This window comes from Oratosquilla oratoria, chromosome 1, assembly GCF_046742065.1.
Source record: "Oratosquilla oratoria isolate Oo_2021 chromosome 1, ASM4674206v1, whole genome shotgun sequence".
Classification (NCBI taxonomy): Eukaryota; Metazoa; Arthropoda; class Malacostraca; order Stomatopoda; family Squillidae; genus Oratosquilla; species Oratosquilla oratoria.
In genome coordinates, this window is record NC_134777.1 from 34,819,546 (window position 1) to 34,891,634 (window position 72,089).

The 72,089-nt window shown below is 39.0% G+C and overlaps 3 protein-coding genes across 8 annotated transcripts in view; 1 reads left to right on the top strand and 2 right to left on the bottom strand.

Moving 5' to 3' along the window:
* The first annotated feature begins 3,128 nt into the window (after positions 1 to 3,128).
* Positions 3,129 to 26,889, top strand: LOC143032813 (sodium/bile acid cotransporter 7-like). 2 transcript variants are annotated; one of them, XM_076197892.1, is made up of 7 exons: positions 3,129 to 3,309; positions 10,810 to 11,041; positions 19,560 to 19,710; positions 19,810 to 20,059; positions 20,181 to 20,309; positions 24,935 to 25,079; positions 26,765 to 26,889. In XM_076197892.1, the coding sequence occupies exons 1-7, from the start codon at positions 3,204 to 3,206 to the stop codon at positions 26,781 to 26,783; spliced, it is 1,032 nt and encodes a 343-aa protein (XP_076054007.1). In that variant the 5' UTR covers positions 3,129 to 3,203; the 3' UTR covers positions 26,784 to 26,889. The 2 variants fall into 2 exon arrangements, with proteins under 2 accessions (XP_076054007.1, XP_076054014.1); XM_076197899.1 differs by lacking the exon at positions 3,129 to 3,309 and adding an exon at positions 9,660 to 10,573.
* A 2,286-nt stretch (positions 26,890 to 29,175) lies between these two features.
* On the bottom strand, positions 29,176 to 60,264 carry LOC143032823 (dnaJ homolog subfamily C member 4-like). 5 transcript variants are annotated; one of them, XM_076197913.1, is made up of 7 exons: positions 59,856 to 60,245; positions 58,246 to 58,419; positions 54,098 to 54,196; positions 47,417 to 47,513; positions 43,389 to 43,576; positions 35,502 to 35,675; positions 29,176 to 31,820 (listed from the first exon to the last, which is right to left on the bottom strand). In XM_076197913.1, the coding sequence occupies exons 2-7, from the start codon at positions 58,395 to 58,397 to the stop codon at positions 31,664 to 31,666; spliced, it is 867 nt and encodes a 288-aa protein (XP_076054028.1). In that variant the 5' UTR covers positions 58,398 to 58,419; positions 59,856 to 60,245; the 3' UTR covers positions 29,176 to 31,663. The 5 variants fall into 5 exon arrangements, with proteins under 5 accessions (XP_076054028.1, XP_076054039.1, XP_076054067.1 ...); XM_076197924.1 differs by having other exon boundaries at positions 58,348 to 58,419; positions 59,856 to 60,237; XM_076197952.1 differs by lacking the exon at positions 35,502 to 35,675 and having other exon boundaries at positions 59,856 to 60,264.
* Positions 60,265 to 68,839: 8,575 nt separating this feature from the next.
* The window catches only part of LOC143030453 (uncharacterized), a 7,548-nt gene continuing 4,298 nt past the window's right edge, over positions 68,840 to 72,089 (bottom strand). The window contains exon 2 of the mRNA XM_076193604.1: positions 68,840 to 70,116. Coding sequence (XP_076049719.1) covers positions 69,043 to 70,116 — 1,074 coding nt within the window. The 3' untranslated portion in view covers positions 68,840 to 69,042. The remainder of the gene's footprint in view (positions 70,117 to 72,089) is intronic.

Consider the following 72,089-nt stretch of genomic DNA (forward strand, 5'->3'; position numbering starts at 1 on the left):
TGCAAGGGTAGTGGGTCAGGAGTTGGAGATGGATATAGAAAATGAAGAAAAGTGGGAGATAAGCCAGTTGTTGTTTGCTGACAACACTGCTCTTGTAGCAGGATCAGAGGAGGGATTGAGGAAGTTATTGACAGGATTTGGGAGGGAGTGTGAAAGAAGGAAGTTGAAGATAAATGTTGTTAAAAGTAAGGTGATGAGATGTACAAGGGGTGAAAGTGACAGCAGACTGGAAATGAGTATTAAGGGAGAGAGACTGGAGGAAATTAATAGTTTTAGATACTGGGATGCGAATGTGACGGGAAAGGGAGGAGTGGAGGTGGAGGTAAAATGTAGATTAAGAGAAGCAAGTAAATGTCTTGGGGAACTAAAAACTGTAATGAGAAATAGACATCTGGGAATAAATGCTAAGAGGAGATTGTATGGAAGAGTAATTGTTCCGACAGCACTGTATAGGGCAGAAACATGGAACATAAGAGAGGAAGATAGGAGGAGTATGGATGTGTTTGAGATGAGGTGCCTGAGAAGTATGATAGGGATTACGAGGCTGGATAGAGGGAGAAACGATGAGGTGAGGAGGAGAACGGGGATGGAAAGGGAGTTGTGAGGTAGGGTTGATGAAAGAGTATTGGAATGGTTTGGGCACACGGAAAGAATGAGTGAAGAAAGATTAGTAAAAGAAATGTGGAAGGCAGAAGTAGGAGTGAACATGAGGGGATGAAATGGGACATTGGGAAAAAGGGGAATGTCTGTTGAGGAAAGACGGGAGAGGACAGAGGATAGGGGTGAATGGAGAATGGTTGTGTATGGATGATGCTGTGATGCATGAAGGGGAGTGGGTTGGGGGGTGAGGGAATATATGTGAAAAATTAATTGACGCAGCCTGAAGGGATTTCTCCCCGTCTTCTCCTTTTCTGCATGAGGGGACGGAGAGGGGGGTCGCCGATTTAATGCTGTGGATGTGCTGTGTCTTGCAACACTACTTCTGACTCAGAGCAATGGGCGAGATGCAAGTGCCAAGATAAGAGGGAGGGAATGGGGTGGATGGGAGTGGAGTATGTTGGGGATGGAATTTGTGGGACTGTTTTTTTTTTTTTTTTAATCTCCTTTGTAAGGGGGGAAACTCCTTTGGTACATGTATTTATACATGTATGTATGTATGTATGTATGTATGTATGTACCAAAGACATATAGACTCATCTTTAAGTCGTTAGTCAATATCCATGTCTCACAGCCATACAAGACAGGGAGCTAAAGCGACTTGAAGACTCGAATCTTAATCCTCCTGCATAAATGTTGACAACATTATATACTCTGGTTGAGCGAGTCCATAACACCATAGATAATGCCAATCCTTCGAAATACTTCCTGACATGACCCAACATTGTTATACACTATACTACCAAGGTATGTAAAGTTTTCCAAGACCTCAATGTCCCCTCCGCATGCATGGGCAGATTGAACTGTGTTATCCAGTAAGTTCCCAAACTCATGGATCCTGGTCTTGGTCCAGAAGACCTCAAGTCCAAGCGGTCTCGCCTCCCTGTGCACTGACTTCAGGGCTGCGACTAGGACCTCCAACGACTCCTCAAGAAATACAACATCATCAGCAAACACAAAGTAAATGACCTTGGTGTTGCCAGTAGATGCTCCGCAATGACATTGATCGATAACTCTGTCCAATACCCAGTCCATGCAGGCGTTGAGAAGTGTTGAAGCGAGGACGCACCCTTGCCTCACTCCTGAATAAACATGAAAGCTAGACACGCTTCTCTATACTTCACAGCACTCTCTGTTCCAGAGTATAACCCACACATCAAGTCAATAATCCTTGCTGGAATCTTACGGGTTCGCAGAAGATCCCAGAGCACTCCACGATCTAATAAGTCAAACACCCTCTTGAGTTCAACGTAAGTTGCAAGAAACCTCTGTTGAAACTCATTATTTCTTTTCGTGTTACTATTATCTCCCTCATGGGGGGTGGGTCTCACTTCTCACCCTTCATCCTGAAACTGTACATTTTCTCTAGTGAAAACCAACTTGAAGTGTTTGCTCATGATTTCAGCCATTTCTGTATCTTCTGTGTATTCCATATTCCCTTGGAGTAGTTTCACTATTTCCTGTTTGGTTTTTTTAGTTTACCATTCACATACCTATAGAATAGTTTTGGTTGATCCTTGCATTTTTTTGTCTTTTTCATCTTTTCTTTTTTTCCTCCCTGCATATCTTTACATATTCCTTTGATTGATATATATTTGCCACTTTCTATTTTTTCTCTTTTTTCCATCTTTTTAAACTTTATGTATTCTATCTTTCGCTTCGCTGCACCTTCTGTCAAACCAGCACTTGATATACACCTTTTCCTGTTTTTATTTTGGTACATATTTATCCACTCCTTCATTATAGATTTCCATCAGAACCACCCATTTTTCTTCCACTTGTGTTTCTTCATTGTAGAATTTTTCCCAACTCGCTTTTTTCTCAAAGTCCATTTTACTATACATCAGTCTTCCTTTTCTGTATTTCTCATTTCTCTTTACATATTTTCATCCTTTAGTTCTAACTCAAGTAATATGTGGTCACTCTTTCCAAATGGTGTCTTGTATTCAATTTTATCCACAATTTCAGGTTCTGACGTAAATAATAAATCTAGTCTCGACAGTTCTTCATTATTTCTATATCTGGTATTTTCTTTTACCAGTTGTGTTATTGTATGTTCTACAGTCATATCAAGTAATGTATTTCCCCATAGATCCTTTCCACCTTTCACGGTCATTTCTTCTAAACAGATTTCTTTGCAGTTAAAATCTCCCATTAGTACCATGTTTCCAGGTCATGGATACACTGACACTGGCAGTTTAGCGTAACTGACGAGAGGAGAAAAAACAGGCCAAAGTCTATGATGTGCAGGGTAACTTTTAGGATCTAACAATACTTTATTCTACTTCAAGATGCTGAAATGATTCAGTATAAAGGTTGTGAGTCATAGAAAGTAAAAATATTGGAAGTGATAGCCCACCTAGACCCTTGAAGTTACGGCCCTGATGTGGCCGTTTCTAATAATGTTGCTAAACGACATTTTTTGTTTTTAATACGACAATTCACCAGGACCATTACGGCGGTTCATGTAAATAAACAAGTGTCAGGCAATGTAGACGTGTTGGAGGAAGTAAAGAATATAAATCCGATATAGGCCATGATTAACGATGCGTGCTATTTTAGCTAGAAAAATTAGGAAACATTGGTTTCTAGTATGCCTTGTACTTACAATAATCGTGGCCTATATTGCACCAGGTATAGGTTCTAAAGGAGGTAAGATTGTGCGTGGACCATCATTAATTATTATAACCGGAAGTCATACCTAATTTCAGTAAAAATTGTCCAGTATTAGACATACAACAGTTTAATATAATAAAGGCACAAGTTAAGTAGTACCACCCTGCAGCTTCTTAGTGCTCTTGAGAAGCTGCAACGCAGCACATACATGAAATAAAAAATATGAATTAAAAACAAAAATGAGCAAGAAAGCAAATTTATATCTAGACCAAGTATGTATATGATAACACATGAGATCATTTAGGTGAATCTAAAGAAATGCACACCTAAATGATATAGCAATAGAAAACTTAATATTTTGTAAAGTATAAACTATAATACATCAACATATGTTTTCTTGGCAGAAATCAGTAACTAAGTCTAAACAACCTTTGGCAAAGGTTGTTTAGTTATTGATTTCTACCAAGAAAAGGCTTTGCTAAAAGAGATACACTACTGAATAGAACTGTGACAAGATCCTCGAGACATCGTGTGTTTTGATAGATGCAGAATTTGAAGAAATTGAAGTATAATAAATTGTCCTAACCCAACTTAAAGAACTTAACCTATCTAACCTAACCCCCTACAGGATATGCATGACCTAGAGGCTCATTATGATTATCACGGATGTTGATGGGAGTTTATTATTATAAGCAATGGACTGCACCCAACCCCACTAAGCAGGGGCTTGGCCCTTTGAGTGAGCTTGCTTCTCTTATAGACGCCTGCAGCCAATCAGTCATCTCCATTACCCTGATGTCACCACTCTCAGCCAATCAGTTGTCTCCGTTGCCATGATGTCACCACTCAGCCAATCAGAGGCCGGAGGGGACACGTCCCTTGAGGGATTTCCGATTTGTGGTCTGATTTAGATTGATATCAACAGGAATTCCTTTATTAGTATATACATTGATTTCCACCAAGAGTGGTGTATTTTGATATACAGAATTAACATTTGATATATTGCTTAGGTTTGTATGAAGTAGCCATTGCTATTGCCAGACTGACATTTATGGGACTGGATAGATGACACAAATGTGATATCTTGAAGCTCTAGTTGTAGCTCCATTCAGTAGTGTATCGCTTTTAGCAAGTTTTGTTGTTGTTGATTTCTGCCAAGAAAAACAGATATTACATTGATGTACTTTAATTTACCAAATTGATATTTAATTTTCTATTGCTTTATCATGTAGGTGTGCATTTCTTTAGTAATACCATAATTTCTTATCCTAACCCAACCCACCTAACCTAAGCTACTTATTCACCTACCTACCTGCCTGCCAGCCTCCATACTTGCCTATCTAAATACCAATCAATGTGCCTCTGTCTGTCTGCCTACCTGTTTACCTGCCCACCTACCTACATATCTATCCACCTAACTAAACATTCAACCTACTTAGCTTCCTATCCGCTTAAACACCCAACCTACCTATCTTCCTATCCAACTAAACACCCAATCTACCTACCTACCTACCCACCTAAACACCCAACCTACCTACCTACCTAAACACCCTATCTATATACCTACCTACCCCCCTTACCCACCCAACCTACCTACCTACCTAATCTACTGGTTGGCCAATTATTTGGCAGGTAATACCTATGTGTCATATAACAACCAATCATTGCACACTAGAAACTTTAGGAATGGAGTACCTCAGGACTCCATTCTATTCCCCACACTCTTTAATCTATACATGCATAATATACCCACAGCCCACACCTCAGAAATTCTCTTCTTACACAGACAACATGACAGTTACATGCACACTCTGTAATGCAGACAAAGACACAGAAATACTACAGCAATACTTTCACACACTCAACACTTAGTTCAATTCAGACTCCAAATAGCCCCAACCAAATCCACAGCCATACTTTTCACTAACACAAATACATACCATGCCTCTTTATCAACAACATCCTCACCACACACACACACTCACCCAAGATTCTTGGCATAACATACGATTCATCCATGTCATTCAAACAACACATCACAAATATAAAGACAAAATGCACACCTAGACTCAATGTGCGTAAATCACTTGCAGGTACAACATTTGAACACAACAAAGAAACCACCACTACAGTATACAAACAATATATAATCTCATTGATGTGAGCCCCGTATGGGCCCCTACTCTCACTAAGACACACCACAACACCCTACAGACTAGGAGGGTGAAAGTGGTGGCAGCAGTGGGATAAAACCCAACGTTACTAAAGAACTTGATGCAAGATATGTCTGAGTGTGAAGAGACTGGTGCAAGATAGAACTTAGTGCAAGATATGGCTACGAGTGTAAAGAGAACTGCAAGCAACAATACAGAGTCACACAGTGCATGCAAACCATGCAGTGCACTCCGGGGAAACATACTACTGGATATGACCATTGAATACACAATGACTCAATGGGTAAAGGAAAATACCAGATATAGAAACAGTGAGGAACTGTCAAGACTAGATTTAATACTTATGTCAGAGCCTGAAATTGTGGACAGAATAGAATACAAAACACCAATTGGGGAGAATGACCACTTACTAATAGAGTTCGAACTAAGAGAACAAACTGATTTGAGAAGAAATGAGAAACATAGAAAAGGAAGACTAATGTACAACAAAACAGATTTTGAGAAACTCAGAAAAAAAATTCAAAGTGCAGACTGGGAAAACTTCTTAAATGATGAAACAAAGATGGAAAAGAAATGGAACATATTAAAAGAAATTTATGAGGGAATAAACAAATATGTACCAAAACAGAAGCAAGAAAGGGTGTACATTAAGTGCTACAACAAAAAATGTAGTGAGACTAAAGATAGGAGAGACAAAGCTTGGAAAATATGCAAAAAAAGATAAAAAACAAGTGGCAAACATATATCAAACTAAGAAATGAATATGTAAAAATATGCAGAGGTGAAAAGAGAAGCTATGAAAAGGACGTAATAAAAAATGCAAGGAACAACCTAAACTATTTTACAGGTATGTGAATGGTAAACTAAAAGACAAAGAAGAAATAGTAAAACTGCACCAAGGGAATAATGAATATATAGAAGATTTAGAAATGGCTGAAATTATGAATATTTTAAATCTGTATTCACAATTGAAAGTACACAAAACTAGGAGGAAATACAAAAAGATACCCCCCAATTAAAGAAATAACTGTGACACAGAAGGAAATTAGAGACTGATTAAAAAACCTTAATGTCAGAAAATCACACTGGATGGAATTGCTAATTGGATATTAAAAGAAGGCATAGATGAGCTGATGGACAAAATATATAATATAATTGATTACTCACTCAAAGAAGGAAAGGTACCACAGGACTGGAAATATGCAAATATTGTACCAATACATAAACTTTACAGGACGGGGATTTAAATTTTTGCGACCATTTGTTTGATGGTTGCGATGTATAGCAAATCTCCAATTTCCTCTTCTTTGCTATTGAGGTGTGAGGTGAGGGTGAGTGGTGTGGCATGGGTGGAGAAGGTGTAAGGTGGGGATGGTTAGTAAATGCTTGTGGAGTGCTGGGTGCAGCTGTGCTGGTTTTCTCCTCTTTTCCTTCTTATTTACCTAAAATTCGCTCATGCACCAGAATTTTTTTAATGAGTGCTGGTGACACTCCCTTAAGTTCTTTGTTGAGGAAAGATTCAAAGTTCATTTGGGGACCTGCACAAGCTTTGGACAAGTTGCAAAATAAACTTACTATTTCTCCAGTTTTCATATTTCCTGATTATGATAAAGAGTTCATTCTTTATACTGATGCATCTGACATAGGGTTAGGAGGCATACTGATGCAAGAGAGAGATGGAAAATTGAAACCGATAGCTTTCACATCGAGACTTTGTAATAGTTCAGAAACTAATCCATTAGAGATATGATACTGGGATATCCAATCAGAGTGTGGACCGATCATACAGCTGTTCAGAACTTATTCAAACATAAGAATCTTAGGGGCAGATTAGCCAGGTGGTTAACTGCACTTCATTGTTATGAGGTTAAGTTTTAATGTATTCCAGGTAGGAAGAATGTTGCAGCAGATGCATTATCTAGGAATATTAGCCAACCAATGACAGGGTTGATAAATTTCATCTGCAGTAGAACTAGTAACATTAGATGAGGAAATGATGATAACAGAACAGAGAAGAGATAAGAGTTGGGAAAAAGTAGCCCAGAATTTGATGAATCCATGAGGTATTCCTCCAAAACTACCAAAGGGGTATAAGATAGAGGAATTTCATTTGAGCAATGGACTTTAGAAAAACAGTTGTAAGTGGGAAGGATATTTCTAGGGGCCCAGTGAATCAGTTGGTAATTCCACAAACTCTTGTACCAGAGGTATTGAAATTACTTCATGAAAGTGATTGTAGTTCTCATCCAGGAAAGGATAAAACTTATAGACAAGCACAACTTAAATACTTTTGGCCAGGTATGAAGAGAGACATTTATGAACATATTGAAAATTGCTTGAAATGTGCTGAGGTAAAAGGAAATACACATAAACCTGCTCCTATGCTATCATATCCCATACCGCAGAAACCTTGGGAAAGAGTTCACTTAGATACACTGGAGTTATATATATCTGAAAATGGATATAAATATGCATTTGTTGCCATTGATAATTGTTATCTTTCAAGATTTTTTATTTTACAGCCCATACCAAATAAGAGAGCTGAAACAATTGTTTAAGTAATCTATGATTAGATAATCTGTTATTTCACTTCTCATAAGATCTTTGTTTCAGACAATGGTACTGAATTTAATAACAAAATCTTGGAAGAATTATGTAGGTTATTTTAGGTATAATTAATATTCAAGTAAATCATCCTCAGAGCAGTGGAGTTGTAGAAAGGTGAAATAAGAAATTGGATTCCTTGTATTAAATGTGCACTCAATAACCAAATTAGCACAGCTACAGAAGAAGCACCACATTTTATTATATATGGGGAAAATAAGATTCTCCCATATGAAATCTTAATTGCAGAACTGAAACCAGTGTATAACATACACCCATCCCCCTGCTATCATGCCTAATTGATGTGGCTAAAGCCAGGCAATAGCTGAAAATGCGATAGCAGAACTAAGTACTAATGGTATTAATTATAATTGGTACCCAGACCAAAAATTTTCCTCCAACTTCACCAATATTTCTCCTTTATCTTCACTGTTTTCACCTTAACAAAATTGCTTAAATATACAATCCAGTGTTGTAATATAATAAACACATCAAGGCTATAGAATAAAAAATAGACATTTCATAGACATTTATTTTACCTTTTTGAGGGTGATGAGGGGCTTGGGTGGGTTAGAGGGGTTCCGAGGCTGGGGTGGCTTGTTACTGACCACCCACTCAACGTTGTATCTCGTCAAGGAAGTCATCTATGGCTGCAGGAGTCTCAAAACCCTCAAAATAATCTGCATCATCCCCAGAATCCTCCTCTTGTGATGGTCCTGGTTGTGGGTTGGCTGGTTGTGTCTCGGCACGCCGGCGTAAGAATTTTGTGATCTGGCGTTGCTGCAGGGCGTTGATGTGGGCATGATACTGTTCATTGTAACCTTCTAGTGCTCTAATAATGAGCGAACATCTTGCTTCACTGTTGATGGAGCTTCTTGCTCAAAGAGGTGCTCCTGATGCCTTAGTCGATCAGTTCCTTGACGCAATGAAGGCCTGGAGCTTTGGTCAGCCATTAAGTATTGTAAGATCATGCTTTTCTTTTGTGTTCCATTGTTCCATGAAGCATTGAAAATTTCTTGTGAAGCTTCACTAGTTAGAAATAAGTCTGTGATACAGAATTGTCTTTACAAAAAGATATTTGTAAACCAAATTACTCGTATTAATATAGAAAGTTCACATTTCCTATTTTTTCCAAACAAAACCAGAGTATCTATTATCTGCCCTAGATTGAAATCAATTGTATGTACTATCTCAGTTTTTGACAAGTGTGAAATTGTGCAGGGACACTCCACTATTGCTAACACCCTTAACACTGTGCATATAACCGATGTTATATACCTCACAGATAAATGACTCACTACCTTTAAAAATAAGAAAACATCCTACATTGAAATCTACCACAAACAACTCTTCTAATTATGTTCTTTTCTTAAATGTTCTTTTCTCCCCCCTTAGTTGTTGCTGCCTTAACATCATTTATTGTAATCAGGAAGCAGACATCAAATATTATTCAACACTTTTTCCTGATTTTGTTATTGGTAAATTATGGCATCCTCAGACCTTGGTAGCAGTGACTTTTGCAAACAGTTTACTGAAACTGGTATAGATATATTAAAATGTTGTTCTCTTAATTTGATTAAGATGGGTCAGTAGGTAATTGGTGTTGCAGATATTTGTACATGTTGGAGTAGTTGTATATTTATAGCATATTTTGGGTTATCATTAAGTTGATGACAATATCCAGTGAAGGATATTTCTTTTCCTACCTTGTTCTAGCCAGATTATGCAGAAAGAGTGTTAATTATTGAGCTAGCTCCTTGTATAAGATATTTTCTCAAATGTTGATTTCCATAATATTGTAGTATGCCACAGCCCTATAAAAAAGTAGTAGAAAAGGGTTGGTTGGGATGACCAAGTGGTAGCTGCTGAGCCCTGTAAGAGGCTGGTAGATGAGATGGAAAGAGGGTTAGAATATGAGTGTTATATTTTTATGGGTTAGGTATTTACAAACAATACCGAAGGCAAGTGAGTTGCATAAGTTCACTCTTTACATTATGTTTATGAAAAAGCCCAGGGGCCTGATTTCATTGCTGACGTGTACAATCTTGTAACCTAAGTGAGATATGCAGAGATTCAAGATTGTTTAAGTAAATACTATTGCATATAGACTTGTAACAACAAATCTGATTGAGAAAAGGGTGGAGGAGAAAATTCAACTGGTTTATGATTGTAAGATCATGCCCTTTGGGAAGGATCTTAGATATAAAATTAAAGATCATTGGACTAAAGAAATTACAATGTCACCACAAATCTCACCTAGGACCTAACATACGTGTTTTCGGGGGATTCCTTGAGTGTACCTCAGGGAAGCACGTTGTATAAGAATTTACAGAAGAAAGGAAGAAAACTTTATAACTTTCAATACCCTTAGACAAAAAAGTATACTGAAGGAAAAGATTTCATATAAACAGAACTTACTTAAATTATTGGAGGCAACAGGGCCTACCAAATGAAATAAGTGAAACAAAGACAGTAATGAGAAGTGAAAGTAAAGAAAGTGGAAGTGACAACAATGGAAAAAGGTGGGTGAAAGAGTGATAGGAAGGTGAAATACTGAATATTATTAAGATTTATTAGAAATTACCACCTATGCAATTTAAAAAAAATCCAGAGGAAAAGGCCAGTTTTTTTTTTTTTCTTCTTCTTCAAACTCCAGAATATTGGTATCTGGATCTAAGACCTTTTACTCTACTTCACATAAATCACTATTAATGTTTTATAAGTATATTTTTGAAAACTATAATACATAATTTTTCAGGTTACATCCACCCAGAAATCACTGTCAAATATGGAGCAGTTTTCATCATATTCCTCTTAAGTGGCCTCTCACTCCAGACCAAGGATATGTACAGGGCCATATCACAAGTCAAAGTTCATTCTTTCATACAACTTTCAACATTCCTGTGTTATCCAATGGTGATGATTATAATATGTCATCTTATGGAGAATCTATTTGATGTTGGATCCAATATGACAAATATAACAAGAGGGTAAGTAATATTAATGCTATTTATGAGAGTTTAGTAGTGTAATGGTTGAAATATATTCATAACTGGAAAGTTGACTGTATGGTATATTTGTGGCATTTTTCTTTACTTAGGGTACTGTGGTAAGGGTCTCAAAGTATTTATAATAATGCAATAAGTGTTCCCTTGAGTTTCACTGACAGTTGAGTTTCACTTGCAGCCCCTGATCTTCCTAGGAAGAAACTTATGACTGTTGACTGTGTTGTTAGAGTGATACTATTTCCTTGTCACTGACTTGCAGTAATATGAGGAGGGAAGTAGTTGCCAGTTGTTAGCTCTTATGTAAGGTGGAGGAAGTATAAAGCTGCATCTCCAGGTAGAGGTAAGAGGGTTTTAAAACAGATGGCAAGAATACAATTTTCTCTGGCTTCCATACATGACCACTACTATTTACAATTAGTATGTCATCTTATTGCTATTGCTTTCTTTACAAAGGATTAGAAAGGAGGAGCATTCTGGTAGTTTTTTTTTGTTTTGTTTTTTGTTTTGTTTTTCCAAAAAACAAATTAGTCCTTATTTTAGAATTATAACTGTTGCCCCAAGTTTCACTGACTGCAAGCCTGCAGCTTCTAAATAGCTAGCTATGGACCTTGTGCTCTCCAATAGATCTCCATGGGAAGAAAATCGGGCCTGATATCTATATTGTATTAGTCTGAGTCTGTGCCTGTCACTTGTTAGTTGTAAGAGAAGAGGAACAGTCCTTGTTTATTAGTTCTCCTTATATGAAAAAGTGGGGAGTTCTTAGAGATCTTGGGCCTGGTTCAGAGATTGAGTGCCATCCTCTTGAGGCTGCATTTCTAGATATAGGTGAGGATATTTATATATTTTGAATATGGGGTGACAAGATGATTCTCTTCAACACCCATTTTATAGGACCACCACTATCAGGGTACCTATCATTGGACCTAGTTATTATTTTATATTAAATATTTATGTATAAATTGCATTTGACCCAGGGCAGTTGGTGGATGCAGGGATGACCCATCATCCATGAGGAGCTGAGATGGGAGGGATGGAGGGGGTGGTGGATGGGAGTGAAATGGGTGGGAGTAGGTAAGTGACTCTGTATTGGCTACATCCCTTATAAGGAGGAAAATGATCTTGGTATATAGATAAATGTATACAGTACACTCATTTCAGACAGATTGAATAAATGACTACTACGTCAGGGAATCAAACTGAGGACTATGATTTTCAGTTCCCAATGATTCAGTTTAAAGTCATGAACATTCCCCTATCAGGAGGCTAGGATGGTTCCCCTTACAGAAGACATTATGGAATTTAATTAACCATCCCCTTGGTCCAACTCACCTCGACCTCTGCAAGAAGTAGCAACACTCTAACCTGCTCGTCTAGCAAGCACCCAGTGAAATAGAATGAATGGATAGATCAAACTGTGGATTGCATGATTTCAGATCCCTGATAGAATGCCCACAGTTGCCAGTAACATTTCAAAAAGAGCACCTTGGTAGTTATGTTGGACATTACCTAAACACATTGGCTACAGGGTAATTTTGGCTACTCAAGTACACTCAGGGAGTGTCCAACTTTCCAAGTTAACTGCCAAGATACTTCTTTTAAAACATTGTTACCAACTAAAGGCATTCCATCAGGGATTTAAAATCATGCTGTTTTTGGTTTAATACTGTATTGCAAATAGGTAGTCATTTACACCTAGGTCTCTTAATCCAACACTCGCCAACTGTCACTTGTGTGGATGTTTGGTCCCAGGACATAAATCCCTTTCAGGAATTGGCCCACAACATAAAACACCACCAATTCCTGAAGTGGGTTCATGTCCTGGGCCCAAACATTTGCACAAATTATGGTTAGGGAGTGTTGGATTAAGAGACCTAGGTGTATTCATTTTGTATGAAATGAGTTGGTACTTGTCAGTAACAACCCAAGATTTAATGAAATAGAGAATGTATAACCTTGGCTGCCTGAATATGCTTGGAACATGTCTGGTGTAACCACCAAGATGCTCATTGTGAAGCTCCATTGGCAGCTGAGAGCCATCAGAAACATCAAGCACAATCTATATTTTGATTACCCAAATGTGATAGTCGTTTATTTAATCAGAAACAGGTATATATGTGTAAATGACACTCGGAGTCCATGAAATAAAGAAGGCAGTTAGCCTCTGGCAAGCATCACTGGCAGCTGAGAACATTTCATTAAGTTTTGAAACTATGTAATTCTCAGTTGGATTCCTCTAACCCCTTCCATACAATGATGCCTACATAGGCATCATGAGGTGCGAGTGGGTATATGAGGATACCTGCATCAATGTCTTGATTATATCTATTTTGTAGTTGTAGCTGAGTGACCCCCATATTCTGTGAACTGGCTTGATCATATTTTCTGTGGTTATTAATAGAGTGAGATCAAGTAATACAGCTGTAACTTTATATTTTATAAAACGAGTATTCCAATGCATCATCGAATCATTGTACATCAGAGAGTTGATGCTGCTCACACTTTCGGGTGAGCGACAGGCGGAATCAGACAGTTGGAAAAGAGATCTGCTGTGCAGCACATTTTTACTAAGATATTTTGGAAACCTCTAGTTGTATTTACTAACATGAAGGGAGTTGTGCATACCGAGTGACCAAAATGGTATAATTATTATAAAAATTAGTGCTAAATACATAAAATGGAGGGAGACAAAAGTAAAAGAAGAAAAAATAACCAACAAAGAGATGTCTGGACGTGAGCATAGTGGAATTGTTGCTGGGGGTAATACCAAAAAGATCCTGCATGAATGAAACCCTAAATCAATCAAAGGTTGGATAATTATGCATTTTCAGGGTTTACAAGAGAAGGTGGAATTTTCGGTAGAGGTTTGGAGTTGGATAGAGAACCTAGGTACAAAAATATCATAAGAAATAGGGATATTACTGATTTGTTGGATGAACCAATAGATTTGAAAATTGAGTACAGGGCAATGTACAGAGAAATAGTTCAACTTAAAAGAGCTAATGACGAGACAAACAAGGAGCTTGATGATCTGAAGAAAGAATTAAACATAATTAGAAGTGAAAATGAAAGAATGAAAAATGAAGACAAAAACAAAAATGAGGCCTTGAAAAAAGAAGTGAAAGAACAAATACAAGCAGTGACCAAGAAAGTTGGAGAAATGATTAAGGAGACTGATCTCCAAGAAATAAAAAACCAATGGAAAGTGGAACAAGAAAATCAAAAGTTAATTTTTAAGGAAATAGTACAAGTGGAAGAAAATGCCAAAGAAATGGTAATTAAAGTAATTAAGGAAAAAGAAAATTGGGTCAGAGACACAGTGGATAAAAAAAAGTAATCAGCAAAGACATGTCACCAAACAAGCATATCAACAAAATAGTCAGAGAAACCTTCAATTTACTAAGGTAAGTTAATGTGGCTCTTGATTACTTGGATGAGGAAATGGTAAAGAAAATATTAGTTGCACAGATAAGACCAAGATTGGAGTATGCTGCAACACTATGACCCAGTACTAAAAAGAAATTAGAAAGAATACAAAGAGCAACAACAAAGATGGCACCAACACTCTCCAAATTGACATATGAACAAATAATGTCCAAATTGGAACTACCAACCCTGTAACAAAGAAGAGAAAGATGAGATCTACTGACTATTTACAGAATTATGAAAGGGATGGAAGTCCTAGATAGAGATGATTTATTAAAGTGGGACAATAGAAAAACAAGAAGACATGAAAGGAAACTCAAAAAAGATAGTTACAGAAGAGATCTGAAAAAGAATAGCTCCCACACAGAATGGTGGATATCTGGAATAAATTAGATGAGGCAGTGGTGTGTGCAAATACTATACAAGAATTTAAGAACAAACTTGATGCTGAAAATACAAAGATGGGACAATGAGCATAGCTCCCTTCCCATATAATACAACTAGGTAAATACAAGAATTTGACTCATATTGAAGAGGTTAAACTGTAGTTATTTATTCAATCTGTTTGAAATGTATACTTGTTGATAACAGACCTGGAGTCAATGACAGAAAATGTATGATCATGGCTGCCCACAAATGCCTGAAAAATATTCAGATCTTCCAAGACACTACTTTTGAAGCATCATTGCTAGCTAAAGGTATTTCATTAGAATTTAGATTCATACACTCCCTGCTTTAATTCCCCAAATAGGTAGTCAATTACTCAAATGTTTATGTATGTATTTATTTATCGGAAGATTGCAATAGAAATACGCATACAGGGATTTCTCGATTTATGCATGTTTAGAATATGTGACTTTGGAATAACACGAAGTAAAAAAACCTAGTCATTTTTTCATATTACTCAGATTATTTAGAATAACACAATGTAAATTAAATCAAGTTTTGCGGCTGGTTTAATTCTGTGATGTGGCCACCAGGTGTTCCCCATGTGTACCGCCAACACGCTGTCTCTTCGTGCAGTGCTTCAAGTTCATTGTTACCTGCACACCACTAGTGTTAACCCTATATGGACCACATATATTTTGGCTGGACAAAAAAAATCATGCGTTTGTTTCTAGGCTATTATGGACCTGAGGAATGTTATAGATCAGTTTTCCTGGCAATTGCTGAAATGCATGATTTTATATAAAAAATTAGCAATTAGCATATGGTTGCATTATTTGACCTATTTTCTTTAAAATTTGTGATTTCCATGTAATTTGATCAAAGAGAAGTTACGTTTTTATCCTCTGCAAAATTACCGACCACAGCTACGAATACCGTCCGACTCACTAATAGCCAACCAAACCCGAACAAGGACGGTTTTTGCTGAAATGCACAATTTTATATAAAAAATTAGCATATGGTTGCATTATTTGACCTATTTTCTTTAAAATGTGTGATTTTCATGTAATTTGATCAAAGAGAAGTTACGTTTTTATCCTCTGCAAAATTACGGACCACAGCTACGATTCATCCAGCCCGCCATCTATGATCACTGGTGGTATGGATCAAACTTCACTCTATTAAGTTTCTTACTATTGTGTTATTAGTGTAATAGATTGCATATAGTTCAATTATTTGAAGTATTTTCTTTTAAATGTGTGATTTTCATGTAATTTGATCTAAGAGAAGTTATGTTTTAGCCTCTGCAAAATGACCGACCACAGCTACGAATACCGTAACAAATTAGCATATGGTTGCATTTTTTTACAATTTTCTTTAAAATGTGTGATTTTCATGGAATTTGATCAAAGAAAAGTTACGTTTTTATCCTCTGCAAAATTACCGACCACAGCTGCGAATACTGTCAAATTACATGAAAATCACACATTTTAAAGAAAATAGTTGAAATAATTGAACTTATGCAATATATTACACTAAAAACACAATAGTAAGAAACTTAATAGAGTGTAGTTTGATCCATACCACAAGTGATCAAAGATGGCAGGCTGGAAGAATCGTAGCTGTGGTCCGTAATATTACAGAGGATGAAAACGTAACTTCTCTTTGATCAAATTACATGAAAATCACACATTTCAAATAAAATAGTTAAATAATTCAACTATATGTCTATTACACTAATAATAGTAAGAAAATAGAGTGCCATTTGATCCCTACCACTAGTGATCATAGATAAGATGGCGGGCTGGACGGTATTCGTAGCTATGGTCGGTAATGTTGCCGAGAATAAAAACATAACTTCTCATTGGTCAAATTACATGGGAATTGCGCACTTTAAAGAAAATAGGTCAAATAATGCAACCATAGGCTAAATTTTTATATAAAATTGTTCATTTGAGCATTTTTCTTGAGTTTCTTCATCACAGTATACTTTCCCTTCCCCGATGCTGCTGATGAATCTTTTCTTTTCAAGGCCTGTCTTGCTCGACTAGGGTGTAGTTGCCTTAGAGCTATTACCTCTTGCCTGCATTCATTCAGCTTATGAGACAGGTCTATGTTCTCACACTCTAGCTTCAGTTTAAGGTTGCTCAGTTCCCTACACTCTAGCTTCAGTTTAAGGTTGCTCAGTTCCCTACACTCTACAGCTAATTTCCCTTATGCTTCCTTCTCTGCTACACTATTGAAATCTGCATCAGAACTACTTGCACTATGCACAGCCTCAGTTGTAGCCAGAGCTGCAGATGCAGATTTCTGGGGTGGGCAATACAATTTTGATAAAAAAAATTGTCCGGACCTCACTATGCTTCCTTTTTCTCTGCTCAGACACCCTGTGGAATGATTGCCTGAGGTTAACCTCAATTACTTCATTCAGACTTGGCATTTGATGGCTGAGTGCACAGTAAACAGCTTTCCAAGGAAGTCTGTGTTTCTTTATGAACTTAAACATCACATGGACAGTACCATTGTTCACATGGCTGATGTTTACTTTAGCCGATTGCAATCTTTCAGGAAGTTTGCATCCTTTATGCCAAACTTTAACTTCTCACTATACGGCCCCAGGAATGACATATCAGCAAGTACTGTTATTCACACAATATTCAATAGCAAGATATAACTGGAATATACTACCTTACAGTAGGTTAGAGTACCAGTACACGTCTACATCGGCGGTTGAAATGTCGCAATGCGTTTGACGTTGTTGTTATCCGATAATCCGACCCGATAGAAAAAAACAACTAATTAGTACCACCGATTTCTCAGCTCTTCCGTAACACCCTGCCTTTGTTTTGGTATTATAATAATCCGTGAGACTAGTAGTTTTAATTCATTTTGGTCTGTTGCCAGTACACTGGATTTTTTAGTTCATTTTCACGCTGAAACATAAACAAATTTTCGATTTACTGATGAATGCAGGCCGCCACGTTTACCTTATATTTTCATGTACCGACATGTAACTGATGATGTGATTGTTTGAAATTTACTACGATCGTAGTAAATACACTCGCATAACATTTTTATGAATGAAATTTCCCGCGGTATGTAAAGTTGGACGTTTGAATGGCGTGCGCTTAAAATGACGCGCTATTGTGCTCGTCATCGACGGTGGCGCCTCTGGTGGTGTTTGATTAGCTGCCTACGTGTTCATTTATGGCTAAAACACGTCTCAAAGGTTCTCCTGAGTCGTCATGTAAACACACATTATATCATATGTTTATCTTTCTTTTTTCAATAAAATCACCTATTTTACTCGACCTGTGCCATATGGAATCACTGAAACTTACCTGGAGCTTGTATATAGGCAGAGTACAAAGGCACGTATTTTCACACTCGTTTCTAGGTCAGTACTGACGATATAAATAATAAAAGTTGCCAATTAGATATTTGTGTGAAAACCATACAGCTTGAATCATATGATTGCGTACTGTGTGGTCCCAAATGGCACAGGTCGAGTAATCTAGGGTTAAAGACCTTGAAATGAACTTTAGATTTACAAATTTTGAAGGGAATAAAGCTAGTTTTACATTTTTTTTCCCAAGTAAATTTTTTGGTTCTGAGTTAAGGTGTATCAAAGTGTACTGATGGGATTATGTCATTCTCTCTCTCTCTCTTTTTTTTCTTTTTTTTTTCTTTTTTTTTTTTAACCAACACTGTCTCTTCCCTCCTACCTTCTCATTATATACCCCTATTCAAGGCTTGCCAAATGTCTCCAGTAGGGAGTGGTGGGATTATCATTGTAAAATTAGCCATAATGTGGGAATACCAAAGCTCATTTTACCATCCACCCATAGTGTACCCATATGCCTTTGATGAGTTGTTGCCACGACCAAATGTTTTTTTTCGAACATATTACTTTAAACATATTCCTTATACCTTCTAAAACATTTCTAGACATATTATTAAAAAGTCTGACTTCCTGTGAGGTTATGAGAACAAATTAAGAAAGACCACATGTCCAAGGGATGTGAAGAAAAACAGTTTTCCATATACATATGCATAAATAATTGGAATAACTAAGAAGGGGATGTAGCCCAGGCTAGAGCAATACAGGAATCAAATCTAATTTGAGAATTGGGAATTATATAAACCAAGTTGGAACTGACCTGTCATCCAGGAGGTGCTAAGATAAGAGGGAGGGTGGAGGGGAGGGGAGTGTATTTAGGGATGGAATGGGTGGGAATGATTTTATGCCTTTTTCTTTTTGGCTACCTCCCTTGAAAGGGGGAAAAGGCCTTGGTATATGTATGTATGTAAGTTGGAACTGTATGTGAACTTAAGGCTAGGTATGATAAATTGGAAAGTAGGAGATGGGACCCAACAAGTGTTGCTCCTTTCCTGTATACTACAATTAGGTAAACCTTCTTCATGCACATGCAGTGGTGTAGGGAGAGAAAAATGTTATAGTCATATTCTTATGCATGTCAAAAGAGGCAGCTTAATTATGCATAATGAGAGAACTAGGGATTCCCCTCTATTTTTCTTTCATAAAGAGTGAAGGCAGGTTTTGACTTGGTCATCTTGCAAGAGGCAAATGCCATTGGTATATATGTACTCTGTTGCTAGATAAATAAAATTAAAGAAATCCGGTTTTGTATTCAAAATATTTCATGTGGTCTTTTCTGTCAATTTTCAGGTTGTTAGCAGTTGCCTGCATGCCTCCTCCAGTTTCATCAGCCATTATTCTAACCAGAGCTTGCAATGGCAATGAGGGTGCAGCTATATTCAACTCAGTTTTAGGCAGTTTACTGGGTTTGATCTTTACACCAATAATTCTGTACATAATGGTAATGAATGAAAATGTTGACTAGAAGTAATAAATTGCTATTGAAGATTACCTACACATTTGCTGGTAGCAAAGTAACTGTTCCCCTTTCATTTTTTAGCTTGGAGTATCTGCTTCAGTTCCTCTGACATCGACTGGTTTGCAGTTATCTTTCACCGTTTTATTACCATTATGCATTGGACAATGGCTGCAACACAAAGGCTACTACAGAAGATTATTTCTTTCATTCCAAAGAAGCCCTCTAGGGCAATGCATGCTACTTCTGATTATTTTTTCAACTTTCTGTGATACTTTTAGATCTGCAGCAATAGAAAACATGCTACCCAGTGTTGGTATTATTTTGATAACTTGTAAGTAATTAATGAGTCATCAATTTTAGTATGAAGACCTAATTGTGTGGGAACAATATAGTATACAAATTAAACTATTTCAATAAATTTTAGTGGATTCCTTTCTGATGTTCTATTTCAGTATGTGGAGTGCAGTCCTTCCTTTTGTATTCCTATTGGTGGTTGACACAAAGAAAGTTTACTGGACACTTTTCAAGAAGTGATACTGCAGCCATAATGTTTTGTTCCACTCATAAATCTCTTACTCTTGGTGAGTTTGAATATCATATGCATACTGTTTATGGAAGACCATTGCTTCTTTATAAATTTTCAATACAAGGATAGGAGTATAACAGTGAAATATGTTTAGTGTAACCCTGACTATCCAGTATCCATGGGAAATTGTGTGTGCTAGATATCTGAACTTTAGAGTTGAGTGATACAGTATTCTTATAGATTTGTATTTTCTTGATTCTCAAGTTTATTTTTCATGTCATAGAGCTAAGACACCGTTAGGTCTATGTCATCAGTAAAAAACAGATTTAACCACACCATTAGAGGCGTGGAAGGCAGAGATGGGGGGAGTGAACATGAGGGACCATCCAAGGATGAGATGGATGGATGGGGCAAAAGCGGCATTGGGAAATAGGGGGATGTCTGTTGAGGAAGGAAGGGAGAAGATAGAAGATAGGGGGGGGGGGGGAAGAATGGTGCCACCATTATCCCATGCATGTCATAGGCTACTAAATGGGATGGGGGGATTAGGGACCACCCTCCCCCCCACTATGTATTTTTCTCCCACAAAACTCAAAATCTGTCATGAAAACTGGAAATTAGGCATTCATGGAGTACGGAATACAGAAAATCAGCAGACTTTGTAGCAGCTGATGAACCTGCAGTCTTAACACTAATAAAGACTGTTTCCAGAAAAAAATTATCCATACATATACCATGGGTTTTTTCCCCCTTATAAGGGAGGTAGCCAAAGTCAAAATCATAAATCCACTCTCACTCATTTCATGCACACATACTCCACTCCCATTCACCATCCTTCACTCTTTTCTTGGCTCCTTCTGAATGACAGGTCATCCCTGCATCTCGCCCACTGCCCTGGGTCAGAGGCAATGCAGTAAGACACAGCACATCTATGGCAAGGCCTCTTTATTTAATCAGTGACCCCCCCTCTCCTTCCCTTTCTGCTGAAAAAGAGAAGATGGAGAAATCCCTTAGGGTTGCATCAAAATATCATTCACACATACTCCCCCCCCTCTATCCCCCACCCACCTTACATGCATCATAGCATCATCCATACACAACCATTCTCCACTCACCCCTGTTTTCTCCTTTCCTAAACAGACATTCCCATTTTGTTTTGTTATCATTTGTCTGTTTTGATTTTCATTTATTATTAGTTATATGTCAATTCATTATTATTTACTATTTACCTGTTTGTTTATTATTTAACTATACCTATGCATTTATTTATGTATTTTATTTGTTATTTACATTATCATAGTTTTTTATATATTATTATTATTATTATTTTTTTTTTCACATCCGACCTAGATATGGACCAAAACGTCTCCTGTCGGCATGCTCCGCCTTTGTAATCCTTTGTAATCCTTTTCCAACACCCCTTTTACCCCATCCACCCATCTCATCCTAGGTCACTCCCTCATGTTCACTCCCGCCACCTCTGCAATCCACACCTCTTTTATTCATCTCTCTTAACTCATTCTTTCCATGCGTCCAAACCACCCCAGTACTCTTTCATCAACCTCCCAACTCCCTTTCCACCCCCGCTCTCCTCCTCACCTCATTTCTCACTCTATCCAGCATAGTAACCCCTACCATACTTCTCAGGCATTTCATTTCCAACACATTTAAACTCTTCCTCTCTTATGTTCCATGTTTCTGTCCCATATAGTGTTGTCAGCACAATCACTGTTTCATACAATTTCTTAGTATTCATTCCCAAATGTCTATTTCTCATTACACTTTTAATCCTCCAAGGATTTGCTTTTCTCAATCTACATTCTACCTCCATCTTCACTACTCCCATTTCCACCACGTTCACCCCAAAGTATCTGAAGTTATCCACTTCCTCTAGTCTCTTTCCCTAAATACTCACTTCCAGTTTGCTGCCATCCTCTCTCCTTGCACATCTCATCACCTTTTACCTACATTTATCTTCAACTTCCTTCTTTCACACACCTCCCCAAACTCCATCACTAACTTCCTTAATCCCTCCTCTGATCCTGCTATAAGCACAGTGTCATCAACAAATAACTGGCCTATCTCCCATTTTTTCCCACTTTCTTTAACCACTTCAATACAAATCTTATGAGCAATACAAGTCTTCAATACAAGTCTTATGAGCAGCATTAGCTGCCTGATGTACAATTATTCAATGATGCATCACAATACTCACATTATAAAATTGAAATTACAGCTGTACTAGTTGTTCCCTTTCACTCTATTAATAACCACAGAAAATAATATCAAACCAGTTTATAGAATATGGGGGGTCACTCAGCTACAACTACACAGTGCCTTCCTGTCTACCCTGCCATAAACCTTTTCCAGATCCATAAAGGCCCAAAAAACATCCATACTTTTTCCTAAAGCTTTCTCACATATCTGCCTTACCACAAAAGTCTCATCCACACAACCCCTACCTGTCCTAATCCCACACTGTTCCTCACCAATTACTCCCTCTGTTCCTCTCCTAATCCTATCAAAACCCTCCTGTAAGCCTTACCAACTACACTCAACAAACTGATCCTTCTAAAACTACTACACTTACACTTATCCCCTTTTCCCTTGTAAAGTGGAACTATACAGGCACTCCTCCAGTCCACTGGCACTCTACCCTCTCTTAAACAAACATTAAACCTCACCAGCCAGTCCATCATCACTGTACCTCTTTTTTTAGACACTGCATGACACCCATCCAACCCAGGTGCCTTACCTGCTCTCATCATTTTAATAACTGCATTCACCTCATCTTTCCTTATTTCTCCTCCATTTTCCTCATTTATTACTGCCATTTTCTTAGTGCTTCCCACTGCAACTACCTTTCCATCCCAGTCTTCCACATTTAGCAACTCCCTAAAATACTCTGCCCATCTTCCTCTTACTGCCATCTCTTCCATTATTATCTCTCCATCTGCACCTTTTACCACAAAAGTCTGATCCACATAACCCCTACTTGTCCTAAACCCACACTGTTCCTCACTAACTACCCCCTCTGTTCCTCTCCTAATCCTATAAAGACCCTCCCATAAGCCTTACCAACTACACTCAACAAACTGATCCTTCTAAAACTACTACACTCACACTTATCCCCTTTTCCTTTGTAAAGTGGAACTATACAGGCACTCCTCCAGTCCCCTGGCACCCTACCCTCGTTTAGACAAACATTAAACCACCTCACCAGCCAGTCCACCATCACTGTACCTCCCTTTTATAGACACTGTGCATGACACCCATCCAACCCAGGTGCCTTATCTGCTCTCATCATTTTAATAACTGTATTCACCTCTTTTGTTATTTCCCTTCCATTTTCCTTATTTATCACTGTCATTTTCTTACTACTTCCCACTGCAACTACCTTTCCCTCCCTATCCTCCTTCAATTTAGCAACTCTCTAAAATACTCTGCCCATCTTCCTCTTACTGCCATCTCTTCCATTATCATCTCTCCATCTCTCCATCTGCACTTTGTAACTCCCTCCTTGAAACATCCCCATTCCTCCTCCACTCCCAGTTCTACTCTATTCTTCACTTCCTCCCACTCCTCTCTCAGCTTCTTCTTGTATTACTTTTCTTTCTCATTTAAGCAATTTACTCTAAGCACCTCCCTACCTTCTGTCCTTTTCTTCTTTCTCCATCTATCCTCCATTCTCAACTTACCTTCCACCAAAAAACTATCTGATATTCCCCCACTCTCTCCCCTAAGAGCACGTACATCCAAAACTCTTCCTACTCTCTCCTGGTTACCACAATATAGTCCATTAAAGCCCTATCCACTACCCTTCCATCTACCACCTTCTCCCATGTGTACATATGCTTGACTTCCTTCCTAAAAACTGTTTGCTATCATCAACTCTGTAGACACATCTCTACCATCAACTCACCACTATGATTTTTTCATGACTCTCCATACTACCAAACCACTCCATCTATTGGTTCATCTCCTCCCCTAGCAATGAGATCTCCCAATACTATTTTGACATGTCTCCCTAAACCCTCTGTGCACTCATATAACATGCTATTTTTATTGTTTTTTCTCCCATTCCATACCATCACTTTGTGAGTAAAGGCTGACTTAGATGAAAAGAAAAAGAAAAAAAAAAAAAAAAAATCCAAGAGCATGTGGTATGAGAGATGGGTCTGCTACATGCATACTCAAATTTTCCTCACCAGGAAACTTATAAAATCTGTCTTTAATCTTCCAAGTTAGTTGTGTAAAGACAAGTCTTTTACATAAGGCATCACACACACTCTTCTATTCATAAAAAAAGGAACTTTGGACTTGTATAAAGTAGATGACCCAGTATACCATTTCATCAAGTTGTGCTTGTTCTCATTTTTCTTGACATATATTCATTTTCTGCTTCATTTATATTTGGCTGACACCTATGGTATGATTGATGATTTAGGTAAGGGCACAATTTGAATACATTGGTACATTCAGCTAAGCAGCAATGGCAGAATGTACACAATGCTCCAAGCAGTAGAGAACAAAATTAGGAAACTATTCTATAAATATATTACCATAATTTCCACCCTAAATTGTGATTGCTTAAGTTTTCCAGTTTTGAATATTGGATGGATATGGTTTCACTATCATAATGTAAATGGTAGTTTGTCTGATACATTTTCTAATTTTCAGGTATCCCAATGTTGCAGTTTCTTCTGCATGATATTCATATGATAGGTGAACTAGCTTTGCCACTACTTGTACACCATCCTTTGCAAATGGTCCTTGGAGGTATATTGATGCCTCATCTCGCAGCCTGGGTTGCAGGGTCCAATGTGTGAGTATTACAGTAGCAGCACAATTGTACCAACCTCTCATGATGATCTAGATTTCAAAAGTTAGAAGGGAACAGTAAGAAAAGTTGTGTTATGTATCTATCTAAATATCAAGAGTTTTTTCCCCCTTATAAGAGAGATAGCCAAGTCAAAGGCATGTACCTACTCCCACCTATTCCACTCCCATCCATCATCCTTTCCCCCTCCCATCTCAGCTCCTCATGGATGATGGGTCATCCTTGTATCCCAACCACTGACCTAGGTCAGAGGCAATGTAGCGAGACACAGTACATCCACAGTAAGGCTGCTTCACTTAATTGGCAACCCCCTTCTCCATCCCCTCATGCAGAAAAAGAGATGGGGAGAAATCCCCTCAGGCTGCATCAAAATATCACTCACATATAAACACCCCCATCCCCCACCTATCCCTTCCTAGCATAATAGTATCATGTCATGCTTCACTCATCCCTATCTCCTGCCCTCTCCCTTCCGTGCTCCACAGACATTCCCCTCTTGCTCATTGCCCCCTTCACCCCATCCATCCATCTCATCGTTGGTCATCCCCCCCACCTCCACCCCAAACTCACCCACTCCACCACCCACCCTCCTCACCGCTTCTACCAAACCTTCATCACTCACTCCTTCCACGTGTCCAAACCATCCTAGCACTTTCACCAGCCCCATCTGCCATCTCCCCCTCCACTCCTCACCCCGCCTCCCATCCAATCCAACCCATCAACCCCCACCATACTTCCCAGACATTTCATCTCAAACACGTCACCAAAGACATGTTGCCAGATAAACATATAAATGAAATAGTCGGAGAAACATACAATTTGTTGAGATCAATAAAGATGGCCTTTAAATAAGGAAATGATCAAGAAAATATTACAAACACTGAGAAGGCCAAAACTGGAATATGCAGCACTGATATGGTCACCCAGTACAAAAAAGAATATAAGAAAGTTAGAAAGAATACAAAGAGCAACAACAAAGATGGCCCCAACACTTTCAAGCCTGTCATATGAACAAAGACTGGCCGAACTGGAATTCCCAACCCTGGAACAAAGAAGAGAACGAGGGGACTTACTAACCATCTACAGAATTATGAAAGGAAAAGAATGCCTTGATAGAGAGGACTTATTAAAGTGGGACAGAGGAAAAACAAGAGGACATGCAATGAAACTCAAAAAGGATAACTACAGAAGAGACCTGAAAAAGAACAGCTTCCCACACAGAGTGATAGATATATGGAACAAATTGGATGAAGAAATAGTGTGTGCAAACACAATACAAGAATTTAAGAACAAACTTTATCTTGTGAGATACAAAAACAGGTCACCACAAGCATAGCTCCCCTTCCCATATAATACAACTAGGTAAATACATTTAAGCTTTTCCTCATTGCATCTTCCAAGTCTCTGCCCCCCATACAATGTCATCGGCCCAATCACCCCTTCATACAATCTCCCCCATGTATCCATTCCAAGATCCCTATTTCTCATAACTTTTTAATCCCCCAAGGCATCCATTTGGTTCTCTCAATCTACAATTTACCCTCGCCTCCACTCCTGCCTTTCCTGCCACATATGACCCAAAATACCTAAAGCTATCCACTTTGTTATGTAAACACAAATTTCTGCTGTAACACAAGTACCTATTGATCTTTTTTTTTTTTTTTTTTCAGGCATGCAACTTTGGTGTAAGCCAGTGTTTCTGGATTTGAAGAATAATTTAAGTTGCTCATCATTGTGTCTTATAAGGGGCGAAGACCTTTGGTAAATAAACAAAAATAAATCAATAAAAAAAGGACCCTATCTTTTATTAAAACTTTTGAAGTTCAAGTATTCAGAATTCAGACCTTCAGTTATGTTTAATATATTTTAAAGCTCAGAAAACTTGAACTGTTGGTACTGGTAAATTAACAATACAGTACATAGAGTGTCAACAACCACCTCAGAAAAACATGTATGTGAAATATGAGGATTTTGCCAATCAATTTGGTTTCAGAAATGACAGATACTGTGTATCAAATTGGTTAAGGTTCTACTCGAGTGTGGCTGATGTGTTAGAAGAGACACATGGGTGGATGGGTTGTGTGCATATGGAGAAAACCTTTAATAAGTTACCTCAGAAACAACTAATATGGATGTTGCAAGATTGTGTTGAACATAAAAGAAGTAGTAAAGAGATTTCCAGGAAGACCAATATATGTGAACAGTTGTAATGGTTGTCAGGTTAGAGTCACACAAGGGTTATAGTGCAGGCATTAGTAATGTTCTTGATTTATGTGAGTGACATGATAGAAAGAAAAGCTACTTTAACCCTTTTGCAGATAATGTAAAGATCATGAGACTACAAAATGTAACAAAATGATCTTGACAATATATGACAGGAGACAAGTTTAGAAAATTATCTTCAATGCCAAAAAAAAAATGCAAATGTACAAAGACCATGCATTTATTCAATGGGAAATGAAACACATGAACAAAACAGGACTTTGGAATATTGGTCATGTATAATTTGTTACAGACTGTTCATAAACATAATAGTGGCTTTTTACTACATGGACTGAGAAATTATGGAAAAAATCTAATTGAGGACCTATTTGCACCAGACTAGAATATGTAGTGCTGTGGTCTCTGAACAAAATCCATTGCCTCCTGACAGAAGATTAAAACAGTAATGATGACAATAGGCAAGGTAATTGACAGTCCTCAGACACACCTTGTACCTTATTTACAAGTGACTTTCCCACACCAACATCAAAAGCCTTCACCTATGCAGACACCCTAACAATCTAATAATAATAGCCCAGCACTGCAACAACAAAATAGCAGTTAAAAACACACAAATCTTTCAACAAAATAGTACTATGGTTAATTCAAAACATCTTTCCCTCAGAAATCATCAGATATTTCTTACTCCTAACTATCTTGAATCAAAGAATCTAACAAAATGGTCTACCTCTTCCACTTCATAAAACCTTAAAACACCAAAAAACCCTGTGCCTCACTTTTGATACACATATGACCTTCAGGCCGTTCATCAGGGACCTGAGAGCAAAGACAAATAAGAAACAGAAAATACTAATAATATAAAGCACATTATTTGGCTCAATAAATCCCTTACCCATGGTCTCTCTTGCAGAAGACCTGCAGTCTTTAGGTAGCAGGTTGCAGCCTCCAGGTGTGGACAGAAGTCACTCAGGAAAGACACATTGTGTTGTCTGGGGATTATTAGTGGAGCATTGTAGTATAAAGTCTCATGAGTGGTGCTTGCATCTGGGACAGTTTGAATCTGTGGCCTAGCCTATTCTGTATGGATACTGTTTTAATGCTGGATATTGTCCTGAGCACAAGCATGCCAGCATAGTTCTTGTCAGTTGTCATCATCAATTGGGGGCATATACCAGGGAGCATGTTGCTTCACACACACACTGCCACCATTCCCCATGGTGTCTCTGAGCAAGCTTCCATGTGAGGGAACTACTAGGTGGAGAGGCAATGGTTAGCTTTTTCTGTGAATGGAGAGAACATAATACCTCAGGACCACCACAGTATGTACCTGTCATTGCAAGCAACACTACTACTGATACTGCTTCCACTTTTTCTGATAGTCTCATACACATACCAAGGTTTTTTTCCCTTTACCAGGAGGTAGGCAAAGTCAAAGGCAAAAATCCACTCCCACCCATTCCATCCTCACTCCACTCCCATTCACCACCCCTCCCTCCCTTTTTTCTTGGCTCCTCCCAGATGACTCCCCCAGGTTAGAAGCATTGTAGCAAGACAGAGCACATTCATAGCAAGGCCACTTCATTTAATTGGCAACCCCCAACTCTCCATCTCCTCATGCAAGAAGAGATGGGGAGAAATCCCCTTGGGCTGTGTCAAAATATCATTCACACTTTCCCAATGCCCCTTTTACCTCATCCATCCATCTCATCCTAGGTCACCCCCTCATGTTCACCCTCCCACCTCTGCCTTCCATACCTCTTTTACTAATCTTTCTTCACTCATTCTTTCCACGTGTCCAAACCATCCCAATACAAATATTTGTTATCTAACATACTATGTGAATTCTAAAAAAAAAACAGTATTAAAACAGTTTATTTTTACAAATACACTTATACAACATATTTGATAAGTGTTGCAGACTTCTGACTGTGGTTCCTTCTTTATAGTTTTTCAGGGTAAGTAGGTATAAAACATTATATTCTCATCATTCAGGATTTGCAAGCTTCAGTTTTCAAACTTGTAAAAGCTCATTATCTAGCATTTGAACATTTTACACAATTATGACAATTTGAACATTTTACATTTGAACATTTTACACAATTATGACAAGTAATTGTTTAAACTATCATACAATGAATAATTACTCGTCATATTAAACCTAAAAAAAAAAATAGTGGAATACGTACAACTTTAGATGCTGAGAACCCAACACTAGGAATCACATAGCTACAGCCAAAATTTTCACCTATGCCCTATGCACTTGGACTGTTGGGGCAGGTAACAGTCACTGCTGGGTATCACAAATGAGTATGGAATTCAAACCCACAACTAAGTGAATGCAAAACCAGCATGCTTCAAATTACTCCACCACTGTTTGATGGTAAGATCTGCAATTATTGTAGGATTTTTTTTTTTTTTTTGTAAATTAGAGTATATAGAGAGAGAGAGTTATTAGAAATAGGTGTCAGGGGATGAACACAATAAGAAGGCTGTATGAAGGAGTGATTGTACCCTCAGTGCAGTATGAAGTATGATAACCATACTTTGAATTCATGGGAGGTAAAAAGAAGCTTAAACATGCTTGAGAAGTGTCTAATAAGTATGGGGGAGGGGGATTACAAAGATGGATAGAGTAAAAAATGAAGGAAAGCAAAGAATAGGGGTGGAAAGACAACTGGCAGATACTGGGATGTCTTGGGCATGTGGGAAGAACAAGTGAAGACTAACAAAAAGTGTGTAGAAGGCAGAGGTGAATGCAAAGAATTTGAAGGGAAGGATAAGAATGGGATGGAAGGATGGGGTGAACGGATACAAGGGAAATGTTTGTTGAGCATGGAAGGTAGAGGGCAAGAAATAGGTGCGATTGGAGAGTAGTTGTGAATGTATGATAATTTTATATGGACTGAAGGAGTTTCTTATATGCACTACAATTTCTGGAGTGGATGTTGGGGAAGGTTGCCCTGTAATGAAGCAGTGGGGAAACCAGTTTCAGTTGTCACACCCTGCTGCGGAGGTGATGCATTTTGTTGTGTTGGTTCTAGCCCAAACAGTGAGCAGGTCACAGGGATGACCCTTTATTCACAAGCAGCTAAGATCAAAGGGTCAACAAATAGGTGAGGGATGGGTGAAAGGTAGTTATATCCTTTAGCTGGGTCACTACCCTAATATGGGGGAAAAGACCTCTTTTGGTATTTGCATATACACGGTTTTGTAATGAAAAACTGGCTAAATACAAATATCCGAGGTTGGAAAAAATCTATAAATTATGTCACCAAATTGGAGTTAAAGAAACAATTTATTGTAGACAAAAAATTACTTGATGAAATATCTATCCTGATCAAGAAGGTGCATTGTTCAAACAGGTCAATAAACATAAAGCTTCCCAGGTTTCAATTCTAGAGAAATTAAACAACTGATATAACAAAAGCCTGTCAATATTTGCAAATGCTGCATTCATTTCAAGATAGAAAAATCATATTCATTCGAAATGTTATGAAAAAAAGCCTTCTTAAAAAATACATATATGAATTCTTCCACATTTGAGAATATTATCTCTGACTATAAAGAATACAATGTTTACTTTACCATATATCCCTCATTTCTTTATTTCACACTCAAGATCTTTATTTCTTTATTTCACATTCAAGATCTTGTGTATCCTCAATGAATTCAAAGAGAATGTTGAGCATACACCAAACATCCCTCACATCTTGATTTTATTCAAGATCCAACTTTTATGATCTTAAGAGAATGCTGAATATAGACAATTTTTCTTGTATCAACAATATACACACTCTGAATACATTTCTCAACAGCCAACACTACAATATAATTAGGTAGCTCTTAGGCAAATTACACAAAGCTAAGTGACATCAAAATAAATAATTTATATTTAAAAAAATCACTTGGTTTCGAATTACGAAATAAATACTCTTCTTAAATGCAGTTATTTTAAGCTAACCACAGTACATAAGATCTATAATCACCTACGTATGTACTAAACCTTCTAACCCTTAAAAAAGCCCCTTTTCTTCCTATCCCAGACATCTTTAAAATTTCATGCAATGTCCCATTTAATGACTCATGGTTGGCTTAAAATGACCGTGTTTGGAAAGAGCTATTTGTAATATGGGCAACCAACATTTTCACAAACTGATGCTAGCCAGCCCAAACACCATCCTCATTAATACATCATTATCACCAACAAATTCTTACACACGGTATACATTTTGGGTGTAAAACTTGTCTCTGCATTGTTACAGTTAAGACAATACAAAAAATTGTCCAAATGTCCTAACACTATAAAGATACATACAATTTAGATAATGTTCTTTTCTGAAAAATATTTATTTTGTTGGACAACTTGCTGCAGCTCTCTCCCGAAGTAATTGCATTTGTTCTTGAAGTGTATGTGAATTGGCTCTTTCCCTGGCAATCATATAGTTTTTACTGGCAATCTCATCCCGTAGATTTAGCTGTTCAATTGCCATGTCAGATGTTTTTCTGCAATACAAAAGTTGGATCATTTCACAAAATGCAACAAAAAGAACGAGAGCATTATGCACACCCATAAAAAAATTTGCTTTACTTCAACCTTTCCAACAAATAAGAAACAAAACTGTTCTGGACAATATCATACAACTTCATCTAGCTTTACAGCAGCACCTTGAAAACAGATTGAAATGAGCCTCTTCAACTTAGTAGTATACCTAAATATTTTTCGTGTCAACAGTATTAATAATCCAGCTGAAAGGGGTTGAAGATTCATAACCCTTTCATTAATTATGAGGTGTCACAGAGATGAATAAAACAGCCTGGTATTTGACAAAACAAAATCATACATGCAAACCAGTATGGAAGAAGTTATGTTTGAGATGAAGTGTCTGATGAGTATAGTGGGAGTTTTGAAGATGGATGGAATGAGAAATGAGGTGAGCAGGAGAGTGGAGTGGGAGTAGGAAAGGATATGGTTACCTGGGCTGATGAAAGATTATTGGGATGGTTTGGACACATGGAAAGTGTGGAAAGCAGAATTGGATGGAATGAACTTCTGGAGAAGACTAAAAATGAGATGGATGGATGGGGTGAAAAGGTTTTTGAGCTAATGAGGAATGTCTGTTGAGCAAGGATGGGAGAAGGCAGGGGATAAGTGTGAGTGGAAACAGGTTGTGCATGGCCAATAATTTGATGCAGCCCAAAAATATTACTCCTTGTCTTTCCTATTTTTGACATGAAGGAATGAGGAGGGAGGGTTGCCCTGCTATGGATTTGTTGTGTCTTGTTGCATTGCTTTTGACCCAGGGCAGTGGACCGGACACAGGAATGACCCTTTATTCCATGAGGAGCTAATACGAAAGGGAAGCAAATAGATGATGGATGGGAGTGAAATTTGATGAGGGTGGGTGCATGCCTTGGCTGGCTACCTCCTTTATAAGGGTGAAGAAACCCTTGGTATACAAATAGATATAAAAACTAGTAAATACCCATGTGCACATGCATACATACATACATATAGCAAGGCTTTTTTCCCCCTTACAAGGGAGGTAGCCAAAAAGGAAAAGGCATAAAATCATTCCCACCCATTCCATCCCTCAATACACTCCACACCCCTCCACCCTCCCTCTTATCTTAGCACCTCCTGGATGACGGGTCATCCCTGCACCTTGTCCACTGCCCTGGGTCAGAAGCAGTGTCGCAAGACAGCATCTCCACAGCAAGGCCGCTTCATTACATCGGCGACCCCCCCCCCTCTCCGTCCCCCCATGCATAAAAGGAGAAGACGGGGAGAAATCCCTTTGGGCTGCGTCAAATTTTGCTCACGCATATTACCTCACCCCCCCATCCCCCCGCCCATTCCACCTCATGCATCACAAACTCATCCATATACAACCATTCTCCATTCACCCCTGTCTTCTGTCCTCTCCCGTCCTTCCTCAACAGACATTCCCCTCTTCCCCAAAGCACATGCAAATTTATAAATCTAGTTGGTTCAGTGATATTGGTCTTACTCTCACAGGTCAACCATATGTGACAGATGATTAAAAATCCATCCTTCCACTCATATCTCAGAAGAAATCAATCCTTACTCCCACTTCCTTTAGCTACCCACAAGAAAACCACCATCACAATTTTTTGGATGGCAGCAATGATTTCCCTCTCTGAGGAGGGTGGGCAACTGACATTCTCCTGTCATTGTAGATTATTCTTGTGCTTGGGGGAAGGCCTGTTTGTGTACTGAAGGGCGGGGAGGGGGGAGTCACAGAGCAGAGTAGGAATACAGTAGAAAGGCCATAGTTTTCTGTAAGTTGATGTTCCTTTAATTTTTGCTCTGTTTTCATTACTTCTGTTAATGCCCCAGTCTGCATAACCTTGTTGGTATAGCACCCCAACCAGATTATGCTGACAGAGGCTATGCTTGGGGCACATTTTTCTTTCTATCCCCTATCTATGTGGAGTGAGACGTGAGGATACTAAGGCTGCTTAGTCATGCAAGCTGCTGCCAAACTCTACTGCTCCCTCTGCCACAGTACCAGACAACCACTAGGCCTGCATCACCTGCTGTGTGGGTTGTGACTCAGGGCAAAGATCACCAACTCCAACCCACACTATTATGTACCATCATCAGATCAGAGTTTTTTGGCTTGATAATATAAAGATTGGAGTTACTGTTAGACACCTGGAGAAAAGCTTTGATGGTAGCTGAATATACTGCCAGTTTTAGTTGCTGCACCACACTCTGCATCAATTCTCTGGTGGGAGCTGAATGCAGAGAGCACCACTAGATAATGGAACAGCAGTTGTTCTTCCTCCAAATGCTGTCCCAAATTAACACGTGTTGTAGAATTTTTTTTTTAAATTATGTATGGCCAGGAGATGGGACATTACATAACTCCCTAGTTAAACATAACTACAATGTATCAATGCTAAAAAGATTTCTATCCAGTTACATACTGCACAATTGGGAGTATTTAGGGAGAAAGACTGGAGGAGGTGGAAGCTCTGGATGTTTGGGTGCAAATATGGTGGGAAGGGGGGAGTGGAGGTGTGGGTGGAGTGTAGATTGAGAGAGCAAAGTGAATGCCTTGGGGGATTAAAAGTGTAATGAGAGGTATATATTTGGGAATGGATGCTGGGAGGAGATTGTATGAAGGGGTGATTGTGCCAGCGGCACTGTATGGAGCAGAATCATAAAACATGGGAGAGGGGGAGGGGTGTTTATATATGTCCGAGATGAGATGCCGAGAAGTGTGGTAGGGGTTGCTGGGCTGCATGCAGTGAGGGGCAGGGAGGTGAGGAAGAGAGCAGGGATGAAAGGGTGTTGGGAGATAGGGTTGATGAAAGAGTACTGGAATGGTTTGGACACGTGGAAAGAAAGAGTGAAGAAAGATTAGTAAAAGAGGTGTGGAAGGCAGAGGTAAAGGGAGTGAACATGAGGGCGCAACCAAAGATGAGATGGATGGATAGGGTAAAACCAGCATTGGTAAGGAGGGGAGTGTCTGGATGATGCTGTGATGCATAGAAGGGAGTGGATAGGGGATGAGGGTGGTGAGGGAGTATGTGTGAATGACATTTTGATAGAGCCTGAAGGGATTCCTCCACATCTTCTCTTTTTCTGCATGAGGGGACAAGGGGGGGGGGGGTGTCACTGATTAAATGAAGCAGCTTTGCTATGGATGAGGTGTGTCTTGCTGCATTGCTTCTGACCCAAGGAATTGGGCGAGATGCAAGGATGACCTGTCATCCACACAGAGCCAAGAAAAAAGGGAAGGAGGGGTGGTGAATGGAAGTGGAGTATGTGGGGATGTAATGGGTGGGCATGGATTTATGCCTTTGACTTTGGCTACCTCCCTTGTAAGGGGGAAAAAGCTGTTGGTGTATGTATGTACATACATACATATACCAATGGCTTTTTTCCCCCTTACAAGGGAAGTAGCCAAACAACAAAGGCATAAAATCCACTCCCTCCCATTCCATTCCCACATACTCCACTCCCATTTACCCCTTCCCTCCATCTTATCTTAGCTCCTCCTGGATGATGGGTCAGAAGCAATGCAGCAAGAAACAGCACATCCACAGCAAGGCCGCTTCATTTAATTGGTGAACCCCTCTACATCTCCTCATGTACATACAGTATATAAATAATTAAATAGATAAATAAAACGGAAGGTTTCTCATCCTACATACTTAATAACAAAGTAATGAACGATTATCCCAAACACCATAAATAGAATGGCACCACCAGCAATGTAGGAATTGGGTAGCTTCTTAACGCCTGGTACTCCGTAGTAGGGCCTATCAGCGTACATACCATCTTTCGACTTGTCCCGCATCTCCCATATTGATTCATCATGGAAAACTCTGAAAATAATATTTGTACTTTACTAACTTGTGTTATGAGAACTAGATATCTGGGGATGAACACAAAGAGAAAGTTGTATGAGGGAGTGATTGTACCCACAGCACTGTAGAGACCTGAAATTTGAAGGAGGCAGAAAGGAAAAATTTAAACACATTAGAGGTAAAGTACATAAGGAGTATAGCAGGTGTTACGAGGATGGAGTGAGGAATGTAATGGTAAGACAGAGCAAGGGTTCTTTTTCAATGTAAAGGTTTGGCTGTAATCAAATGGTACTGAGATGGTTTGGGAACATGGAAAGAAAAAGTGAAGTAAGATTACAAAAAAAAAAGTGTGAAAAGAATTTTTTCCTGCTGGTTGTGGTTGTGTGATATAACAAAATGGGTGAGTAGGGTTGAAGGCCTTAACAAAAACTGTGTGCCTATCATTTTCATGTAATATTTTATAAGATAGGGTGAATTTTGGTTTCCGAGTGCAGGTGTTCAATTGAGGTGTTTTTAATGCATGTTATTTTCTTCACTTTGTAAAGTGTATGTTTAGGTGATGGTTGAGAATCAAACTGCAAAAGTGTAATCAAGTGTGATTCTAATAAGCTGTTTATAGAATGTAAGCGTTTCCTTCTGACATCCAAAGTCTGTGCTTGCAAGTGATTAATGTGCATTTATTTTATTTTCTTTATTTTCATTGTCAGATCTGTGACATGCAAGTTCAAAGTCATACGAATGTCAAAAGTGAGGCCTTGTAGTTTAGGGTTCTTTTCCAATGTAAAGGTTTGGATGCTTAATTTCACTATAAGATTTTTTTGTTTTTTATTCAATTATATCTTAGCCATTGTTGTTCAACTTTGTCTAAGCATGTTTGGGTATATTTAACAGCTATTTTGTCACTGATATCCCAGATTACTATCAGATTGTCAGTATAGGTGAGTGCTTTGGTGATACATTTTGATCTGGTGTTAGGAGTGTGCTTGTAAAGAAGTTAAATAGCATAAGTGAAAATAATGCAGTCTTTTTGTCCCAGAAATATGGTTACTGTGGGTCACTGCACTGCTTACCAGATAGGAAATTGGCTTGCCTTTTCTTGCCAATATTGTGAATATTTATCTCCATGATTTTTTTTGACAGTATATGTCTGGGAGGAAGCTCACTGACTGAGTGGGTTAAGGCATCATTAATTGCGACTAAGGTCGAGGGGATGGCAGTTCAAACCCTGCACTGGCAAAGTTGAACCAAAGGCATGGTTCATTATATTCCACGCTACAAAGTCCTCTGTATGGGATACCGTCCTAGCCTACCAGTAGGGGAAGGGGGGAGTTTGTGATGTTAAACCACATCATCATGTTTGGGAATTTTATCATATGCCTTGTTCATGTCTATAGTTACCACAACCATTCTTGATCAATCCTTACAGCATTCATGAGTGATATTTGTAAATGGCATGCTGGTGGAGTGATCTCTGAATCCATGTTGGTGGGTAGTTTGCTTGCATTTCTTTCTGATGCTAATTATTCCATTTATTTGGATATAGTGGAGAGTAGCAAGATTGTTCTGTAAGAAGCAGGTATTTCTGGTGGTTTGTTTGATTTTCCATCTCTATAAAAATAAAAAATAAAAAATAAAAAAATAAAACAAAAACAAAAAGCCAGGTAGCCAGCCAAGAACATGAGCTCTTGGTTCATGACAGAGCTCCATGAGAAGATGAGAGGGATGAAAGGGTGGTGGATGGGAGTGGAATGAATGGGAGTGGAATGGATGGGAGCTACCTCCCTTGTAAGGGGGGAAAAGACCTTGGCAGATAGATAGCCGGCCAAACCATGCACCAACCACCCTCCATCCATCCAACACCTGTTTGTTTTCCTTTTATCTTAGCTCCTTGTGGATGAGGGGCTATCCTTATCCCCGACCACTGCCCTGGTCAGAAGTAATGCAGCAAGACACAGCACACCCCTAACAACCTCCTTTGTCCATTCAAAACCATTTTCCACTCAAACCTATCTCTTGCTTTCTCCTTTTATCTGTTTAACACATTCCCCTTTTATCCAAACCTCCCTTCAACCCATTCATCAATCCATTTCATTTTCAGACTTATCTTCAAGTTCATTCCATCTACATTAGCCTTCAACATTCTTATTGTTTGTCTTTTTTCACTCACTTTCCATGTGCCTAATCCATACCAGTTTTCTTTCAACAACCCTACCTGCCAGATCTTTTTCCACACCAGCTCTCCTCCTAATTTCTTAATTTTTCACTCCATATTTCTCAAATACTTAATCTCAAATACAGACGCTCCTAAACTTACGTTTTAGTTACGTTCCGAACGGCCGAACGTAAGTTGAAAATGAACGTAAGTTGTTACTGTACTATACATCCGTAAATTCTATTACCGTATCTTATAAAACACCCCTAAATCATTAATTATACACAACATTGTAAAATAATAACATTAATTTCAAATAAATTAAATTCAAGCAACATAAATTGAGATGGTGGAGGAGGAGGGGAAGGCGGAGGATGAGGATGAGGCAAGGCATGTTCAGCTTGTCGTTTGTGCAATGTAAACAATGGACGCAGCGTCATGCGCAAGTATCGTTTGAACTACGGAGAGCGCGCTAAACTAAAAAAATTCACTCAAAAAAAATTTTTTTTACAATTTTTTTTTTACAGTCAGTTCAAACGTAAAATCGAAAAAACATAAAACGAATGAACGTAAGTAGAGGAGCGTCTGTATATTTTAAGTTTTTCCTTTCTGCTCCTAGTCTTTGGCTCATACAATGTTGTAGACACAATCACCATATAGTCTTCTCTTTGCGTCAATATCCAGATACCTTTGTGTCCATCCCCAGATACTTGTTTCTCATAATACTTTTCATTCCAACAAATTGACCCATTAACCTCACCCTCCAACCCTATTCCTTGCTACATCATCCTAAATACAAACAACTATAAGTGTTATCAGCAAACAACAACTAGCTCACCTCCCACTTCCCTTCACTCTCGCAAACCATCTCCAATCCCCTGTCCATCACCATCATATCTACTTCCCATACTACCCCATTCATGTACACATTGAATAACCATGGTGACATGATGCAACCCTAGCAGCTCCACAATCACCCCAAACCACTCACTCTCACTATTCCCAACTCTAAAACTCATGAACAAGCTTTTGACTGCCCTCATCAGCTTTCTCCCTTTTGCATCTATATGCAACATCTCCCACAATAACTTCCTGTTGACTTTGTCAAAAGCCTTCTTTGTTAGTTCATTCTTTCCAATTCATAAACTCACCGCCTTTGGCCCTCGCCACGTCTTCAGAATTAAAAATAAGCATTTCCACATCTATCATTTCCAAGGAATCAAAATCTTTCTAAAAATATATCCAACCAATATCTTGATCCACAGAGCCCAAAAAACGACCTTATCTTTTGCCAGAAACTACTTATCTGCCTTACCACAAAAATTTGATCCACACACCCTCTACCTTTCCTATAACCACACCATTTTCCACCAATTATTGTACTCCCCTTTTTTCATATCCTGTGTCTTGCTACATTGCTTCTGAGCCAGGGCATTGGAGGAGATGTAGGGATGACCTGTCATCAAGGAGCCAAAATAAGAGGGAGGGGGGGGAGTGAATGGAAGTAGAGTATGTGGGGATGGAATGGGTGGGAGTGGATTTTATGCCTTTGATTTTTGGCTACCTACCTTGTAAGAGGGAAAAAGACATTTGTATATGTATGTGTGTATATGTAGTACTGAGTTGGAAGGGTGGTGAGGTAAATGCCAAAAACCGTTGAAGCTTTATTACTGATGTTCTGTCCTAGAAGGACTTCTTCCGAAGTCCTTCTAGGACGTAATGTCAGTAATAAAACTCCAACGTTTTTTGGTGTTTAACTCACCACCCTTCCACTTATTCTGTTTTATGTACTTCTATATGTAGTACTCCCAATTAACACCCTCCCATGTGCCATTCCAACTACATTTGCCAAACTACTAATCCTTCTCAAATCACTACATTCACATTTCTCTCCTGGAATTATACAAGCACTTCTCTAGTCTTCAAGCTGGTCTTAATATGGGTATTATGTACATACATACATATACCAAGGCTTTTTCCCCCCTTACCAGGGAGGTAGCCAAAAAGGGAAAGGCATAAAAACACTCCCACCCATTTCATCCCTAAATACACTCCACACCCATTCCACCCTCCCTCTCATCTGAGCACCTCCTGGATGACGGGTCATCCCTGCACCTTGCCCACCGCCCTAGGTCACAAGCAGTGTCGCAAGACACAGCACATCCACAGCAAGGCCACTTCATTAAATCGGCGACCCCCCCTCTCTGTCCCCCCTTGCATATAAGGAGAGGACGGGGAGAAATCCCTTCGGGCTGCGTCAAAATTTGCTCACACATACTACCTCACCCCCCACCCACCCCGCCCATTCCTCCTCATGCAATCACAACATCATCCATATACAACCATTCTCCACTCACCTCTGTCTTCCGTCCTCTCCCTTCCTTCCTCAACAGACATTCCCCTCTTCCCCAAAGCCCCCTTCACCCCCTCCATCCACCTCATCCTTGGACGTCCCCTCATGTTCACTCCCTCCACATCTGCCTTCCATACCTCTTTTACTAGTCTTTCTTCACTCATTCTTTCCATGTGTCCAAACCATCCTAATATTCTTTCATCAACCCTATCTCCCAGCTCCTTTTTCACCCCTGTTCTCCTCCTCACCTCCTCATTTCTCACTCTATCTAGCCTAGTAACCCCCACCATACTTCTCAGACACCTCATCTCAAACACATTCAAACTCCTTCTCTCTTCTTCTCTTATGTTCCACGTTTCTGCCCCATACAGTGCTGTTGGCACAATCACTCCTTCATACAGTCTCCTCTTCGCATCCATTCCTAAATGTCTATTCCTCATTACACTCTTTAATCCACCAAGGCATTTACTCGCTTCTCTCAATCTACATTCTACCTCCACCTTTTCCTGCTACACTTGCACCCAAGTATCTAAAACTATCCACTTCCTCCAGTCGCTCTCCCTTAATGTTCACTTCCAGTCTACTGCCACTTTCACCCCTTGTACATCTCATCACCTTACTTTTACCCACATATATCTTTAGCTTTCTTCTATCACATACTCTCCCAAACTCTGCCACCAGCTTCCTCAATCCCTCCTCCGATCCTGCCACAAGCGCAGTGTCGTCCGCAAACAACAGCTGGCTCACCTCCCACTTTTCTCCATTTTCTTTAACCCCTTCCATACGGTGCCGCACACGTAGGCGTCATGGGGAGCGAGTGTATTCGCGAGGCTGCCATATCGGCGTCTTGATTATATTTATTGTAGTCGCCCCTCCATAATGACATTCTTTCTAATTCTTTTGTAATCGCATTTTCTATGGTTATCAAAATTCACGGGTGAAGAGAGAACGATCGATATAAGCGGTGACTATATTTTATGATGCGAGTATTATTACGACACGTCGTACGGCTGGCATTGGCTGCTGCCACCGAGATCTAAGTCCATGACGCCTACGTGTGCGGCACCGTATGGAAGGGGTTAACCATCTCCAATCCCTGACCCACTACCCTTGCATTCACCTCTCGCACCACCCCATCCATGTATAAGTTGAACAGCCAGGGCGACATAACGCATCCTTGACGAAGTCCCACCTTTACCTCAAACCACTCACTCTCTCCATTTCTAATCCTGACACAAGCTCTACTACTCTCATAAAAACTCTTGACAGCTCCCAAAAGCTTTCCTCCTATCCCATAAATCTGCATAACCTCCCACAGTGCCTTTCTGTCTACCCTATCATAAGCCTTTTCCAGATCCATAAAAGCCCAAAAAACATCCTTCCCCTTTCCTATAGCTTTCTCATATATCTGTCTTACCACAAAGATCTGATCTACACAACCTCTACCTGTCCTAAATCCACACTGTTCCTCACCAATTACTCCTTCTGTTCCTCTCCTAATCCTCTCAATCAAGATCCTCCCATAAGCCTTCCCAACTACACTTAACAAGCTAATCCCTCTGAAACTACTACATTCACACTTGTCCCCTTTTCCCTTGTAAAGAGGAACTATACAGACACTCCTCCAGTCCTCCGGTACTCTACCCTCTCTCCAGCAAACATTAAATAACCTCACCAACCAGTCCACCATCACTTGACCTCCCTTTTTCAGACATTCTGCATGGCATCCATCCAGACCAGGTGCCTTACCTGCTTTCATCATCTTAACAACTGCCTTCACCTCATCCTTCCTTATTTCTCCTCCATTCTCCTCACTCATCGCTCTCATTTTCTTCGCATTTCCCACTGCAGCTATCTTTCCTTCCCTATCCTCCTTCACATTTAGCAACTCCCTAAAATATTCTGTCCATCTTCCCCTTACTGCCTCCTCTTCCATTATCATCTCTCCAGTCTCGTTTAAATACTGCATTTGGACCAAAATGTTTTAGAAATATGCTTGAGATCTTATCTGGGCCTTCAGCATGAAAGTTTTACCATTTCTTTTAATGCTCTTTCTGTGTCTGTTGAAGAAAGAAGAGGTAACATTTCATTAGTTTGATTTTACATAGCTCTCATCATTTTCCTATATTCTTGCGTACTGGGTTTGAAACCTGTTTTGGAGAAGTGTATGTTGATGATACTGCAATTCTGTTTTGATGACTGCATTTTTCTTATGAATGCTCCAACTGCTTCATGAGAATTTAGAATGTTAGATGGTTAATATAATTTTCCACATTTTCTGTATTATGGTACTTGTTTGCCCCTCTAATATGTTTGTTTTTCCCAGTTTTCTTTCTTCTAATCACTTGTATCTTTAAAATAATTGTTCATTTTTTCTTTTCTTTTTCTTGTTTGTAGCAGGCTCAGAGGAGGGATTGAGGAAGTTGGTGACAGAGTTTGGGAGAGTGTGTGAAAGAAGAAAGCTGATGATAAATGAGCGTAAAAGTAAGGTGATGAGATGTACAAGGGGTGAAAGTGGCAGCAGACTGGAAGTGAGCATTAAGGGAGAGCAACTGGAGTCAGTGGATAGTTTTAGATACTTGGGTGCGAATGTGGCAGGAAAGGGAGGAGTGGAGGTAGAGGTAGAATGTAGTTTTTTTTTTTATAAAAATTATATATATTTATATATATATATATATACTGTATATATATACATATACACACATATATATATGTATATATATAAATATATGTATATAAATATATATATATATACATATGTATATACATATATATATTTATATATATACATACATATATACATATATACATATATATATATATTTATATATATATATATGTATATATATCTTTTTTTTTTTTTTAGTTGCATCCATAGTGGTAGCTCATGGTGCCAAAATGGGGGAGACTAAACATCTGCAACAGTAACAATAGTGTCAGCATTCACAACATTCCCCAAGAGAACACAGCATAGGAAATGTTGAAGATGTTGACAGTTTGTCATGTTTGCAGTCCCCTCTCTGTTTATGTCATGAGCTACTGCTGGTAACAACTGCAATTAGGTATAACAAGTTACCCACCTTTATTTTTAAAATAAAGAAGTAATAATAATAGTGGCCCACTATAACCATAATGCATATCTTAAGTTATGACTAATTCAAATATCTGAAATAAACCTTCCCTTGCATTTCACTATCATTGGGCTACAAAAACATTTCATACTTACACCCTTTCTCTTGGAGCATTCGTCATTACTCCTCCAGTGCTGTGGTGAAGGACGCTACTGTTCCACCTGTGTAGTTCTACATCATACAGCCTCCTTGTTTGTGGTTTACTTAGGACTGAATATGCTTCATTCAAAGCAATAAACCGTCTATGTTGTTCAGGGTCACCCAAGTTTTTGTCTGGATGAAACTGAAAATTTATCCATATTAACGAATATAAGGGGGAAAAGAAAAAGGGAGGAAAATATATATATATATGTATGTATGTATGAATGTGTGTGAGTGTATGTGTATATATATATATATATATATATATATATATATATATATATATAAATTATATATATATATATATATATATATATATAATTTTTTTTTTTTTTTTTTTTTCCCTGAAACCACTGAGAAATTGAAAAAACAGATACCGAATGTTTTTGTCTATAAAGACATTTTCAATTTGAAAATTTCTTAATAGACGAAAAAGTTCAGTATCTGTTTTTTTTCAATTTCCCTGTGGTTTCTGCAAAAATAGATTATCATGTGTGTTTTGTGGTTTCTTTGCATATATATATATATATATATATATATATATATATATATATATATATATATATATATATATATATATATATATATATATATGCAAAAAAAAAAACAAGAAAAATAACAGAAATGTGACCGAGCGTTTTCGCCTATTCAGACATTTTAGAGGTACAAGGATAGAAGAGAAACAAGAATATATACCCAAAAGGTAGATCTCTCCCTGTGACCTATGGACAATTCATAAGAGTTTGGGCTACAATTTTCTTAACCCCTTCCATACGGTGCCGCACACGTAGGCGTCATGGGGAGCGAGTGTATTCGCGAGGCTGCCATATCGGCGTCTTGATTATATTTATTGTAGTCGCCCCTCCATAATGACATTCTTTCTAATTCTTTTGTAATCGCATTTTCTATGGTTATCAAAATTCACGGGTGAAGAGAGAACGATCGATATAAGCGGTGACTATATTTTATGATGCGAGTATTATTACGACACATCGTACGGCTGGCATTGGCTGCTGCCACCGAGATCTAAGTCCATGACGCCTACGTGTGCGGCACCGTATGGAAGGGGTTAATAATAAAGATATCCAATTTGTACAACCCATGACTTAAATTTAAATTGTTAACAAATGTATCCTTGATCAGACTGGATTCTATGATATTTCTATTCAAATATGAATTACTCTTAACAATTACTTTAGCTTTCTCCCAATTAATGCAATGGCTGAAATCCCTAAAGTGAACAAATATTGCATTGGACATTTGTCCACTTCTGACACTATACTAATGTTTTAATCTAACATGTAATTCCTTTCCAGTCTTGACCAATATAGCATTTGCTGCAATCTTTACATGGAATTTTATATACACAACCTTCCTTATTTTCAGGAAATTTGTTGGTGTATCCTGAAGAAGAATTGGAGAAACTTGCTTTACCACTGCCTACTACCACCATTATTGATTTGATTAAATTATGAGTTTTAAAATCTTTGCGACACTACCTCTGACCCAGGGCAGTGGACAAGTTGCAGGGATGACCCGTCATCCAGGAGGTGCTACGAAGGGAGGGAGGGTGGAGGGGAGTGAAGTGTATTTAGGGATGGAATGGGTGGGAATGATTTCATGCCTTTTTCTTTTTCGCTACCTCCCTTGTAAGGGGGAAAAAGCCTTGGTATGTATGTATTTTGTGCTTACGCAGCCCGAAGGGATTTCTCCCCGTCTTCTTTTCTGCATGAGGGGACGGAGAGGAGGGGTCACCGAATTAATGAAGCAGCTTTGCTGTGGATGTGCTGTGTCTTGCGACACTGCTTCTGACCCAGGGCAGTGGACAGGATACAGGGATGACCAGTCATCCAGGAGGTGCCAAGATGAGAGCGAGGGAAGAGGGTGGAGGGGAGAGAAATATGTAGGGGATGGAATGGGTGGGAGTGGTTTCTATGCCTTTTTCTTTTTGGCTACCCCCCTGTGTAAGGGGGAAAAAAACCTTTGGTATATGTATGTATGTATGTGTTTAATGGTACATACATACATACATACATACATACATACATGTACCAAGGCTTTTTCCCCCTTACAAGGGAGGTAGCCAAAAAGGGAAAGGTATAAAATCATTTCCACCCATTCTATCCCTGAATACACTCCACACCCCTCCACCCTCCCTCTTATCTGAGCACCTCCTGGATGACGGGTCATCCCTGCACCTTGTCCACTGCCCTGGGTCACAAGCAGTGTCGCAAGACACAGCACATCCACAGCAAGGCCGCTTCATTAAATCGGCGACCCCCCCCCTCTCCGTCCCCCCATTGCATAAAAGGAGAGGACGGGGAGAAATCCCTTCGGGCTGCGTCAAATTTTGCTCACACATACTACCTCACCCCCCACCCCCCTGCCCATTCCACCTCATGCAATCACATCATCATCCAACCAAATCTACAGCAACACTTCTCACCAACTGGACAAAAGAACACAAATACATACCTCATCTCTACATCAACAACACTCTAATACCACACACAAACACACCGAAAATTCTTGGTGTAACATACGATACATCCATGTCTTTCAAACAACACCTCACAAACATAAAAAACAAATGCACACCTAGACTTAACGCACTTAAGTCAATCACAGGAACAACATTTGGACAAAACAAAGAAACTAATATAACAATATACAAACAATGCATACGCTCAGTGATGAATTATGCGAGTCCTGCATGGACTCCTAATCTCAGTGAGACACACCACAACACCCTTCAAATCATACAAAACAAAGCCCTAAAAACAATTACAGGCTGCACAAATACATCACCTACAGACCATTTACACCATGAAACAAAAGTCCTCAAAGTCAAGGACCACCTCGACATGAGAGGCACACAAACACTTGCTGCAGCCACCACAAACACATCACACCCGCTACACTACATAGCAGAACACCCACACACACCAAGAAACATTAAAACTACACCCAAAGACCTTTATTACGCACAGATACTCTCTTCTCTTCCTCCACAACCACCAAATACCAGCCTCCGGAAACATATTCATAATATAATCATATCACTCACCGCTCCATTAACACACTGAAAGACAACACACTGCTGCATGCCAGACCCCCTGATATCCACCCTTCTGAATCCTCTCTCCCACGAAAGGACAGAGTCCACTTGGCCAGACTGCGATGCGGTCACCACCCAGCACTTCTAAGCTACCAGAAGAGGCTGGACGACCGTGTTGTGAACAGCTGCCCAGGATGTAACACTTCACCCCATACCATACAACACATAATGGAAGACTGCATTATACACAATCATGCACGCAAACAACACAACATACACTCTATAAAGGATTTGTGGGAAAACCCAGTTTCGGCTGTGGCCTTCCTTGGGGAGATGGGACTGCTCGGACAGACAGTCTAGGGAACGACAACAACAACAACATCATCCACATACAACCATTCTCCACTCACCTCTGTCTTCCGTCCTCTCCCGTCCTTCCTCAACAGACATTCCCCTCTTCCCCAAAGCCCCCTTCACCCCATCCATCCACCTCATCCAAGGACGTCCCTTCATGTTCACTCCCACCACATCTGCCTTCCATACCTCTTTTACTAGTCTTTCTTCACTCATTTTTTCCATGTGTCCAAACCATCCTAATATTCTTTCATCAACCCTATCTCCCAGCTCCTTTTCCACCCGTTCTCCTCCTCACCTCCTCATTTCTCATATATATATATATATATATATATATATATATATATATATATATATATATGGGGTGTGGAGTGTATTCAGGGATGGAATGGGTGGAAATGGTTTTATGCCTTTTCCTTTTTGGCTACCTCCATTGTAAGGGGGAAAAAAGCCTTGGTATATGTATGTATGTATATATATATAATTCTCACATAGCACAATAAACTTTACACTTCAATTACCGCCTGAAATTTGCATAACAAACCATAAAAAGAAATCTTGTTTTCATACCTCTTTGGATAATTCAAAAAAAGCTTTTTTGATTTCCGTTTGGCAGCAATCCTTCTCAACCCCAAGGACCTCATAATAATTGACTTTCTTGGCATCCCTGCAAAATATAAATACATTAGCCAAAGCTTAAAAAAAAAAAAGGCCTCATAACATTCTTTAATCATTTTGTAATTCTCCAAGGTCTTGGATTATGTGTTGGACTCGCAATCACCAGCTATTACCCTCCCAAATGAGAGTTGAACTCATATATAGTCCAATCTATAAATAATACTGTGACATCACACTCACACACACACACACACACACTAAATTGGGATAAGAGAAATACAAAGAGGCATGGATGGAAACTATAAAAGAAAAAAAAAAAAAAGTTACAGAAGAGACCAGAAAAAGAATAGCTTTCCCCACACAGTAGTGGATGTATGGAACAAACTAAATTTGCAAACTAAATGTGCAAAAACCATATACGAATTTATGAGCAATTTAGACACTGCGAGATACAGAGACAGGACACCATGAGCATAGCTCCCCTTCCCATAAGATACAACTAGGTAAATAGGTAATTATATACACACACACACACACACACAAAGGAAACTAGTTGTTATTGTGCAGGATGTGTGACTGATAAAGAAAATCCAGTTCTTGAAAAAAGTATAGTTTGGCACAATGGAGAAAGAAAAAGAAGAAAGAATATTAAACGATCCAACAAAGAGAGGACTGGATATAAGCAAAGTGGAAAGTCCAAGAGGCGTCATCCCCAAAAGAACTTGTTTGATAGATACTCCAAGGATAAACCAAAGGTAGGAGAACAACAGTTTTTCGGGGTTTCAAAGAAACCCAGGAGAAATAGGTAAAAGCTTAGATATATAGAGAAGTTAGGTATAGTAATGCATTAAGAAATCACAAAGTAAACGACTTGATAGAAGAAATCAGATTTAAAATTGGACTACCAAGCTGTACTTAGGGAACTGATTACTTTGCATAAGAGTAATGAGCAAACGATTAGAGAATTAAGTGACCTAAAGAGCCAAATTGATATCCTCAAAAGAGAAAACAAGAGAATGAAAAATGAGGACAAAAATAAAAATGAAGAACTGAAAAAGGAGGTGAAAGAGCAATTACAAGTAGTGACCGCAAAGGTGGAAGTCAATTAAAGAAACAGACCTCATTGAAATAAAAAATCAACTGAAACAAGAACAGGAAAATCAAAAAAATATCTTTGAGAGAAATAGTACAAAAGCAGATGGAAGAAAATACAAAAGAAACAGTTATAAAAGCAATTAAAGAAAAGGAAAATTGGGTGCGAGATACAGTTGACAAAGCTAAGTGCACTGTGGTCCATGGTATCCAGGAAAAACATGATATGTATTAATACCAGAGAGAAAAGGTGGAGAAGGAAATAGCTACGGAAATTTTGAAAGAAATACAGGACGAAGGGCAAACTTTTGATAAAGAAATTGATGACATCCACAGGATAGGCAAATATTCAAAAGAAAAACAACACAGACCCCTGAAAATAAAACTAAGAACTCAAATGATAGCCAAGGAGGTATTATCGAAAGTGGTTGAATTGGCAAACAGCGAGAAATTCAAACATATATAGATAAAAAAGGAAATGAGTGATGAGGAAAAAGAGAAAGACAAAGCTCTCAGATTAGAACCCAATGACAGAAATGAGAAAAGAACAGACGGGATTTTTTTTTTTTTTTTGAGTGCTGGACTTTAGACTGAAAAAATGGTACACCAAAAAAATGGAAACTTACACCAAGAAAGAGAAGAAAATATGAAACTAAAATAGGCATACCCAAATATCGATGGCATATCTGGAATTAACTAAATGACTATCTAGAAATAGAGAAACCTGACATTATGGGAATTGTGGAGACAAAACTGAAAGGACCTCTATCAACAAGTATAGTGGGACAAGGTCTATACAACCACTGGGCAAAAAATAGAACAAACAAGCAAGGAGGAGGTGTCAGGATACTGACCAAAAAGGATCTAAATGTGACAAAGATTAATGAAGGCAAAGGCAATGTAGAATTAATTACGATCAAAATTGTAAACAAAAAGATGAAAAGCAGAAAATTTGTGGCAGAGTATGTACCACCAAAAACACAGGCTTGGTTGGATCGCAATCATTCTAAATTACTGGAAGACACAATGAACATGCTAAACAAGTTACAAGAGGGTGGTAACATAGTAATCATGGGTGATTTTAATGCAAAGGATATAATCTGGAAAGAAATGATAGTAAAAGGGGGAGAATAACTTTGGAGCAACATTCTACTGGATATGACCATCGAATACACCTTAACACAATGGGTTAACCACTTCAATATGGGACTTAAATCTCGCGGGCAGCAGCCAATGCCAGCCGTACGACGTAACGAAATAATATTCGCATCATAAAATATAGTCGCCGCTTATATCAATCGTTCTCTCTTTCACCCGCGAATTTTGAAAACCACAGAGAATGGGATTCAGGGCGCATTTGGGAGAATGTAAAAACACAGGGGCGACTACAATAAATATAATCAAGACGCCGATATGGCAGCGTCGCGAATCCACTTGCTCCTCATGACGCCTACATGTGCGGCACCGTATGGAAGGGGCTAAGGAAAATACTAGATATAGAAACAATGAGGAACTGTCAAAACTAGACTCAATATTAACTTCTGAACCAGATATTGTGAACAAAATGGAGTATAAATCACCAATTGGAAAGAGTGACCATATACTAATTAACTAATAGAGTTTGAATTAAAAGAACAAAACAATGTAGGAAGGAATGATAAATATAGAGAAGGAAGATTAATGTACAACAAAATGGATTTTGTACAACCAAGAAACCTTTTTCCAAAACACAAACTGGGATAAATTCTCCAAAGAGGAAACAAAGATGGAAGACAAATGGAACATATTCAAAGAAAAGTACAAGGAAGGAATTGATAAATATGTGCCAAAGAAGAAACAAAAAGAGATTTATATAAAGTGTTGGTATAACAAAAGGTGCAGTAAGGTTAAAGACAGAAGAGACAAAGCCTGGAAAAAATGGAAAAAAGACAAAAAACATCCAAATGACAAACATATATAAAACTCAGGAATGAATATATGAATATACGCAGGAAAGAAAAAAGAAATTATGAAAAAGATATTATAGACAAATGTAAGGATCAATCTAAACTCTTTTACAGATATATGACAAACTAAAGGATAAACATGAAATAGTAAAACTGCATGAAGGAGATAGATGTGAAGAGTGGTGTCCTGCAAGGCTCTGTATTGGCTCCTTTAATGTTTGCCATGTACAGTCGTACCTCGGTACTCGACCGCCTCTATACTCGACCAAATCGGTGCTCGACCAAAAAATTCGAGTAGAAAATGCATCGGACCTCGAACAGATTTTCGGTACTCGACTAGCTCGAACAGCGGGTAAGCGTCAGTTCGACTCAGACCGCCAGCGGAGTAAGACGTACGCAGTTTGTTCGAGTATTTCTTCCCAGATTTAAACTTTTTCGTGTTGCTCTAGCCTTTAACCCCTTCCATACGGTGCCGCACACGTAGGCGTCATGGACTTAGATCTCGGTGGCAGCAGCCAATGCCAGCCGTACGACGTGTCGTAATAATACTCGCATCATATAATATAGTCACCGCTTATATCGATCGTTCTCTCTTCACCCGGGAATTTTGATAACCATAGAAAATGCGATTACAAAAGAATTAGAAAGAATGTCATTATGGAGGGGCGACTACAATAAATATAATCAAGACGCCGATATGGCAGCCTCGCGAATACACTCGCTCCCCATGACGCCTACGTGTGCGGCACCGTATGGAAGGGGTTAATAATGGGTCCAAAGAAAGACAGTGATAAGGGGAAAATTGGTTTCGGTGTTCGAACAAATCGGTGCTCGACCACCACCTCAGAACGGATTATGGTCGAGTACCGAGGTACGACTGTATATAAATGATATGGATGAGGGAGTAAATTGTTACATGAACTTCTTTACTGACAATGCCAAATTACTCAAGAGATTAAGAACAGAAGAAGATTGCAGATCGCTACAAGACCTAAACAAAATATGGGAATGGAGTCAAAGATGTGAGATGAACTTCAACATTAAGAAATGTAGCATAATGGAATTTGGAAAAAGCAAAAATAGAATATCAGGTCAATATAAAATTGGAAACAAGGAAGTCAAAAAAGTCAATTCAGAAAGGGACTTCGGAGTGATCATCTCAAGCGACTTGACACCTGATAAACATGTCAATAGATTATTTGTGTCCTTCGACTACATGGATGAAGAAATGGTAAAGAAAATAGTGGTTACACTGATAAGACCTAAACTAGAGTATGCTGCAACACTATGGGCACCTAGCACAAAAAAGAACATAAGAAAATTGGAAAGAATCCAAAGAGCAGCAACAAAAACTTACACTATCAAATTTGACATACAAACAAAGATTGAAGAAATTACATCTATCAACACTGGAACAGAGAAGAGAAAGAGGTGATTTGCTGACCATTTACAGAATTATGAAAGGGATAGAATTTCTTGACGGAGATGACTTATTAAAATGTAGATTGTGAGAAGTAAATAAATACCTTGGGGGATTAAAAAGTGTAATGAGAAAAGACATCTGGAAATGGATGCTAAGAGGAGATTGTATGAAGGAGTGATTGTGTCGACAGAACTGTATGGGGCAGAAACATGGAACACAAGAGAGGAAGAGAGGAGTTTGAATGTGTTTGAGAAGAGGTGCTTGAGAAATATGATAGGGGTTACTATGTTGGATAGAGTGAGAAATGAGGAGATGAGGAGGAGAATGGGAGTGGAAATAGAGTTGGAAGATAGGGTTGATGAAAGAGTATTGGGATGATTTGGACACATAGAAAGAATGAGTGAAGAAAGATTAGTAAAAGAGGTGTGGAAGGCGGAGATAGGAGTGAACATGTGGGGGCAAACAAGGATGAGATGGATGAATGGGGTGAAAGGGGCATTAGGAAAGAGAGGAATGTCTGTTGAGAAAGGACAGAAGATAGGAATGAATGGAGAATGGTTGTGTATAGATGATGCTGTGATGTATGAAAGGGAGTGGGTGGGGGATGGGGGAGAGTACGTGTTAAAAATAAATTGACACAGCCTGAAGGGATTTCTCCCCGTCTTCTCCAAACACTGCTTCTGACCCAGAGCAGTGGGCAAGATGCAGGGATGACCCATCATCCAGGAAGAGCTAAAAGATAAGAGAGAGGAAGGGGTGTGGATGGGAGTGCATACAGGGATGAAATGGGTGGAAGAGGATTTTATGCCTTAGTTTTTTGGTTACCTCCTTTGTAAGGGTGAAAAAGCCTTTGGTATATATATGTAGTATGGTCCCTACACAGCAAACGATACAAGCAAGATTAAGAGAATACAAAGGGCAGCAACCAAACTGGTCCCCAGCCTGGCAGATGAACCATACAAGGAAAGGCCAAAAGTACTGGGTCTGCCAACTTTGAAAGATAAAAAAGAAAGAGGTGATGATTACTATTCAGGTCACTAAAGGGGATAGATTGCATTGATAGAAGAGATCTCCCAATTAAAGATGAGAGGGGTTTAAGAGGTCATGGAAGTAAATTAAGAAAGACTCCATGTCAAAAGGATGTGAAGAAATACAGTTTTCCATACTGATGTATAAATATGTGGAATAGCTTAGAAGCCAATATAACCCAACCTCAAACAAAACATGAGTTCAAATCTAAATATGATAACTGGAAATCTAGGATACAGATTAAGTTAGAACTGTACATGAATTTGAGGCTAGATATGATAAAAAAACTAGAAAATAAGAAGCAAGACCCAATGAGTTGCTCCTTTCCTGTATACTACATATACAACACCCCTCCTTGTCCACCAGAATATGGAATATCAACAGCATAATTTTTATGCAATCAGTATTTTGGGGATTAGTGACATCTCTACAGATCAAGTCACGCAGCATTCTTTTATAAATAAAGACTAACTCCACTTAAACAAGAATGCTCATCACTTTTACCTTCCACCACCTACTCTGCCTCTTTGGTGTAAAAATTACATTTATCTTGGGGAGGGGGATGTAGGATATGTTGGACCCCGCAAGCAGCGAGCCCATGGTAACGCACAGCAAGTAGTTGGCCTTGGGCATCAATACAGTAACTTCACTTATGTATCACTCACCTATTATATATTACCCTATTGAGAGAAATGCTGGTTAAGAGCACCAAAACATAATATTCTTTTTATTCCCTTAAAATGGGATCCTGCCATCATATAAAGTTATCTTATTCATATTGGCCAGAACAAAATCTCTATCAAGTGCCATTAAAGCAAAATGAACATGTTTGAACCCAGTTAGGATGCATCTACCCTCTAGTGAATAATAAAGGCAATCAGAAAAAAAAATCATCAAAGCAATGAAGTTTCCAAGCACTCAAATCAACTTTTTCTATTCTAGGTGACCCCTCCCCCCTCTTTTTTTTATCATATCTGCCTCCATGACAGCTGTTATGGGGTAAATCTATCCTAATTAACCCATTCCACACCACACCAGAAGGTAATTTTCTTCTTGTTCTGGCTACTGCTAGGATATTCTATTCATCTGTGACATCCTTCAAAAGTAAACGAGTTAACTTTTATTAGTGCCTCATTTTCTAACCTGGACTGAGAAAGGGCTCTAAGGGTCTGCCATCTTTGCCAGGCTTGTCCACTGATGAGTAACCTTTTTGTTGTTGCTCCCAGGGATTTGGACTGCATCCTGAAAGAATTACACAAATATAGTGTGTGAAACTTTTTTCTATTAGCTCAAATGGCTGCAGAAAAAAAACAATGCCCAATGATTACTATAAACAAATCAAGACTGTTACTTGAAAGCTGCACAAATTTCTCATATTTCATCTTAACAATTTCCTGTTTAGGCTAGCATTTAACAAATTTCTCATTTTTCATTTCAATCTTGATTTTTCTGCTTATGTCTGATTATCCCAAATAAAAAAAATTATACAATTCCCCCCTAAGGAGCAATATCATTCCTTACACAATTCAACCTATAAGTGATCTGTCAACACCTGATTCAAAGCAAAACACCAAAGCACTTACCTGTGCTGATGACCTAATGACAGTAACACAATACAGAAATAACAAAATGGCTGCTATGATCACCCAAACATATACAAAATAGAAGTGACTAAGGCAACCATAACAAGAGCCTCCCCTCAGAAATCATGTGACATGCCACCCCCAGACATCCATGAATCAAAGAAACATCTAGTAATGAAAGTGAATTGCCAACTTCTTTCATTGTATTAACCTCTTCAATATGAGTCAAATTCTTGAGCACAGCATCGGATGCCTGATGTAGGTTGATTCAACGACGCCTCACAATACTTGCATTATAAAATATAAAGTCACTGCTGATTTACTCATTCTCTCTCACTCTGAGTAATAATGAACCTAGAAAATGAGATCAAGCTAGTTCACAGAATTCAGGGGATCATTCAGCTACAAGTTAAAACTACAAAATAAATATAATCAGGACACTAATGCTGGCATCCTTGTATACCCACTTGTGCCTCGTAACACCTACATAGGTGTCATTGTACGGAAGAGGTTAAAGCCCCGAAATCCGGGTCCTCACTTTTGACACACTGATGTCTAGCCCACAATTAAGGATGTAACAAAGAAGATCAATAAGAAAATAAACATACAAAGGTCATTGGTTAGCAGATAGAAACTATCAACTAATCAATCTGTTGTCCCTGGTAAGAGACCCACAGCTCCCAGGTAAGCAAATACAGCCCTTGGCCCACATGTCACTCAAGGAAGAAATAATGTGTTGTTTTCTAGGGATTCTTAAAGTGGGACATTATAGGACAAACTGTTATATGTCTTTAGTATTGTGAATGCACCTAGGGCAGCTTGATTCTGTGGCCAGGCCTATTCTGTGTTGTGATGCTATTTCAATGCTTGATGGTGTCTTCAGCACAAGCATGCCAGTGTAGTTCTTCCTTTTCTGGAGAAGGGTTTTTCTGTGGGGCGGACTTCTGAATGGTGTTGGTAAAGAATTGAGTTTGGTGATGTCCTGAATTGCCTATTTAGTGATTTGAGTGTGAATGTGTTTTTGTATATTGTTTGGTATTGGTGGTAGGTTGTTGTGAGTAGCATTTTTTTTCAACAATACACTGGTAACTTTTGTGTGATATAACAAGATAGGGGAGTGGTGTTGAAAAGGTTTAGCATTGAACAGTGTACATATAATTTTCATATGATATTCTATGGGGAGGATTTTAGTTTCTGTATGTAATATCCTATTGGGATGGTCTTGATGCAGCCTCTTACTATTCTCAATGTTATACTTTATATACTTTGTAAACTCTTATGTTTTGCTAATTGTTGGGAGCCATGCTGTGGAAGTAGTCAATGGTAGTTCTTCTGAACTGTTTGAGAACTGTAATTAGTGTTTTGCTCAGTTATCTGAAGCCAGTGCTTGCAACAGTTTCTAGTCAACTTATTTTCTGGTTTATTTTCACATTCTCATATCCAGGTTTTTAGATTGTGTGACGTTTCCCCAGTGTTTATCGGATTTCATGCTCGGGATATGAAAAATCCTACATTGGGGAAACATCATGCAATCTAAAATCCCCGGATACGAGAACACTGATACAATGTCTGCCATGATGTCACCACCAATGTATGTGTTGCACACAGAAACAGTAGAAACCACTTGATGGACTGAGAAAATACAAAACTTCTAGTACATGAACCTGACAAGATCTGTAGAAAATGTTTGGAAGCAGCCATTATACAAGGAACCAACACAACTGAACAAATCAGGGGCATGTTCAATATCTCACCCCACTTAATTCCTTTAATACTCATTGCCAACAAAAATTTAAGCTATTCCTAGTTGCCCTCCAAAATCCCCTTTTACTTCCCTCTCAAAGTTGTTATCCACCCTCAGTAGACATTTGTTCACCCTTATTTTCTTCTTTTTTGTTCCTCGGTTGTGAGCTAACATCCTTCACCTACCCAATTGTTCCATCTTATTCTTAACCTTTCCTGTTCCCAGCCATTTGGTCCACCTCCTTAACCTTTCCTAATATTTAGTGACCCCCCTCCTCCCTATCTCCCTTCCTCTCTCCCTCCCACCATTCCCCCAGTTCTTATTTAATCCCAGTCATGTGTATTACGACTTTGTACTTGAAAAAGCTGTAACAGGCAAAACATTGTACTAATAAAGGGTCCGTCCTCATATAGTGTTTATAATATTTTATAACGCAAGTTATATTTTGAAAGTAATAAAAATATAATAATTTTGAAACTAATAAAAAGATGTTTTGGAAAGAAATTAAGAGAGGAAGAGGAGGCGAATCAAGTAGAGAAGAAAAGGTAAAAAGGTGCAGATGGTGAGATGATAATGGAAGAGAAGGCAGTAGGAGGAAGATGTGCAGAGTATTTTCGGGAGTTGCTAAATCTGAAGGAGGATAGGGAGGGAAAGATAGTTACAGTGGGAAGTGCTAAGAAAATGAGAGTGATGAGTGAGAAAAATGGAGGAGAAATAAGGAAGGATGAAGTGAAGGCAGTTGTTATGATGAGAGCAGGTAAGGCACCTGGTTTGGATGGATGCCATGCAGAATGTCTAAAGAAAGGAGGTACAGTGATGGTGGACTGGCTGGTGAGGTTATTTAACCTCTTCACTCCAGGGCACATCGCACGTCTGGCAGCATGAGCTGCCCGTCGTGCGATGTTGTGTCATAATAATCGCATTATAAAAAATAAAGTCAGTGCTCAATTGTTCATTCTCTTTCACCCGTGAATTTTGATAACCATAGAAAATACGATGAAGCCAGTTTAGAGAGAATGGAGGTTACGTAGGTACGACTACAATAAATATAATCAAGACACAGACGTCGGCATCATCGCATACCCACTTGCTCCCCATGATGCCTACGTAGGCGTCACCGTATGGAAGTGGTTAATGTTTGTTGGAGAGAGGGTAGAGTGCCGGAGACTGGAGGAGTGTCTGTATAGTCTCACTCTACAAGGGAAAGGGGGACAAGTGTGAGTGTAGTAGTTTTTTTGGCTACCTCCCTTGTAAGGGGGAAAGGGCCTTTGGTATATGTATGTATGAATAATGCAAGTGGTGTGATGCATCATACATTTGCCATCCAATGCTGCGCACAAGAATTTGACTCGTACTGAAACTTTTCTGTAGGCTTCCTGGCTAATTCTTGTATATCATGTTTGGTGTTGCCATTTGCACAACCGTCACATAGTAAACCTTCCTGATGCTTCATGGGTTAATGGCAAAAAATGCATGGGTCTGGTATTCTTGGTTGTGAGTCCTGGTCTTCCAAGTGGGCCTAGCTCAAACCTGAACGATATCTGGTGGGAATCTATCATTTTACATGGGGCTACACAGCCATAGAAGTACAAAGTTCACCTCACAGTCAGGTTATAAAGATAAATAAAATTAAGACAAACTGATGTCAACTCACAAACTGGTCACCAAGACGGTCTGGACAAAATTCAACTTCAACTCTCAATCAGTTCACCCAGACAAATTAATGCAAATCAAATTGAACTCGCAAGCTGATCACCACAACAAAAGAATTACGAACAAAATTCACCTAACAATCAGGTCATGAAGGTGAATTACTTGAGGCAAAATTAAATTAATGTCAACTCACAAACTAGTCACCAAGACCAAAGAAGTATGAACAAAATACAACTCTCAATCAGTTCACCAAAATTCGTTAAAGCAAATTAAATTGACCTCACAAACTAGTCACAACCAGGTGAGCAAACCTGATCTTGCATTGCTCTCGTAAGACAATGAATTGATTGACTGCCACACCTTCAGTCAAATGTGCGATGACAACCTTAGTAACATCATGGTACGGTGTATACCTCGTTTTCAAAAGTCTTGTTCTGTCTTGAAGTTCTAGTTGCAGCTCCATTTGGTAGTGCTCTTACGAATTTCTTTTTTTCCACCAAGAAAAACAGACATTATGTTCATTCATTTTAATTCACCAAATATTTAATTTTCTAATGCTATATCACAAAATTGTGCACTTACTTAGTGGTAAATATTTAGAAGTGCACACCTATGCAATATAGTAGTAGAAAATTAACTAATTTTGTAAATTATAATATATCAATGTAATATACATTATTCTTGGTGGAAATTAATAATAGAAACAGTTGCTAAACGCTATTAATAAGCAAACGTAGCCACTTTGACTATTTGAGATGCCATGTTCATTTTGGTAGAGGTCGAAGAAATTAATGTATGCTAAATTCTTATATTCTAACCCAACCTAACCTACCCTAGCCTATCTACCTTACATACCTAACCTAATCAAACCTGACTACCTAACCTGCATTTAGTATAGTGGTACCCGTAATTCTATAGACTATAGGTCATCAGGCTGTTGTCGTCGTCTCTGACCTCCGAATTTATCAAAAGATGGCATCTAAAGGAGTCTATGCAATTTTGTTCATACCTTTTAGCAACTGTTTCTATTATTAATTTCTACCTAGAGTAATGTATATTACGTTGATGTATTATAGTTTACAAAATTCTTATTCAATTCTTTATTACTATATCACATACGTGTGCACTTCTAAAAAATACTTAACTTTTTTTTTTATGGAATGGTTATGTCAGGTTAGGTCAGCGAGGTTAAGAGTTACTGGACAATGTAAACTTCACATTAAATGTCCATGTATGTGTGATTGTGGAGTTTAGCCATGTAATATGTATGAAATTTTATTTCACTCAAAAACATTATAAAATAACTGACACACCAAGTCACACAGATCATAAAGATTAGGGTTTAGTAAACCTTTCCAAAAGTTTACAAAGAAAGGACTTTCAAGTTCATAGGTCATTTCAACCAAGGGGATACTTCAACCTGAGAACAGTTTTGACTATGGGAGTCAACAATAATAATATGAACAAGTTGTCATGACTGAAGAGCTATTAACTTCTGATGTACACAAGAAAAATTGCCAACATCCAGCTGCAACTGCTTCTCCACTTTTACAAATGTAAGTTACCATTACTCCTCCCCATAACTTGAAAATGAATTGGATTATTTGTCTTCATTGAGAATTTCAATTTCACCAAGTATACTTTCTCTAAGGAAAAAAAGATGGCAAGTGAACGACATAGTTAAGGACCCTACTAAAAACTAAATAGAAATCCTATTTTCATGTTACTAATTATCATATAATTGATTTATCCATTATATTATACATAATGGTGTTCTGCCATTCACACCATTAACCAAATTATACTCCTTAAGGTTTGTTCCAGTCAATATTCTACGAGTAAACATTTCAATCTAATTATATATAAATGCTGTGTTAAACAATTTCATACATAATACATATTAACATAACAACCAACATACCTTCAAATGTTTAGACGAATTTCTTCTCGGCCACTGGGCTTACCCTAATACTACCACCTTCTTACAATGTTTGTGCGGTAGTGTTATCTCTCACAATTCACCATTATGTAACCGAAGGCTACGTAACTGCCATCCGTACTGCTTCGTGATTGACTCGTAATACGTACGATATCATATGTCTTACTTGTCCAGACCTTATCGAATATTTTTATACAGTAGGTCTGCACAATTTCTATTTGGTATAATATATTTCAAATTCTTTAATGTGACAAGCATTTTTTTTTCCAAGTGAAGAGATAACAATGTTTCTGAGGTTGAGCCACTCCTCTACTCGAACACCATCCGAGGATGCTGGAATATTTTGGAGAAGAGGTACGGAACCTACACCAAAATGCGTGTAGAGAGGTGATTCACAACAGCTAATGCCAATTATATTGGTGCTGGAGCTCTGGAGGTTCTTGGCAAAAGCCTGCCATCACTATCATGCTTGCATGCACAAGGGCGAAAAAAAAAAACAGGGATTTCATTTTTACTTAAAAGAACGAGATAGTATTAATATTTTTGTTGTTGAGTGAAAAGGGTAAGGACCACAATATGGAAATATGTTTCATATGCTTTACTTTGTTATCCTCGCAATTTTATACATTGCATTTTTGTATGTGTATCTTATTGCCAAAAAATCCAAACCAAATGAATAATTTCGTCATGAAATATTATATGTATTTTGGGGTAGTATGTATCAAGCCATAAATGCGTGGGTGTTGGTCATATATTTTCTTTTTCAGACATCGAAAAATGATTTTGGCCATAATAATCTTTAAAATATATCACTAAATCTAAGAGAAAAAAAAGAAACATATCTAATGCACAACCGCTAATATATGAATTTCCTATATACATTTAATGTTTTAGAGATCCCTGTTTTCAAGGAATTTATCAAAATCCAATCCTCGATTTTTCCCCACTATGTGTCACATCGTGTAACATACAATGGGAAAATATTAGTATTACATCAGTAATAGTAATGCCTACTCTATCTATACACCAAAGTCTTTTTTCCACTTACAAAATAGATAACTAAGCCAATGGGCAACACTCTCCCACGCATCCACTCCCATCCACTACCCTTTCTTCCCCCTCATCTTAGCTTCTCATGGATAGCGGATCATCCCTGAATCAGGCCTTCTGCCCTGGTTCAGAAGTAATGTAGCAATATGCAATACATCCACAGGAAGACCTCTTCATTTAATCGTGATTGTGACCGCCGTTTACGTGGGAAATTACCAGGGGTAAAGTGATGCCGGATTTCGTCAGAGCGCTGCTACGGCTGGCACCCTTACAAGTGGATGGTGGCAGGTGGTGTGGGGGAAGGGAGAGAGGATGAGGAGGTGATGGTTAGTGGGTGTTGGATGAATGCACCAGGAAAATATTAATATAACATTACTATTAGAAGTATTAGTAATGTAATGTTAATATTTTCTTGACGCCACCATTAATATTACATTACTACAATTTCTAATAGTAATGTAATATCAATATTTTCCTGCCGCTACTATCCAGCACCCACTTTTTTTTTTTTTTTCGCCAGGAGGAGAGTGTGCCCCCCAAGTACCTGACGGCAGGCGCGGAACCAGGGGGGGGGGGGAGCTGAGGGGGCTGAAGCCCCCCCAAATTTGTTCTTCCATGAATCATTGTAAGGATGTCATTTAATCGATTTTAGTACTTTCTGATGTTTTGCCAGGTCCGGGGGTTAGATAAACTGACAGCATGTGTGCGGTATTTGGGCGGAATTGTGCTGTGTTTGGCATTTATTTAATTCCAGTTATCTGTTTTGTGCTGCGCGTGTTGTAGGGTTGCCAGGGTTGTGTCTCAGTTGCGCCGAAAAGGGATAGAAAGGAAATATACCACGTTCGTTGGCCATCTAACATACCTGTATTGTCACCTATATGATTGTTTTGTGTTGTTGAAGCAATCAAGTTGAAGCAATCAATCAAGAAGTATCATCTGCAAACAGTAAGTATTCAGGAATACCACAGGCTTTATAGATATCGTTAATGTAAATCAAAAACAAAATAGGACCTAGAATACTACCTTGAGGTACCCCCATACTTACACCCATTAATTTCGATTTAACACCGTTAAATAAGACAACTTGATTACGATTAGATAAATATGACTGAAACATCTGAAGTTCAAAGTCTCTTATTCCGTACTCAGCCATTTTCATCAATAGAATATTATGATCAACTGTGTCAAAAGCCTTTTTAATGTCTAGAAAAACTGCGGCACATATTTTTTTATTAGATAGTCGAGTTGCAATATATTCATGTAAGAGAGCAACAGGCATATATGTTGAGTGGTTTTCACGGAATCCAAATTGATTATCGAAAATGATCCCATGGTACTCAAGGTAATCTACCAATTGCTCAAGAATAATGGTTTCAAGTACTTTAGACAATACCGGAAGGATCGAAATCGGAAGAAAATTTGATACGTTTGATGTGGGCCCATCTTTATGGATCGGGTGTACTACAGCAATTTTTAGGACATTAGGAAAGCAACTCTGTTGAAAGCACAAAGTGATTAAATGCATGAGTAAATGAATAATTTTGGGAGCAGCAAGTTTAAGGATCTTTGTATTAAGGCAATCATAGCGGGTGTGCAGCTGTGGTAGTGCGAGAATACCCGCTCGCAAAGACGATTCATTGTTTCAGTCATCGTCTCAACCTCGTCTTGACCAAGGCCTGTGACACCAAGGAGGTAAAGCTCGCTCTCCAGAATCTCAGCGAGGTGTATAACTACATCTATTCCTCAAACATGCGCTCGATGAGGTTTACTGAGCTCGTAAAAGACCACACGTCCACGAAGCGGAAGAAGCTGGTCAGCCTCTGCGCTACTAGATGGGTTGAGCGACACGACTCAGTCATTGTGTTTATGGAATTCCTGCCAGTTATTGCCGTCTTTCTGGAGAACGAGAGCAACTCGGACGTGACGGCGGGACTACTACTAATAGCAATCCGAGAGCCGCGCTTTCTGAATGGTCTCGCCGTCGCTGAGTCTGTGCTAGCTCACACTGTGGAGCCGAGCCGAGCCTTGCAGTCCCCTATGGTCGATCTAGTCTCAGCGTACGCTACGATTGATGTGGTGCCGCATCAAAACAAGACCCGGGAAGGTGCACTGACCAGCTTCCAGGACATCTTCAAGAAGGCAGAGGGGCTCCTCCAGGAGATCGGTTCATCACACGACACCGTTCCTGTACCTCGAGTCTGCAAGCGCCAAACGCAGCGAGCGAATTTACCCTTCCAGACAGCTGAGGAGTATTACCGAAGATCTGTATATGTCCCATTCATCGACCATGTATTGACTGAGCTGCAGACCCGGTTCGGGAATGATACTATTCCTGTTGGCTTCAAGATCAAGAATCTGCTCAGCAGCGCTGACGGAGATGTTGCTGCTGTACTGGAAGCGGCAAAGGTTTAGGCTGACATCGAGACCTTGAGCCTCGTGAAGGCGGAAGCAGAGCGCTGATATTCAACAAAAATGAAGTTCGAATCCATTGGAGATGCTCTGGCCCACGCCCAGACCCGAATGTATCCGAACCTGGCCAAGCTCCTCCGAGTTGTGATCACGCTCCCAGTCTCGAACGCAGAGGCCGAGCGTTCATTTTCAACCCTGAAGCGACCGAAGACCTACTTAAGGAATACTATGGGTCAAGATCGCCTCAACGGCCTGGCGCTATTCGGCGTTCACAATGAAATCAATATTGAAATAGTGCAATCAATGTATTTGCCCAAAAAAACAGGAGGTTGATGTTCGTGTGAGATCCCATGAACAATGCTGTGTGTTATTAATGTAATTTATATGCTTTTATTAACAGGTTCAGAAGTTCATACACGTTTTTGTTTGTATTTCTGTTTTTAAAGCTACTTTTATTTTTTATTACTTCCATGAGTCCATGTGCACTAACACTACACACGGATCCTGCAATAATTTCTCTCTATGCGAGAGTATACGCGTGCCAGTGCCTTATCACTGACTAGCACCAAGATCTAAGAATATAAGGTCTAACCACTTCCGACCGAATTTCGAGGGAGTTGGCGCAGCGAGCCCGTGAACGTCACTTGGCTGTTCAAAGTGGGGTTAGCGGGTCCTATAGCTGTCAGTTGAAGTTGGTCCGTCGTTCGAAAATGACGTCGCCTTCGCTCGCACCGCTCCACTCAATTATTTATATTCTGACAAATATTATATAAAATATATATATATATAATATATATAAAATATTATAGTTCCTGTCTATATATATGAATATATAATATATATGATATATAAAATATATATATATAATATATAAAATATTATAGTTCCTGTCTTCCTTGGCGTTTCACAGTTTTCTTCAGTGTATCACAAAGAGAAAATGGACGCATCCAAACTACGTCAGAAACTGCGCAGAACTGATACAGCGGTTAGACCTGTTTACTTAGACCTTGACTAGCACAAGCGTGTAACAATATAAAACGAATATACATTCTATTATATATGTCTAAAATACAGAAAAATCTGAAAAACATTATTAAGTTAAGTATACCTTAGACTTCTTATACATCAGACTACTCAGAGGAAGGAATTCAGGTTAGCCTCACCCAAATTTTTATCCTGAATCCGCCACTGCCTGAGGGTTACTAAGGTGAGGTACCGCACCACCCCTGCCGTGATAAGTGGTGGGCTGAGTCCTGGTATTCTGGCAGCATTGAATGACAGCCTTGCAAAACTAACCCCCCCTCCCCAGGAGGTTATGACTGATTTTGGTAGAAAAAGTTCCATAGAATCAGAAGCTGGATGATACCCAGCTGACACCTTTGGGCATTATGAGAAATTCAATATGGCGTCCAAGATGGCTGCCGCGTAAATCCAAAAGGTATAAACGTCTCTAATTTTTTTTTTTTTTTTTTTTTTTTTTTTTTTTTTGCCTATTTTATAATAGGATACATCAATTCTAGGGTTTCGAGGTCAAGGAAGCCAATTTTAATGAAAAATAAAGTGTAAGCCCAAAATTTATTATATTGTTCATATTCAATATAAAAGTAGTTCCGAGATTATCCGTTCTACTGGAAACTAGTTGGTCGTCTTTTATCTCTTAACCTCACAAATTAGGTAGTTAACATTTTTGTGGTTTCTGCTTGTTCTACAAAGGATTACAAAGGAAGAGCATGCCGACAGGAGACCGTTTGGGCCATAACTAAGTTGGATGCAAAAAAATGATAATAATAGAAAATAAATAAATAAACAAATAAACAAAAACAACAATATAAATAATAAATAAATATGTAAATAAATAAATAGGTAAAGTTAGATAATAAACAAACAGGTAGATAGTAAATGATAATAAATTGACAGATAAATAACAATAAATGATGATAAAGGAAATAATAATAAACACACAAATAATAACAAACAAATAGATAAATAAATAATATAAAATAAATGGCAGGCATTACAGTGCCGTCCTTAGGTGTTTATTTAAACGAATCTTAAAGCTTCGAACTGAACTACATTGCACTGCCTCTGCAGGAAGTTTATTCCATTCATTAACTACACGGTTGGCGAAGTTGTTTCTACCCACTTCCAAATTAAATATATTTCCTGATAGTTTGAGACCATTATTTCTTGTCGGATTCTCATTTAGTGTAAAAATTTGCCACTTTTGATGTTGTCAATGCTCTTTAGAATCTTAAAAACCTGAATCAAGTCACCTCTGAGTCTACGCTTTTTTAGGGAAAACATATTCATATGCTTTAGTCGATTTCTGTGTTATTTTTTTTTTTTTTTATTTGGAATCAGTTTTGTGGCTCGCTGTTGTACTTTTTCTAATCTGTCAATGTCTTAAATGAGATTTGGTGACCATACGGAAACAGCATATTGCAAATGTGGTCGAACTAACGATTTGTTTTTAGGTATACTTAATTACATTTTGTACACACAGGGCAGTGGTGGTAAATGCTCTTTAATATGACTTCTTCTTTTGCAGAGAAAGATGGTGATGTCGGTGCAATTTGCTTCTGTAGCTCTTTCACAGATTCCAACTTCCGTTTTCACGGATGATAGTAACCTCCGACCAGCATTATCAAAATCAAAACTCTTTTTTTTTTTTTTTTTTTGGGGGGGGTGCTGAACAGTCCTCTCGATCACCAGACCCAGAGGTTGTTGTGTTTGATGATTGTGTCATCCTTTGGGTAATTCACTGGCAGAGTCATGGAAGAATTGTTGATCTTGTTGCAGTATTGGAAATATTCTTAAGAAAAAATTAAAGTTATGTATATCTGGTGTTCGACAGATACTACCCATACAGTCCAAACTCCAAAGGGTTGCACAAGAAGTCGACGGTCTTCCACTAGAGAAAGTGGTCAATTCCATCTTATGTTGAACTCGCCATTTCCATCTCAAGCTGCATCGTTGTCTATTGTGGACAACAAGGTACAATTCATTAACCTGCTTTGTGATGTATTGGTGGATCGTTTTCAACAGCTTGCCACTGACAAAGAACTGGTCATCACCGGGTCAGACCTTGTACTATATTCCATTCAGAGAGGAAAGCTTCAGAGAAGAATGGACTTGAAAGTAAGACATGAAGAGGCAGATGTCATTATTGGCAACCATACAGTTCATATTGGCAGACAAACCCAGAAAACGATCCAAGCAATTTGTGACGATACGGATGTTTTTGTCCTGTTGGTCCACTTTGTTGCATCTGAAGGTCTCCGTTGCAAAATTTTCTTTGTTCCAACACGTCCCACGAGGAATACTATAAATATTGGCGCTCCAGCCAACAAGCATGCAGAAATAGCCAAGTATTTACTTCCTCTCCACGCCCTGGCTGGTTGTGATACCGTCAGTACACTGTATGGAATTGGAAAAAACAAAACGTTAAAAACCCTCAAACAAGGACATCATACTCCTTTGCTTGGAGACAATGAACAGTATGAAGAAGATTTGGAAACACAAGCTGTTGCATTCATTGGCAAGTACTATGGCAACAAGGAAACTGCCACCGTGTCGGAGGTTCGCTATAGAGTGTGGCAACACAAAATGGCCAGAGGCAAATCTCAAAAATTCAAACTCGCAACCCTTCCATCCAGCTCAAGAGCGTTTAGTTTGCATGTCAAGAGAGCCCATTACCAGGCATGCCTATGGAAAGCAGCATTGCAATCTGATCCTCCAGCTTTGGCCTCCTCGGACTTCGGGTGGAAACCAAACCACGACAGTCAAATCCTTCTTCCAGTACCACTTCCACCTGACACATTGGCTGCTCCCGAGAGAGTGCTGAACCTGCTCTGCCGCAACTGCCAATCTTCGACAGATGAATGTTTCACAAGGAGGTGTTCGTGTCGCAAAAATTATATTGCATGCAGCACCTTTTGCAAGTGCAATATCGACTCCAGTTTCAACTGTTACAATCCTCTCAATGCAGCTTTCCAGGATTCTGAAGATGAAGCGGCTGACACTGACGACGAAAGGGATAAAGATAATGAGGACTTTTTCACTTGAAATAATTTATAAATGTTCTGTGGCATCATTTTCTGATATCAGTTTCTGATAAAGTGACCAAACATTCAGCATGTGTTTGTGTTCTTTCTTTATCACGATTTTTTGCAACCAATGTAAAATTTGAGTTTTATACTAAATATGAACAGTTCAATAAGTTTTGGGTTTACATTTTATTTTCCATTAAAATTGGCTTCCTTGACCTCGAAAACCCTAGAGTTGATGTATTATATTATAAAATAGGCAAAAGAAAAAAAATGAGACGTTTATAGTTTTCGGATTTACGCGGCAGCCATCTTGGACGCCATATTGAATTTCTCAAAATGCCCAAAGATGCCAGCTGGGCATCATTCAGGTTCTGATTCTATGGAGCTTTTTCTACCAAGATCAATCATAACCTGCTTGGGAGGTATTTTTGCAAGGTCTACTTGAAAATAAGGGTTTGGCTGCTAGACTACAGGTGAAGGATGGCTGCAGCTCTATACTCTGCAAGTAAGGGTGGAGGGGCCGTTGCACCTCGGCCCCAAAGATTATGCAGCGTTCCGCTAACACGTCCATCTTCCTCCTAACAAACAAACTGGTAATCTGTTCACTTTTACTCTCATATATATCACAACCACGCATATTCAATGACACGATTTCTAGGGTTTTGGTTGGAGTTTCCCTGTTGGACCATTTCATGCCTTGACTTCTCGTAAGATGAACATACATATCTCCGTCCCACTTCGTCACCTTCTACGACACACATGGAAAGCACGGTGACAGAATTCTTTCCCTCATACCATAAGGGTGTGCCACATCCTTGTCACCATGATCCACTGATCAACTGGAGTAACTTGTACCACGGCGGAACGGTACTTGTCTGGGATCACTGTCCCCACGCCATCCCGGCGGACCCCATCGCGACGACCCGACCAGAAATAGGCGTAGCCTTTAAAACTGTTCGAGCTAGGTCCTGAACCCGAAATAGCTGTGCTGCCACGAGGGGGGGGGGGCTGCCTAGCCTATCCTTAGCCGATCGTTACCAGGCAAACATCTCTTTAAATTTATCATTTGTGAACAGGACAGGCCACCGCTTCTCAAGCGTAGCATTTCTCAATCTTTTACCCTATTCAGAACCTTCAAGATTATTTTCCTTTTTCATGGAATTCCAACATGATTATTGTCTATCATCATTAATATTTTGTTATTTCATAACTGAGAAAATCACAAGGGTAATGTACTTTTTCTGATAACCGGTTTAAGCAAAAAATAACTTGTCTTCTCAAGTTTATTGCTAATGCAAAATACACACACACACACACACACACACACACATATATATGTATGTATATTATATATATATATATATATATATATATATATATATACATAGTTAAACACAAAAAATCACTGAAACATACATTTTTCTATGAACAAGCTTATTCATCACTATTACTCACGAATCCCACAACCTCCACCCACACATCCCAAAAAGGCCTTCTCACGCGGAACTCTAGGGTCCAGAGGAACCCCAGTTGAGAAACGTAGCTCCACTGAGAAGTGAGGTTAGTGACCCCTATCTTTCTCTTCCTTGGAAATTGAAAATACTAGCCTTAGATATATACAAAGGTATGTAGGTAAATGATCCTAGCCGAAAAAAAAAAATCTACCTTGACTTTCTTTCAGTAGTACTGTTGGTTTCCTTGTCTATAGTATCTTCCGGATCAATAAGCGAGGTCGTCGCACTTTGTACATTAGGGAAAAAAATTGACGTTGCTTTATACATTCTAAGAGTTTTCTCCAGTTCCTGCGCTCGTTTATTTAGTTCGGCATTCTCGACTTCCAGACGCTTGAGTTCTTCCTCGTTGTTCTTCTTTGTGGATCGGGTACGTTCTCGGTAAAGTTTGGAAGCTTCATTGTTGAGTTTGCGATTGTGGTCCTTCTTCTCCTTAGTGGAAAAGGCCTTCAAAGGGGTCTTGGGTTTTCGTTTTCGAGTAGCCCCTGTCGTCGTCACGAGGTTGTCCGTGGAGCTGTCAAGGCTCTTGAGTGCTTCCTGGTCTTGAAAGTGATTGATTGAAGACCGACTGTTAGCATGTCCTGACATGGCCCGGTCTTGGTCCTGATAGGGGTCGCATGGAGTGATACAGGGGACATCTTTCATTGAGACTGATCCCTGATTTTGGTATTGAATGTATGGACTGAAGCTACGGACAGGTTCCGTTATGGTTGACCCCTGCTCCTGATAGGGGTCGTATGGACTGAGACTGGTAGTAGGTCCCGTCAGGATTTCTTCCGAATCCCGATAATTGACCAAGGGACTGAGGTATGGTATAGGTCTTATCACTGGTCTTTCCTGTTCTTGACATTGGGGGGCAGGACAGACACTATACCCTGGGGAAAGTAATTCCTGGTCTTGTTGGTGGAGGTCAGAATCACCGGAGAATAAAGATTCCCGAAGAGCAGCCACCATAGTTCTCGTGTCCCGAACATGTGAATAATTTGAAGTGGATGCTGAGCCAGCGGCAGGAACTAGAACCTCACGTGAGTCCAGAACGTGGTGAGGGCCGCCAAGTAGTAAATCTTCGGATTGGGTTTGATCTTCGACTGTTGGGGAACCGATCAATGTCACAAAGGCACGCCCCCGAGAGCCTTTCCTCTGTTCCTGTCGCTTTTTTTCCGTGACCGGGATCTTGGATTGCTCAAGGTGAGTAGAGCAGCTCCCCACAGGTAAGGTCATGTCCTTGAGGAAAAGGTAAGAACAGTCGATTAGAGAAATATCCAGAATTTTGTATAAAGTGTTTAGGGCAAATAGGGAAGATGTTTACATCAGAAAAGAGGGGGTGGGTGACTTCCCTCTACATTGATATATTCAACCTGACAACACAAACTTTGACGTGCAACATATGATTTAATTCAAGGAAAGGGTGGGTGATAGCCCCTGGATATGAATCCTAAACCCTCGAAGATTAATATCTCAGTTTCTCTGGCACTATCGGAGTCACCTTGATAGGACTATGTATCGCTAACAAAAATTAAAATATAAATCACGTCGTGGTTCAGAAGAAGAAAAAAGACGTACAAAAAGATGGACAGAAGAAGAAAAAAGACGAGGAGGAGTGAGAATAGGAGGAGGTGTAGAGCGAGGATAAGGGGTTGCCGTATTTTTCGTAGATAGTCAGCGTATCTATCCTTGAGGACAATTTCACATCGAAGTCGTGCGTCATAGTTTAAAGGAGTGATTTAAGGAGGGCAGCACAAAGGAGGGATAGTGAAAGCTAAGAGTGATCACCCCCACTCTGAGGGGAGGTGTTCCTGTTGTATGTGGAATCCTTCCGAGGCGTAGAGTTGGAGGCATGTGGCATTCCAGGGATATTGCAATGGATTGCAGGCTGGTAAAACATTGTAAGGTCAATGGATGGGCATTTGTCGACAACTGGGACCGTTTTTATGGTAAGAATCACCTATATACAAGGGACGGGTGCACTTGTCGCCCAGAGGATTTCGGCTCCTTGCTGAATCCCTTGAGCGAGAAGTAGGCATCATACAGGGTTTTTTCGGGTAGATTACGCGGGAGTAGGGGGGGGGGAAGTATCGGAATATAGTTTAGGCAATAGAAGCAACTTATAGAGGGACTGTGAAAAGAATCAACTAAGCAGGTGGAGGGAAGATAAACTTAAAGTTTACTATACAAATAGCAGGAGCATAATTAACAAAATTTATTTGCTGCGAGGTAAAGCATGCATAGAGAATTTCGATATTATAGCTATTACTGAATCCTGGATCAACATGGCTAATAAATATTTCCTTCCGGAAATCGAAATAGGATATAAGTTTTTTCACAAGGATAGGGTTGGCAGGAATGGGGGAGGTGTAGCACTTTTCGTTAAAGATACATAAACTGTATAATCAACAATTCGATTAAGGAAGAGGACTGTACGGAATCTATTTGGGTAGAGATTATAGGCAAGAATAAGAAAGTTATTATTGGCGTCTTGTATAGACCCCCTAACCTCAGCATTGGCTGGGAAACTTTAATAGGAGATCATGAAGCGAAGAAATTCCTAGATGTGGTGCAGGATAATTTCCTAAAACAAATGATTACCGATCCTACGAGGGGACAAAATACCCTGGACTTAATCTTAACTAATAATGAGCACCAAATTAGCAGCGTAATAGTGGGAGATAGTCTAGGCTCTAGCGATCATCAAGAAATAAGATTTAATGTTATTTGGGAAAAATAAAAAAGTACGGATAATGTTCAAGTACCAGACTTCAAGAAAGCAAACTTTGACAATATAAAAATCTATTTGAAATTGAATACGAAATGTCATGCAGACGTTTCGAATATTGTCGGGTCTCGGTGCGTGACTGGGGGTCAGGTCAGGACTAGGGGTCGGGTTACGGAGGGTAATATGCATACCTTGGGTCAGGTCCTTTGGGGGCGAGGGCTCAACAGTCAAGTCAGCGATTTGGATGAAATGTATAGCAATTTAACTGATCTAATTACTAATGCACAAAACACATTTATCCCCCTAAAGTCAATACGGAAAAATAGTAATACTCCCAAATGGATGACGGACAGATTGAAACATGAGATCGGAATGAAAAGAGGACTTCACTTAAAAAAAAAAAACACACAAAAAAAAAAAAAAAAAAAAAAAAAAAAAACACGGGGAATCACACCTTAGATCAAGATATAACGAAATGGCAAAG

What these genes read in the sequence shown, in the direction of transcription:
- LOC143032813 (XM_076197892.1), top strand. Translation starts at nt 3,204, where the DNA reads ATGCGTGCTATTTTAGCTAGAAAAATTAGGAAACATTGGTTTCTAGTA. An exon ending in CAATAATTCTGTACATAATG is followed by an intron (nt 19,711 to 19,809) that starts GTAATGAATGAA and finishes TTCATTTTTTAG; the next exon opens with CTTGGAGTATCTGCTTCAGT. An exon ending in TCATAAATCTCTTACTCTTG is followed by an intron (nt 20,310 to 24,934) that starts GTGAGTTTGAAT and finishes TCTAATTTTCAG; the next exon opens with GTATCCCAATGTTGCAGTTT.
- LOC143032823 (XM_076197913.1), bottom strand. Translation starts at nt 58,397, where the DNA reads ATGGAGCTGCAACTAGAACTTCAAGACAGAACAAGACTTTTGAAAACG. An exon ending in AGAGCCCTTTCTCAGTCCAG is followed by an intron (nt 47,514 to 54,097) that starts GTTAGAAAATGA and finishes TATATTTTGCAG; the next exon opens with GGATGCCAAGAAAGTCAATT. An exon ending in GTTCATTACTTTGTTATTAA is followed by an intron (nt 31,821 to 35,501) that starts GTATGTAGGATG and finishes TTTGTATTGCAG; the next exon opens with AAAAACATCTGACATGGCAA.